General features: G+C 39.1%; 3 protein-coding genes across 3 annotated transcripts; 2 read left to right on the top strand and 1 right to left on the bottom strand.

The window, feature by feature from the left end:
• The first annotated feature begins 15,824 nt into the window (after positions 1–15,824).
• LOC109214422 (proteinase inhibitor PSI-1.2-like) lies at positions 15,825–16,940 on the top strand. The gene is made up of 2 exons (XM_019378338.1): positions 15,825–15,933; positions 16,541–16,940. Exons 1-2 carry the CDS (start codon positions 15,888–15,890, stop codon positions 16,756–16,758), a joined length of 264 nt encoding a protein of 87 aa, XP_019233883.1. The 5' UTR covers positions 15,825–15,887; the 3' UTR covers positions 16,759–16,940.
• Positions 16,941–17,331: 391 nt separating this feature from the next.
• On the bottom strand, positions 17,332–23,831 carry LOC109214421 (myb family transcription factor PHL7-like). The gene is made up of 7 exons (XM_019378337.1): positions 23,512–23,831; positions 21,640–21,865; positions 19,674–19,750; positions 19,527–19,569; positions 19,326–19,383; positions 19,082–19,151; positions 17,332–18,039 (listed from the first exon to the last, which is right to left on the bottom strand). Exons 2-7 carry the CDS (start codon positions 21,854–21,856, stop codon positions 17,503–17,505), a joined length of 1,002 nt encoding a protein of 333 aa, XP_019233882.1. The 5' UTR covers positions 21,857–21,865; positions 23,512–23,831; the 3' UTR covers positions 17,332–17,502.
• A 38,012-nt stretch (positions 23,832–61,843) lies between these two features.
• LOC109214424 (berberine bridge enzyme-like 28) lies at positions 61,844–63,706 on the top strand. The gene has a single exon (XM_019378340.1). It carries the CDS (start codon positions 61,863–61,865, stop codon positions 63,468–63,470), a length of 1,608 nt encoding a protein of 535 aa, XP_019233885.1. The 5' UTR covers positions 61,844–61,862; the 3' UTR covers positions 63,471–63,706.
• Positions 63,707–72,089: the final 8,383 nt, after the last annotated feature.

Genomic DNA, 72,089 nt, shown 5'->3' on the forward strand with positions numbered 1-72,089 from the left:
GAGATTTATGCTGCCTTATAGTTTCTGCAATCATTTCATAACCCAAAAAAATAATCCTAATAGTTTCAAGTGCAACGGTTATGGTGAGACAAAGAGAGAAGAAGTTGAAGCCGATGAGTTTTTGAGGTTCTCTGAAAATCGAGAGGGAAGGTGAAAAATGGCGTGAAGGAGAAAGAAAATCTGGTATTAGTAAAGAAGAAGATGCTGATGTGGATTATGTATCTGACATGGATCTGATGTGTTATCCTTGTCACGGCAAGTGAGATTCACGCATAATGGGAGGGGTTTATAATATTCATTTTGATCAAGCACAAGTGTTTGAATGAAACTTCATGGAGTACAGGGACCGGAATGACAAACTGGAACAAGTATAAGTGTCTACTAGGCTATTCTGCCTTTTTTTATTCAAGATAGTTCATCTTGATAAGTTGGTTTACATCCCAGTTGATTTAGCAAAATGATTTATTGAGTGCCACCACTTAATATCTAAACAATTGCTTATGGGAACAAAATTATCTATATCAGTTTGATATACGTTATATATGGAAGTATATTATATTCTCCCCTCACAAGTGGTTCAGGGTCAGGAACCAAATAATTTCATCTTATTATTATTGATGTGGGTTATATATTTTGATTAACACCATAACGCACAAAGGTGGATTTTCAAAGTTGAGTGCAAGTTAGTTTTTCTAACATGAGGGGGAGAAAGGATAAACAGTTGAGAAAAAGTTACGTGGAATGAATTATCATTTCTACATCTAGATCCTCGAATAAGATAATATGAACTTGAAGTTCAAAAAAAAGATAGTTCATGTGCAATATATTGCAAATCATGCCAGACGCATTTGCTGACCCAAAGAAAGTAACTATATTCTCAATGCAAATGCTCCTATTAGAATAAGTCTTAGAAGGACAAAGTCTATGGTACACTTAAAGCGTATAGACACAATCGGTTTAAAATAGAACTTCTTGATAAAGAAGATGAGCAAATGATCAAAATGATCATAATAAAGGAGACAAGTGATCTAGAAGATCACATGACATAACACTTCATAAAATTTAGGTACCTGAATATATGAATGGAGAGATCTCTATGTTATGTCTTTATGAAAAATAAGCAGGTTGGAACCGATATAAAATGTTTGTCGACGACATCTATAATAGCGCTATATATATATATATATATATGAGGATCTTAAGTCTGGAGAAACAATTCAAGTAGAATTTGGTTTCATATGAAAGACATATAGTTTTGGACCTGCAGTTCAAACACTTGAAAGTATAAAGTCAATCATATGTGCAATCAATTTTCGATATCTTATTTGTCTGGCATGACATGAAAACTTGATATGCATCTAATTAAAGTCTATTATATGACTTATATGACATTCCTTGAAGGATTTAAATCGATTAAACCATATACAATTCTTGGTGCTGAAGTACCATATCCTAAGTGACATTTGCGCACATTTGTATCTTGCTATAACTATAAGCATGGTAATGCGATAGCGAGAATTTTCAAGGTGCAACATATTCATTGGAGTTTATATGGGTGATTTATTCACCAAATCTCTGCCGACTAAACCTTCAAGAAGCTAGTGCACAAGATTGGGATGCGAAGGCTTAAAGATGTGAATTGATGTTCTCATGCATCAGGGGGAGTTAATACGCGTTGTACTCTTTTTCCCTTATAAGATTTTGTCCCACTGGGTTTTCCTTGCAAGGTTATTAACAAGGCAACCAAAAGGCATATTGTTAGATATGTGTACTCTTTTTCCTTCTCTAGAATTTTTTTCCCACTGGGTTTTATTTTAGATAAGGTTTTAACGAGGCACATTATCTGTTGAATAGACATTCAAGGGGGAGTGTTATAAATAGAATTGTATTTATGGTGAATGTCTATATTTAGAGAGATTCTATGGTTCATTGCTTGGTGGCTAAGTCACCCTCTCCCTATAAATAGAGGGTTCTATTCTATTGTAATTCATCTAATATCAATAAGAATTTTCTCTCTCTATTTTTCTCTGCAATACTCTTGTTCTTCATTTATTGTTTTATAACAGTATATTAATTATGGAGTCATTTGATATTGATTTTGGACCAATTTGAAGCAACACATGATAGTAAAATTTTTGCATACTAGTTATGGCAGCCGTTAGAAATTTATCCCTAATTATGAAGATCTGCCATGGTTTTTGCACAACAATTATGACGACCATTAGAATTTTATGGTCAATTGCATAAAAATCACGATAATCGTCGAATTTTGTGGCCAATTACACAAAAAGTATGGCAACTGTTAGAATTTGCGATGATCACCATAATTTGCAAAATTAAGGTAACCGTCAAAATTTTATGATTCATTACACAAAAAATAGTCATAGGTTTGTAGCGATCATCATAACTTGATGTAATGAAAAATCTTTTCCCAAATCAAATGTGTAATTCTGCCAATCGTCAGCAACTTGTCCAAGAAATTCTGAAGAGCGTGCTTCAAAATTCTGGCCGAATACTATTTTTTCAAGACTTTTCGTAATTAGATTAAGAGCTTGTTTGGATGGACTTGTTGTAAGTGACTTTTAAGCCAAAAGCCATAAGTTAGGAATTCTAGCTTTTGGCTTTTGGTTTATTTTTGTCATTTTAGCTTAAAAACAAGTGCTTAAAAATACTTTTTTACTTTATCCAAACACTACAAAATGGCTTAAAAACTATTTTGGCTTAAAAGAACTTAAAATAAGTCAATCCAAACGGGCTCTAAAATTTAAATGATCCTATTTGTGAAAATCACCCTTAAAATTAAGAAGAATTAAACTAAATAGCCGCCCACCAAACTGCTTAAACTAAAAATAGTCGGTGAAGATATATATATATATATATATATATATATATATATATATATATATGGATAATTTATGTATTATATGTGTATTATTATGTATAATCTATATATATGGCTAGAAAAAGTAAGCAATGAATATGACGGATTATTTGTATAAAATACCTTAAATTAATTGTTCTATAATATTTTGGAAATCTTACAGAAATGTCCCCAAAAGTTCCAACTTACTAACCTCTAGCCATAAATCATAGACTTATCAAAACTAGCCAAGTAGATATAAAATTTAAAAGCCCAATGAAATAAGGTTCTTTCTCTCCAAGAATCACACACAATCCTTCCATATTTTTAAGCGTGATTAGAAATATTAGATGTAAGACGGGAAAAAAATTTCATGGATAAGGTAGCAAATAAGATGATGAAATACAAAAAATATATATATACAATATTCCAAAAATCTAAGAAAAAAGAACTTTTTCAATGGGTATGGTTGAGATTCATTGAAAACATATAGATGAGTCAATATACAAAATTTGAGAAAGATTGGAGGTGATTTGAACTAATTTGGTATTAAAAGTCGTAGTTAAAATCGAACATGTATCAAACATGTATCACGCATGTATCTCTCACACAAGTATACATGGATATACATGTGATACACATTTGATACAAATATGATACATATGTGATACACAAGTGATACATAGTGTGATACACCTATTAATTTGTTCATGTTCATCTTTTATTTCGGATTTTCAATTCAAACCACCTCAAAACTATATCAAATCATCCCAAAATTGAGATTGAAGCTCCTTAAAGTGTACTCAATCTATTCCAATAAACCCACACAAAAGAAAGCAAAAATTTAAGCTTTTTTGGGTACAAAGAGCTAATTGACTAACATTAGTAATATTTTATAAATTGGCCAATTCTTATAATAAGCTACTTATAAATGGACATAATTGATATTTTTCCTAATATTTTATAGGTAGAAGTTAGCAGAAGGGCCTGGTTGGGCCGGAAAGGCATGGCCCTGACCAGGGCTGGTAGTAAGCCCAAATCCCTTGGGTACCTAACTGATATTTCAAAGTTAATTTGTGTAAAGATCCCAATACAACTACTACATTTTCATTCATATAAGTCCGATTAGGAATACATGGATCCATACAACTTGTGGAGAACAGCTATCTTATTATAGTTATATTGATGTTCATGATGTTTTCCTGAGCCGATCTATTTTAGCCGTAATTTTTTTATCTGAATGCCAATTCAGCCGTTTTTGATATATAAAGTTACTGAATGTTTCTGAGCCCAGCCGTGTGTTAGCTTGTACGGTCGCTCGTTCTTCATATTGGAGCGTATCCGTGATCGGCAGTATGAAGATCCTCATTTGTGTGTCCTCAGAGACATGGTGCAGCACGGAGGTGCCAAGCAGGTTACTATAGGTGATGATGGAGTTTTGAGATTGCAGGGTCGGGTTTGTGTGCCTAATGTGGATGGTCTTCGAGAGTTGATTTTAGAGGAGGCTCATAGCTCCCAGTACTCTATTCATCCGGGCGCCGCAAAGATGTATCAGGATTTGCGGCAGCATTATTGGTGGCGTAGGATGAAGAAGAATATTGTTGCACATGTAGCTCGGTGTTTGAATTGTCAGCAGGTTAAGTACTAGCATCAGAGGCCTGGTGGTTTATTTCAGAGGATTGAGCTTCCCGAGTGGAAGTGGGAGCGGATCACTATGGATTTTGTTGTTGGACTCCCGCAGACTCGGAAGAAGTTCGACGCAGTATGGGTCATTGTTGATAGGCTGACCAAGTCAACACATTTCATTCCTGTGGCAGTCTCCTATTCTTCTGAGAGGTTGGCTGAGATCTATATTCGGGAGATTGTTCGCCTTCATGGTGTGCCCGTATCTATCATTTCGGACCGGGGTACGCAGTTTACCTCGCGTTTCTGGAGAGCATTTCAGCGAGAGTTGGGCACACGGGTTGAGTTGAGCATAACATTTCATCCCCAGACGGACGGGCAGTCTGAGCGGACTATTAAGATTTTGGAGGATATGCTCCGAGCTTGTGTCATTGACTTTGGAGGCTCGTGGGATCAGTTTTTGCCTTTAGCGGAGTTTGCCTACAACAACAGCTACCAGTCGAGTATCCAGATGGCTCCTTATGAGGCCTTATATGGTAGGCGGTGTCGGTCTCCGATTGGATGGTTTGAGCTGGGGGAGGCTCGGTTGTTGGGTACAGATCTAGTTCAGGAGGCCTTGGACAAGGTCAGGATTATTCAGGATAGGCTTCGTATAGCTCAGTCCAGGCAAAAGAGTTATGCAGACCGCAAGGTTCGAGATGTGGCTTTTATGGTCGGTGAGCGGGTATTGCTCCGAGTGTCGCCTATGAAGGGTGTGATGAGATTTGGGAAGAAGGGCAAGCTTAGCCCTAGATTCATTGGTCCGTTTGAGATTCTTGATAGAGTGGGAGAGGTGGCTTATAGACTTGCATTGCCGCCGAGCTTATCAGCCGTGCATCCAGTGTTCCATGTGGCCATGCTTCGGAGGTATCACGGCGATCCAGCCCACGTGTTAGATTTCAGCACTATCCAGTTGGACAAGGACTTGTCTTATGAGGAGGAGCCGGTAGCTATTCTAGACCGGCAGATTCGTCAGTTAAGATCGAAGAGTTTTCCTTCTGTTCGTGTTCAGTGGAGAGGCCAGCCTCCTGAGGCATCGACCTGGGAGTCCGAGTCTGATATGCGGAGCCGTTATCCCCATCTTTTCCCCGACTCAGTACTTCCTTCTTCTGTCCGTTCGAGGACGAACGGTTATTTTAGAGGTGGAGAATGTGATGACCCAAAAGGTCATCACTTATTTTAAATTAAATTCTATGACTCCAAGGCCTTGAAAACCTCATTTAGAGTCACCTCGATTTGTGTGCAGTCTAGGCGCGTAGCCGGAAAGCTTAAATATGAACATTTGTGAAAAATGATAAGTTTTGATTATAATATGAGTTAATTTGACTTCGGTCAACATTTTAGGTAAACGGACCCAGACCCGTGATTTGACGGTCCCGGAGGGTCCGTAGAAAAATATGGGACTTGGGCATATGCCCGGAATCGAATTCCGAGGTCCCAAACCCGAGAAATAAATTTTTGAAAGAAATTGTTTAAGGAAACTTGAAATGAAATTTGATTAGAACATGTTAGTATCGGGCCCGTATTTTAGTTCCGGTGCCCGGTACAGGTCTTATATATGATTTAAGATGTTCCTGTGAAATTTGATGAAAAACGGATATCATTTGACGTGGGACCTAAATGGGAAAATTTGATGTTTTGAGAAGTTTGAAAGAATTCATGGATTTTGAGGTTTAATTCGATGTTTATGATGTTATTTTGGCGATTTGATTGCACGAATAAGTCCGTAGGATATTTTTGGAGGTTGTGTGTATATTTGATTTGGAGCCCCGAGGGCTCGGGTGAGTTTTGGATAGGCCACGAGTGCATTTTTGGACTTTGAAAAATTTCTGGTATTTCTGATCTGCAGGCTTCGCATTTGCGAAGCCAATCTCGCAAATGCGAGCCTTGCATCGCAAATGCGAGAAGGGGACTGTGCAGGCCTGATCACAAATGCGACCAAGTGGTCCGCAAATGCGAAGAAGGGCCAGTCGCAAATGCGACATTTTTGATCGCAAATGCGAAAGTCCAGGATTTTCAAAGTGTTCGCAAATGCGAACAATACTTCGCAATTCCCACATCAGCAGGTCGGGGTTCGCAATTGCGAACCCCTGTTCGCATTTTCCATAACTGAGACCTGCATTTTTTTTATACTTAGCCGATTTTGAACCATTTTTCACATCTTTTCAAAACACAAACTCCTTTGGGCGATTTTCCAAGTACAACTCTCCTTCCAAATCGATTGTAAGTCAGTTTTTACTCATTTCCTTCAATCATTAACATCATTTCAACTTAAAATTAAAGATTTTCATGGGGAAAATGGGTGTTTTGGGTAGAACCTAGGTTTTTCAAAAATTGGGAATTTGGACCTTGATTTGAGGTCCGATTTCAAAATAAATTATATATTTGAGTTCGTGGGGGAATGGGTAATCGGGTTTTGGTTCGAACCTCGGATTTTGACCATGTGGGCCCGGGGGCAATTTTTGACTTTTTGGGCAAAAATTTGGGAAATTCGTTTTTATGCATTCAAATTGATTCATTTAGCGTTTATTGATGTAATTAAGTAACTTGTGACTAGATTCGAGCGGATTGGTGGTGGAATCAAGGGGTAAAGCCATAATTGAGACTTGAGTTGTGTTCGAGGCATCGAGGTAAGTGTCCGGTCTAACCCTAGCTTGAGGGATTAGGAGTAGAGTCATATTAGCTATAAGCTTCTTGTTGAGTACGACGTATAGGCATGGTGACGAGTATCTATGCGTTGGTGTCGAGCATGACCGTGAGTCTTAAATTGATAGTTGTTGTGTTCTTAAATGACATTTCGGATGCTTTAATTGATGATTCTTGAAATTGAGTAAAGATTTAGTTTATTCTCGTGGGCTTTATTTATGCTTGAGTATTGATATTAATTGGACTGAGTAGGAGTTGAGCTAGGATTGGTTATAGCTGGTTCTCCCTTGCCGGGAAATTTCTATGTTGCTTTTGTTCCCTTGCCGGGATTTTATTGTGATATTGTGTTGGATTGAAATGGGAGCGGGTGGTACGCCTACCACAAGTTATTGATGAAATGGGAGCGGGTGGTACGCCTACCACAAGTTATAGTGAAATGGGAGCGGGTGGTACGCCTACCACGAGTTATGATGAAATGGGAGCGGGTGGTACGCCTACCACGAGATTTGATGAAATGGGAGCGGGTGGTACGCCTACCACGAGATATGAGAAATGGGATCGGGTTGCACGCCTGCAACGAGATGTGTACTGACAGTGAAATTTGCCTTTATTCTCCTTATCCGTGTTAGAGTTAAATTGTTGATTTTCCTTATTATTCTCTTGAAATTTTGCATTATCTGTTATCCACGAAGCATGATCCCCTCCCCAGTTTTATCTTGTTTATTTTCTGTCTATCTTCCGTTGTATATATATATATATGCAACTGCACAGGTTTATCTGGAGTCTGGTCCTAGCCTCGTCACTACCTCGCCGGGGTTAGGCCAGGCACTTACCAGCACATGGGATCGGTTGTGCTGATACTACACTTTGCACTGTGTGCAGATCCTGGAGCAGCATTTGGTCATCAGCAGTAGATCGGGAGCTATCCTTCAGTCCGAGACTCCGAGGTAGCCCTGCTGGCGTCCGCAGGCCCGGCGTCTCTTCTATCAATTTTTATGTTCTGTTGTCATTTGTACTCGAGACAGACTATGTTCCTTTCTTTCACACACTTATTTGTAGTAAATCCTAGATAGTCCGTGGATGTTGTGATACCAGGTTCTGGTTAGAGGCATGTGTTGGTCTTCGGGATGATTCGGTTTTATGTTTATTTAAGACTTCCGCTAGATTTCCTATTCCGCTGTTATTTAATTAGTTATTTATTGTTAATTTAATTGGTTAAAAAGGAATTAAAAACAAAAGCGTTTAAAGATTTTAGTTCGTGACTTGCCTAGCTTCCATGAGTAGGCGCCATCACGACTCCCGAGGGGGGGAAATCCGGGTCGTGACACTACTGGACTCCAAATATGGAGCCGGGAACCCATATGTGAATATTTATTTGTAAAAATTTATAATTTAATTTACAAACTAACATATAAAATTATAAAACTAACACATAGAAGAATTCAGGATAAATTGGTGCTACTGGTCTCCAAATATCGAGCCTGGAACCCATATGTGAATATTTAATTATAAAATTTTAATTATTTAATCCACAAACAAACATATAAAATTATAAAACTAACACATAGAAGAATTCAGGATAAATTGGTGCTACTGGGCTCCAAATATTGAGTCTAGAACCCATATGTGAATATTTAATTATAAAATTTTAATTATTTAATCCACAAACAGACATATAAAATTATAAAACTAACATGTAATTAATATTGTTTAATTTATAGTAGACGACATAGAGGCGCCGCCTATTCATCCCGGACCTTCTAGCGATGAGCTACTCTCGTTACAAGGCGACCATAGGTCCGCCCACATATGGGAGGGTGAGATACTGACCCAGACTCTCCACGCCAGGAGAGTGGACGACATGTGGGACTTTCTGCATGACAGAATTCTCCATGCCCGTGTAGTCGCGCGCCTGCGGGACACTGGTTTCTACAAGATGATTGAGATCGGGCTGCAGCTCGATTGGTCTTTGATCACGACCCTGATAGAGCGGTGTAGACCGGAGATGCACACATTCCACCTTCCCATTGGCGAGGCCACCGTCACACTGCAGGACGTGGAGGTTTTATATGGGCTGCCCGTTGATGGACTGGCCGTTTCACTTCCGCCTGGCATGAGAAAGATGACACGTGTGCAGTACCTGGACATGCTGCAGCGGCTCACTTAGGGGTGGGCATAAAATCCGAAAAACCGAATTCCGAACCGGACCGAATTATTTCGGTATTTTGGTTTCGGTTTTTTTCGGTATTTCGGTCTAATTCGGTACTAATTTTTCGGTATTTCGGTATTTCGGTTCGGTACTCGGTTTTAGAAATCTGAAATTTCGGTATTTCGGTTATACCGAAATACCGAATTTTAAACTTGAAAACTGCCCATCCCCAGCCCAACGCCCAAGCCCACCCACTCTTCTTTATTTTATTTCTAGCCCAGCCCAGCCCCGAAGCCCACCCATCATATTTAGGTTCTGGCTAATTAGACTTAGAGTTAGGACTTAGGGCATTTGTTTGTATAGTCATAGAAGACGTCGACGATATTTGAAGGTCAGAGAGAGAAAGTGGACGATATCGCCCAAGCTCAGCAGCGCCTCCGACTAGGATTTGGCGTCGGCGATTGGGATTTTGGGGGGATTTCCGACTTCGCACTTCGCAGCTCCGACTCCTCACTCCCCAGTCTTCAAATTTCAAAGGTATGTTTCTACTTTCTAGCGATTTCTACTTTCTAGCGATACCAAATTAGGACTGTGAAATCATTTGTGTTGAGAATGTTTGTAAATGAAGTGATCTTAATTCGTAATGAAGAATACATAATTACATATTTGAGGAACCACTCTCTTAGACATTTTGCTGTATATGTTTGTTCTTTTTGAGCCTGCAATGTTTGACAAAGTTTGCTGTGTTTTGCATTATTCTTGTGTTCCATTATCCCCCGTTGAGCAATAACAAAACATAGATGATTCCATGTTCTTTTCTAGTTAAGTTATTATGATGTTATCCATGATTTGATTTCTCTGTGATGCTATTAGTATTTGAAAAAAACCATAAATGAGAAGCAAAATAATTCAATATATAGTAGTTTCTGCCATTGGATCCATGTTTTTTTATTTCTCTTTGATTTCTCTGTGATGCTATTATTAATCCATGTTTTTTGCTTGTGATTATTAGATGTAAAGCCTTTCATTCATTGGCAAAAAGCCCTTAACTAATAGTATGTAACCATGAAAATGTGGCTTAACCCCAGTCGTTTACCAAGTTAACCCAATTATCTATACAACAGGGAGTTTCTCTTTATACTAAAAAGGATATATTAAATAAAGAGATGGTTTTATACTTCTTAGATCTATCTACTATCCCAGAACACTTGGTAAGCCATAAGGTTCAGGGGTTGGTTAATGCTCATTCTGTCCCTATGATTGTACCCCATGAATCATGATTGTTAATTTGTGTTTATATTTGTTTAATTTTGTATAGATGGCAGATACAAGTAGAGTAAGCGATGCTGGTTCAAGTGAAAGTTTACCTATTACGGTAGATAGTAACACCAACACCATTGATACCCAAGATTCCAGAAAAAGGAAAGCCATGCAACCTAGGTCTGACGTTTGGAACCATTTTGATAAATTTGAGGTTAATGGGGTTGGGAAAGCACGATGTCGATATTGTAAACAAGCCTATGCGGCTAATTCATCTAGGAATGGAACAACAGGATTGAAGAATCATTTGCTTAGATGCAAAGAATACCCACTTAACATTGATAAAGATAATAGTCAAACAAAGATAAATTTTCAAGGTTGCCAAAATGACGAAGGATCAATTTGGAAATTTGAACAAGAAGTTGTTAGGAGGGCCTTAATTGAGATGATAGTTATTGATGAACTACCATTTAGCTTTGTAGAAAATGAAGGCTTTATGAAGTTTATGAGAAAAACTCAACCATTATTTCGTCTTCCTTCTCGTAGACAATAACAGGATTGTTATGAAGTTTACAGTGAAATGAAGCAAAATCTAAGAAAGTCTTTTAGAGAAGCACAACCAAAAATTTGCCTCACAACAGACACATGGACTTCACTACAAAGAATAAATTATATGTGTTTGACAGCCCACTTCATTGATAGGGATTGGAAGTTGCATAAAAGAATAATAAATTTTTGCCCTATTACTAGTCATAAGGGTGAAGAGATGGCTAAAGTTATTAGGGATTGTTTGCTTGAATGGAAATTAGACAAGGTTTTCACTATTACCGTGGACAATGCTTCTTCAAATGATGTCACAGTTAAAGAATTGTCTAAACAGTTAGATATGTGAAAAACTAATATGATGAGTGGTAAGCATCTTCATGTGAGATGCATGGCTCATATACTAAATCTAATTGTGCAAGATGGTTTAAAAGAACTTGATGCTTCTGTGACACGTGTTAGAAATGTTGTGAGGTATGTGAGATCTTCGCCTGCAAGGACCTTAAAGTTTAAACAGTGTTGTGCACATGTAAAGGTAGAATGTACCAAAACATTGTGTTTGGATGTTCCTACTAGGTGGAATTCCACCTATTTGATGTTGGACACGGCACAAAAATTTGAAATGGCCTTTGACAAGTTTCATCTTTTTGATGATGGATTTTCTGCTTATCAATGTTCTCATGTTTGTGAAGATGGTAGTAGTGTAGGTCCTCTTGATTCTGATGATTGGGTGAATGTGAGGAATGTGATAGAGTTTCTTGCAAGATTTCACGAGCTAACTAAAAAAGTTTCAGGTTCACGTTATGTCACTTGTAATTCTCATTTTGAGGATGTATCTGAACTTTATTGTCATTTGAAAATGTGTTTAGCTAGTGAGGATGAGCATTTGAGAAAAATGGCTGAGCGAATGCAAGAAAAGTTCAAGAAGTATTGGGGTGAGCCTGAAAAGATGAATAAAATGATTTTTATTGCTTCTGTGTTGGATCCACGTAACAAATTTGAATATGTTGAGGGAGCACTTGAAGAACTTTTTGGGGAGGAAAAAGGAAAGAAAATAAATGCTGAGGTGTATGCTTATATGAATTCTTTGTTTGGAGAGTATCTAAAAAAATATTCAACTGGATCTTGTCCTCAATCTCCATCTAGATCTACTTTATCTAGCAACACATCTAATACATCTAGTGGGAGTGTTATAAGTGCATCAAAAATAAGGACTAAGCTTAGCTTGAAGAAACAAAAGGAAGACAATGGGGGTGGGGGTGCTAAATCGGAGTTGGATAAATACATTAGTGAAGAACAAGAACCTTTTAGTGAAGACTTTGATATCTTGAGTTGGTGGAAAACACATGCTCCTAGATTTCCTATTCTTTCGGAGTTGGCTCGTGATGTGTTGGCCATTCCAATTTCTAGTGTGGCGTCGGAATGCGCATTTAGCACCGGTGGCCGTATTCTTGATTCATTTAGGAGTTCATTGACTCCTAAATGTGTGGAAGCTCTTATTTGTGTTCAAGATTGGCTTAGAGAAGAGAACAATCCTATTAGTGTTGAAGAAGACTTGAAGTATCTTGAGGAACTCGAGCTCGGTAAGCTTTAATATTTTGCGTGTATTTTAGTTCAAAATAATATATCATGCTTTTTCATTTGTATGACATTTTTTGGTCGAATTATCTATAGATATGGAAAATAATGGAAGCACTACTAGCATTGTTTGATGTATAGTTGGAACTTGCATCTTGAGTGGTGAGTTTAATACTCATTTTGTTTGGTGATATACTTAATACTTTTGTAGTTTTGTTTTTTTATCATCAAAATATTATATTCTAACTTATGATTTATATATTTTTAGGTTCAAGCATTGTGGTCAAGTCTATAATGTGTAGTTGCGTACAGATGCAATTTGGAGTTGGGCAGAATTTGGCAAACTTTGGAGTTGTGTACAGTGCACTGGCTTTTTTTTTCACTGTAATTTGCACTGCACTGGTGTTTAGCAATGATTGTTGACTGTTCACTGTAATTTGCACTGCACTGGTGTTTAGCAATGACTGTTTTTGGAGTTGGGCAATGACTGTTCTGTTTTTGTTCACTGTAATTTGCAGTTTTGCACTGCACTGGTGTTGCTAAATGACTGTTTGCATCTGGTGTTTACTTTACCATGTATTGTTTCAACTTTCATTTCAACTTTAGTATGCAATGACTGTAATTTGCATGTGCTTTAAAGCTGACAATTTCAAACGTTGCTGCAACGTTAGGACTGTTAGGACTGTTAGGACTTAGACTGTTATCGAAGCCACATAGCACTGTGTAACTTACAATTGTTTGTGGTGTTTACAATTGTTTGTGGTGTTTACAATTGTTTCAACAATTGTGCATGTGCACTGTTAGGACTTAGGCGTTAGCTAGCATTGATTATTTAGCGATTATTAAACCGAAACCGTACCGAAACCGTACCGAACCAAAATAAGAAAAACCGAACCGTACCGAAATATTTTGGTATGGTATTTGGTATACATAATTGATAAACCGAATACCGAAATACCGAACCGAAATTATTAAATACCGAACCGAAATACCGAATGCCCACCCCTAGGCTCACTGACGTACATTATTGCGAACGTCTTCAGTCTTGACGTACATTTTCAACAATTTTATCACAATAAATTCCCTGTAATAATCCGGAGTCCCCAAAAAATCTCTAAGAGTTTCATCGTCTTCGATGTTAAACTCAGCATAACAAGCAACCCCTTGCGGAGTCACAAAATACGAATATCTTCCGGTTATTTTAAGATTCACCGAACGTTTGCTCAATCTCATTTTATTGCATAACAACGATACCAATCTATCGTACTCCATTGTAAGTGGCAACTTAACATGACTCTGTGGAGATAAACTATAGCTCACTGAGTTATTCGCCATCACAACCTCACCTCCCCCCCTCCCCCCTCCCCCCCTCCAATATAATGAAACCCTTACTTTTCGCTCTTCAGACATTATGAAAAAAGCTTGAGAATTTAACAACAAGAAAAATTTATCACGAAGTTGGAGTATTTCTGAATGATAATTCTCAAAACCCTTAACGCCTTTATATAAGGCAATGCCCAATCCGGTGGGTCAAATTTTTGGAAGTAAAACGCGGTTTAAAAGGGCGTTTTACATATTTGAATTATTGTTATGTCAGTTAAGCGCAGAAGAGTTATTGGTGGGCCCACTAAACATGTAAAACGCGGTTCATTACCGCGCTTTATATAAAATGCGGTAATGAACCGCGCTTTATATACTTGTCTTTTCAGCTACTATATAAAACGCGGTTTGCTAAAAATATAACTTTTTTTTACACTTAAAAAAGTGTTTTGAGTCCAAAAGAAACACATTTAGGTTCCGGACTCTATATACAACCACCTTCGCACCATCTCATGAGTCATGAACGTTTAATTGACGTGCACTAATCTACTGTTTTAGCTTCTACAACCACATTGTCTCCCACCATCTCATCCATCCTGAATTCCTGATAAATTTGACAAGTGAAAGTGGAAATGTACCTTTCTTATATTGGATTATTTCAATGAAAAGATATGAAAGTGCTGCGCATGCATGCCTAGTTAGGGAAATAAAAAGAAATGGATTTCAACCTAGCTTTGTCTTGTCGAGATAACTTTGTATACACTAAAAAGTGGGAAAAAGTTTTACCACTATATTAATTAAGTCGCCTAAAAATAATAGAAGTAACTGCTCACATTAATTAAGTGCTATTAGTATTTAGTAACATTGTAACATGCAGAATAAATCCGGTAATAGTTACAGCAAGTTAAATTACACTCGTTGTATAAACATTCTTATATTGTTTAGGAGCATGTGTGGATATTGTTAGGTCACTGTGCATTTCCAGATTGCTGTAATAATTTTGAGTGGAAACACCACTGTAAGAATCACAATCAATTAAGAGTACTGTTTCAGTCCTATGTTATACTGTGGAGGAATTATTACAGGCTTTCGATGTCTTTCAAACTTTTGCTCAGCAATCTCTCTAATTCCTTGAGTCAAAACACTTCTCATTACAAGGGAGACCCAATACATATGGAGGTCAGACATTCACATTATGCAACAACAACAACTAAATCCATTGAATTCCCACAAGTGGGGATCTAAGGATGGTGAAATGTACGCAGTCTTACCTTTATTCGGGAAGGCAGAGAGGCTTTTTCCGAAAGACAGACATTCACATTATGCGCTGCCAAATTTGGTGGTCTTTCACTTAAATCAGCAAGTTTCAAAATTTCAATTTTTAAAACCTCACAAAGAGTTCTTCCTCATAAGATTTACTAAACTAAATTTGACTTATCAAATTACAAATAGAGATTCCAATTGGACGATGAGTACTTCGTTAATTTATTAATGTAAAAGATCACAGACTGTTACAGTATATCACACACTGCTACAACATATAAAGCGTGTGGTCTATTAAGAGTTCAAGTCTTATTCAGTGATAGAATATTTACACAATCAGATCACTAAGGTAATTACTGATAAGCCTTAATCAGTAACGTGATAAAAATGATAATTGACCAGCTAAACTACACGAATAGCATCAAAATTTTATAATGTTGATGCATATAACTTAAATCCTTTTAGAAATACCTACATTTTTGGAATGAAACAAAGTCATAACATGTTCATGAGTTTCTATTTTTCCCTCTTTAGATCATTCATCTGCTATAAACAGGCTGATAGTGTAACATCCCCTATGCACTAAGTAATAACTCACGACAAGGCATGGCTATTCACAAAGTTGGTTTCCTTGCTGTCCTCCTTCTGTTTGGTGAGTGATTTCAATATTGAAAGACGTATTATACATTTCTTTCTGATTTTGTTCACCTAGCTTAAACTTTCTGGCAAAGTCACTGTATTCTAACTTCTAAGCTTTCCCTGCACATGTTAGTTATTTTGGATATTCAAAACAAAAGAGTGAGAAACATTTTGTAAGAAGAGAGTAATTTTTATAGCATGTAGAGAAAATATACTCTTTTCTTACAATAATATTGTGATGATGCCTCTTTCATCGCATGAGAAGAGAGTAATATTTAACTGGTTATAACATGTTATTTTCTAAGATATAATTTAGGTTTACTAGACGGGTTATCCGTCGTTACAAATTACTAATTTGAAAATTTTACATCGTCAATGTACCGAAGTTTAACTGTTAACATCAGTGGCGGATGAAATGTTAAAGTGACGGGTTCAATTGAACTCATAACTTTCGATCCGGAGTATAATTTATATATAATAATTCATTAAATTGGCAAAAAATAGTAAATATGAACCCATAATTAAAAAAATATAATAGGTTCAATGCTAAAAACCTTAAATATTGAACCCATAAAGTTTAAATCTTGGATCCGCCTCTAATTAATATGGGTGCAATGTAGGAACACATGTACTAGGAAGCAAAATGGCAACTGCAGCGGAGGAGGAGAAGTCTTGTCCTCGAGATTGCATTAGCGATGCAGCTTACATGGTTTGCCCAACTCGCCATGGACGACACAAATTAATTGAATCCTATTGCGACAACTGTTGCACTTTACCTGAAAATTGCAAACTTTTCAAAGAGAATGGTGATCTCATATGTACTGGAACTGATTATTAGCTGTTGATTCTCAGTTGGAAGGCGACTAGCTACTTAAATATTTACTATTTATGTAATAAGGCCTGAGGTTATGTCCTCAGGTGATCTCTCATGTGTCATGGAATTTGTGCCTTGACTAGTTAAGCTTTTACTAAGCTAAAAAAGTTTGATCATCTTATATTACTGAGTGAAGCTTCTCGTCATAGTTAGACTACTTCTGTCCTAGTTGTCACCTTCCGTAATCCTCCTCCATTATCTGCACTTGAGATCAAATATATTTGTGAAGATCAAATTGGCAGAGTTACAAAGAGATGACACAAACATTAAAATAAAAAAAAGGTACATGTGGAATTTACACCAAATATCAACACTACCCCATAATACTCGGCAGATTCAGTCACAAAGAGAGCAACATTGAGGTGTTGCATACAACTGGTAGTAGAAGGTAATGAGAAGTCCAGCACCAAGGAGCTAAGCTGTGAAGACCAACTTTTAATACGTAAGAGTTAACGCATACTAACTAGCCTCAAGCCCAAACTAGTCGGAGCGAAATGTTAGAACTCTCAATCTAGCAACAAATCAGAACAGCCCCTATATCACAAAGCAATAGTTGAACCCTTGAAGATAAAAGAGAGAATTTTAAACCAACTACATTAAAAAACCATGCGGTATCTGTGACCAAATGAGAACATATATCATCAGAGATTACACAAACTAGATGAAACGGAGTCATGTTGCACAAGCAGTCTGCTGGGCACCGAATAACTACATGTTACCAGAAACTTTCTGATCCTCGATGCCAAGAGATAATTCTGATGTACGATTAAATTGGTCCCTCGTCATAAAAACTGAAGGTGGTTGCTGGTATGGTGAGCTCAAGCTTGATTCCAATATCTGATGTGTAAGTGCCTCATTGTCTTTTGCAAAAGCTGCACTTATGCCCACTCTTTGTTTCTTCGATGACCTCTCGCCGTTAGGGCTCTCCATTGGCGACGACTCTGGGCAATCAGAATCTGGAGTGAGAGGCTCATGCTGCAAGGAGAATGATTCGTCCACAGAAAGGCTCTTGGTTGGGGCATGTGCTTTTACATGCTTCTCAACATTCGGGGACTCAGATGTTGGTGCAGGAGTCCCTGGATCACTCCTATTATCAGATTCTGGGCCATTGTCACCAGTTGGAGGAGCAACGACCCCAGAACCAGGAACTTCTGAAAGAACTCCACTGAGCCGCTGCTGCTCTTCGATTATCTTCTTCAAATACTTCCCTTGGGCTTCTATTCTAAGTTGTAGCTGTTTCTGGACCTGTTAAAAAGCAGGAAAAAGGGGGCTGTTACCACTTTCACAAGCCTGAAACTTTTGCAGGACTAGATAACAGTAGTCTGTCATGCAGGAAAGCATGCTTTCCAAACTCAGGGGAAGTAAAGTAGAAACGGAATTGATTATACCAAGTAAATTTCAATTGATTTCACAAAGGCAGAATTAAGTTAGCCTATATCGTATGGCCACTTTGTTTAGTAGCCGTAACTCGTGTCCATGAGCATGTCCTAACAATATGCTCAAAAATGGTCATAGATTATAGATATGGGAATTTTGATCTTCTAATATAGAATAATGTCAACCTATTGCCCCCCCAAAAAAAAACCTTTCTACACAATTTTTGTGTTATTCCTCGTTCTCACTGTTAGATAGTTATGTGTAAATAGTCTTAGTCCCATATGTAGTAGGAGTAGAATATGTCCTAGTCCCATATGTAGTAGGAGTAGAATATGTATTATATATAGAGGTCATTGTATCTTTATTAATAATATAATTTTCTCCCGTGCATTCTCACACTCATAATAGCTTTTAACCCTTGACATAACAGAAGGGTTAGAACCTCCACCACTAGAAAACAAAGGAAAGTGGGTATATTTTCGGTACATTATACCACTTCATATACAATGCAAAGATTAGGCATATCACCCTTGTACAGTTGCTCCCTCTCATGACTCGCACGGATATAAGCCCACATTTTTTTTTAATCGGTTGGATATAAACCCATATTTTAAGAGACTCAACACACTCAGATACATTTTAATTTTCTTGAGACAAGGTAAGCAAATGAGCAAAAGATATTCTTGCAGGTCTCTGTTGAAGCGGTATACTGAAAACAAAAGGTTACAGCAAAAATTATGAAGCCAATGGTTAGCATTTGCTTATTATTTTGCTAAGGAAAAGAGAAGGAACACTCCTGCTACAGAAGCAGCAAAAATAGGTTCTTCTCCACATTCCTTTACCTGTCAATTAAATGCTCCCTAAGGACTATATCCATACCAATTATACAAAAAGCATTAAAAGAGCATACCTCCAGTTGCTCGTGCAGTCGCTTTTGCACCTCCATCTGCAGCTTTAGAGCCGTAGTGATTTCCACTCCTCTGTTAACAAGCAATTCTCTCTCGGGTCAAATATTTAAGATCCTTAAATATACAAACCACTTAGTTTTTTGAGAAAAAACAAGGACATTTTAGAATACAAGACTAGTGTAGATACATTCCAAGTTCATGCATTCAGAAGAGATCTACACAAGCAACAAGGGAAAATCTACTCACGATGAACCATCCAAACTTGATAGCATATCCCTCGATTCTTTCTTATCAGGTTTTTTCCCTTGCAATCACAAGACAAAAGCACATTAGTTTGTTGGCATAACTGGAGTAGAACCAACTTCATCACATCCTCGATTAATCAAGTTAGGTTCAAAATATAAGGAGTACACAACCATGAAGATTTTGAATTCTATCACAGCGTACCATCAGATGAGGAATCTGGAAGATATTTAGCAAGTCGATATTTCTGAGCCAACAGAAAAATAAACGAAAGTCAGTTACCATAAAAGAATAATTCAAGCACACATCTCCGAAGGATAAGTTGTACAAATAAAACATGGTGAATGATACCTGTAAATGGCTTTTTACATGGTAAATGGTTAGGCCTTGTACACCCATGACTCTAAGAACGCCTTTCGGTGTAGCTCCTGAACCAGAGAAAAGAATCTCAGAAGAGTATAATAAATCAGTAAACACAAGGATACTGGATACTTCAGTTCACACCTCAAAGAATTATTACTCCTTCCGTCCTTTTATGTAACATCTTTTGACTGGCATGGAGGATAAGACAGGTGGACTTAGTAGTAGTTTACAATGAAATAAATGTTATGTAACAGTAGAAAAATTAGTTTGAAAGAGAAATAGTCGCATTAAAGCTTAATATTGATTTACTTAAGTAAATATGAATTTTAGAAGCTTGAAGTAGTTGTATAAAGTAGTAATATTTTTAGTTAAATTATCAGACATTTTGGGACATTCAAAATTGAAGAAGTGTAATATTAATTAGGAAGAAGGTGTATTAGTTGCCAAATCTAGATAATTTAATGATTAACTGATGGAATCAACGTTATCAAAGGCGCGCTTAAAGCGCCTTTAAGCCCTAAAACGAGGCTCAAATTATGTTGAGCGCTTCGCTTCACTTAACGGGCGCTTCAGTGTTGTCATCAAGGCTCTAAGGCATACTTTTCCTTGCCAAGAAGTGTAATCCTGAAGACGCGGAACTAAACAATTGATATTTCACTTTATCGTAAATTCTCTTCAATTTCTTTGTCAATATATTCGGTATTCATGCATATAGATATTAGTCTTGGACTACACATACATAGTTGTAGTTTTTCTCTATTTGCGTCTTTCTTCTTTAGAGCCCACGCTTTATTTGCACTTTGCGCTTAGAGTTCTTTTGTGCTTTTCGCCTTTGATAACATTGGATGGAATATCATAGATTATATAAATATACAAAATGAAACTTACGGCAGCTTGCAGACTTACCAAAGTTCAATTACATATCTCCAATTGCAAAGATTTTAATAAAACTGTCTTTCTTTTTTCCCTGATATGTCGCATAAAGCTAAGGTTTGAACAATTATATAGAAAAATAACCAGTACTAGGGTCAAGTGAAAGTTGGCCGCCCAATTTTGGGGGCATGATTGCATTTACGTGGTCATCTACACTCGGTTATTTATGATATTTGTGTGCTTGCATCAGAGGCGGATCCAGGATTTGATGGTTACGGGTGCCACTGTATTTAACGTAAACTTATCAGTAGTCGAAGAGGTTGAATTTGGGTATACATGCATTTGGCCGGTTCGTTATATTTTAAATTAATTCGGTTCGATTTGGTTCGATCCATTTTGAATTAATTTAGCTTGCTTTACAAGATTTTTTGGTGCATAAATAAACACATGATAATGAAACTGAATATATTTGATCCTTTCAAGGAAAAAAATAATATTAACTAGATAAAAAAGAAAAATGGTTAAAAACATATTCAAATAAAAAAATTTAAGATCTAGAACAAGAAAACATAGACAAATATGCTTTTATAATCTCAAGAACTAATAAAGATGAGATTGTATATTGAGAGAAAATATAAAAATGAAGATAAAAGAAGTTAAGAAAAAGAGAAGAAAAGAAAACAATCTGGAAAGAAGGAACATAAAAAGTAAAATTGGCTCAATATGAGGGGATGGAGGATCGATCTTGGGAAGGGCTACTTTGACCATGGCACCTACAGCCATTTAGTGACTAAGGGTGCCACTAATTATTTATATACCTTTTCTATGTCAAATACTAGTGAAACACCATCCCGTACAAGAAATTCTAACCGAGAGACCGGGTGGCGTACTACCCCTTCACCTCTACATAGATCCGTCCCTGGCTTGCAAGCACGTGTCTTCATGCACCTGAGTCCCGACTATAATGCTCCTAAAGGACTATTCAAAAGACAGGCATCCCAAGCCAGACCAACATAGCCGCCATGGTCCACAGGTGGGGGTGGGGGGGTGGGGGGGGGNNAGTGGAAGTCCAGAAACTTACTATCCGGGCCACCAAGTTGTGCGACAGCATCAACAAATCGTTCATGAAGCTCATTGGTCCAACGCAGACGTTGCTTTGAAGCAAGACTAGGATTGTTGATGTTATTGCCTCCACTGGTCGGATCCATTGAGCCGTCATCACAGTCTAATGACTGACTATGCACTGCTGCATTGTTGTGGGCTAAGCTTGAACCTGGAACGCCTTTGGGCTGATACATTTCATTTATCTACATAAAATAATGATGCAGTCATAAAACAAAGACTTAAAAAGTATTACAAGATCTTAAAAATCAGCAAAACAAAAATAGAGCATTACTTTCTGAAATATAATACACATAAAAGGAAAATGATTTGTCCTCTTTAATTGCTCCAGTTTTCCTTGATTCCATGTAATAAACATTGTCACCACATACCTTTTGTTACATTTATAGCAATTCCCAGACCAACTAATCCTCCTATACCGTAGTTAACTCGTCATTTATTAAAATTGTTTTAACCATCAAAGTATTCAACTTTACAGGGGTGGGCCCACATGGATCTATGCGGTTGCTCCAGCACCCATTGTTTTTGACTCAGGATCTATTAGTTGCTAGAGGAAAGGGAGCACCCAATTCAGTGCGTACATTGGTTAATAAGCCGGATGAAGCAGCTCTGTAATCCCCTGTGTGCAGGATTAAATCTCCTCTCAAGCAATTTGTCTTTTTCAACCGATGCGTTTTATTTCCCTTTCTTTTTACTTTATTACTTTCCTTTTTAATTCCTCATTTCCATTTTCACTTTCTTTCCCAATTTCTAGTCCCACTCTTCCCCCCCAAAAAATGTTTTTTTTTTTTCCTTTTGTCATTTCTCTTTCTTTATTTGCTTTCCTTTTCACTTTCTTTCCCACCCAAACCCCATCTTCCCGAAACCTATGAAACTCCCTCTTCGTCAACAGTAGAACGAAACTCCTACTCCCTCCTCTGTTACAGCTCCTTTTTCCCAGATGAAACTTCACCGATCTTCTTCTCTCTCACTGGTCACAGCACTTTGGCTTTTTTCTATTAGACTTTTGAGACTGAGAGACGAATCAAATATAGTTTAAAACCTTTTTCTTTCGTGTGTGTGTGTGTGTGTAAATATAGAAACTTTCAATGTATGTTTAATCTAAAACTAATACTTCAGCAGTGACTTCTGATTTCTCCGAACTAGTTGAGGTTGCCTATCTGAAGCCATATTCAATCTACTCTACATATCTATGTCATTCCAATACTGGATTTTCAATCTAAAGATTATCTAAACTCACACCCCCGCAGATTTCAAAATGAGCTAAATTTATATATTAGGACTAGTGATTTAACCAGCTGGTGAAGTCACCCCTGGTATTACATATTGCATTTCAGCTCAAGACCAATTTTAGCTGATCAGCCTTTGGCCTACTTCTTTGAAATTGAGTATTGGAAGAATTTTGAGGATTCATATATTGAACACCATCTTGTTTGAGATTGAGGCATAGTTGTTGTTGCAGTAGTATTGGAGTATACAATAACACATCCCCAAATTTCCATATGTTACAAATTCATAAATTACAACCCAACCTTGTAATTTGACCAGCTGTTTAACACTCCATTTCAGCTCATTACCCTCTCTAAAGCTTCGAAAAAAGTAGTCAACTCAAGCCATCTACCATAACCCTAAATTACATCTCTAAAACCCCACATAATTCATCAAAATAAAACATAAAAATTCACTCTTTAAACTTCTCCACCACACAACAGACCATAAAATCATGAAATTGACCCGACAAGAAGAAAAAAAACCAATTTTCAGAAAATTGAAAAACACTAACAACGATCTCACAGAAGAAGATCAAATTGTTAAGAGATAAGCATCTTACAGTGAATAGCACAACTCCTGTTCGCGATGCGAGCTTCGAAATCCTCACTCGAGCAGTACGAAGTGATTTTTTTGAATTTCTTAAACTTTATTGAGGAAAAAATATATCAGGGAAAAACTAAGAGGGGTTCTAAGTAAATAACTGAAAACTGACCGCGGGCAGGTTCAGCGGACCCCAGAGACTGCCCCAGCTGAGAAAGACATTGTTGTTTAATTAGCCTGGCCGGCCCGGAATCTACTTGGTAATATTCCGGCACATTGTAGTTATTAAGACATTTTAATATGTCCTTGTTTTACAATTTGGCTTTTTCTTATTTGATTGGTATTGGCTTTTTGGACCATCTCTTCTCTCCAATGCTTTCCTTTCGTTTTCAAACTTTTGGTTTTTGCTTATTTTTTAAAGATATTTTGATAATGAGTAGTACTACTCTCCCTTCTCATTGGCAGACTTTTATATATGGAAATACAAGCCACACTTTGGTGTAGCAGTGTTCTCGATAGAACCTTACTCCTATTATCAAGATCTCTTTAGTAGGATATGTAATACTCCATAATGGCATATTACACTTCCTTAGTTACAGTTAGGGGTGACAATTTGAGCCCGGGTCCATTTGAACCATTTAAGGTTGCGCTGGTCATTGACCCGTCAATCTATTGAACTTAACCCATCTTGATTCAACTCATTTCAGCTCTTCGAAGTTGGGCTGACTTTTAGTCCAAATTAATCCATGAATAACTTTGATAAAATATTTTTAAAAGGAATTTTTTCATTCCTATACACTATTTGAAACTTTATTACCCTTAATGTCCATGTTTAGTTAATTACCCGGCATAAATAAGTTTTGCTTACAAAATATATACAGTCCACCTTATAAGACTCCCATTCCATTATTTGTGCCTTCAATCAAGTGATGTAATTACACCCTTTTCCTTTTTTCTTTTCTCTCTCCCCTCTTCTCTCCAGATTCTCTCTTTCTCCCCTCGTCAGTCCAAATACTTACAAATTTATGTAAAGGGATCAGCTTTTCCTGACCAAAAATTGTTCGTGCATCATAAACTATTTCTAGTTTTGGAGTATCTATGCTATTCGAAATTGGTCCCTTCGATCATATCACATATACTTTTTCCTAATCTGGTAATAATAGTATCTTATAGAAGAAATTATCTACATACACAAAAACAAAAAGAAAACGAAAATCAAAACTCGTAAATATAGGTAGCCGCAGTTCTATAACTGGCAGATCATTGGAAGTAAGTAGAAACATAAAATTATACCGGTTGTGCCCCAGGGGGCTGGTTTTTAAACATTTTATTGTTGTGTCTGTGGGGATTTTGAGATCAGATTTAACTGAGAAGGCAAAAGTTTGCTCTTTGCCGGTAACGCCATGAATGGAACTTCCAAGAGAACCAATACTATTTTGATCAGCCATTGATTAGTTTAGTGAATTGTGAGATTGTTTTTTGTTGGGCATTCATATAGTGGCATGTAACTGCACATTATACCCAATTATATACAACTTATCAATATTATTTCTACCCAGTAATATACAACTAAAATGTCATACCACTTAAATACAAATTTTATACAATATGTCTTTTGTATATTTTGTATCTGATTTATACATATTAAAAACAAATTTCATACAATTAATTGTATATTATACGACGTATCTACAACTTATCTACAACTTTCATACATTATTTCTACCTAGTTAAATACAACTATAATATCATACCACTTAATACAAATTTTATACAATATGTCTTTTGTATTTTTTGTATCTGATTTATACATAGTAAAAACAAATTTCATACAACTAATTATATATTGTACAACTTATCTACAATTTTCATACATTATTTCTACTCAGTTATATACAACTACAATATCATACAACTTAAATATAATTTTTATACAATATTGTTCAACTTTCATACAATAATTTTAGTTATAAACAACATAATACAAATTTTCTGTAATTTTACCACAATTTCGTAAATATAATGTATATCATGTCTTCTTCTTCGAGTTTCAATCTGAAATTCAGGCAAAATCAAGTCTAATCTTCACCAAAACACCCTCAAAATTGAGATATAAACTCCAAACCATATTCCCAATTGTTTGCAACAACACCCAACCCAAACAAATAATGGTTTTTGAAAACCCAAATTCGAATTCAAAGCTTCAAAGCTTTTTAATGGCTGTCAATAGTGGAATTGCTGCTCTCTTTTCTTTTGTTTTACATTACTGAAATTAGGGATTGAGAGATAGAGAGAGACGTGGAGAGAATTCCCAATTCTTTGCAACAACACCCAATTCAAACAAATAATTTTTTTGAAAACCCAAATTTGAATTCAAAGGTTCAAAGCTTTTTAATGGCTGTCAATGGTAGAATTGATGCTCTCTTTTCCTTTGCTCTACATTACTGAAATTAGGGATTGAGAGATAGAGAGAGACGTAGAGAGAGAGAGAGAGCGCAGGAGACAGAGAGAGAGACGGAGAGAGAATAAGCATGAGGGAGAGAGAATAAGCATGGGAAATAATTGATTCCTAATATAAAGGGATACTCATTTAATTTCTAAAGTGCATATAATTGATAAATTTGCATATAGGAGGTAATTAAATTGAAATTTGAGTAGGGAGGGTAATAAAGTTTCCAATAGTGTATAGGTATGTAAAAATTCCTTTTAAAAATAACATTTTTTTCGCTTGATATGTATATATGATCGTAACAAAAGAAAAAAAATCTTATTTGATAATTAAATAGTTCATAAGAAAATAATACACATTAATTAAAGCTTAGTAAGAGCTGGGCTATAACCCAAATTTTAGCGTAACTTGACGAGTCCATCTCAGCCCAAGTTATTATTAGGAGAGTTATGGACCTGCTCATTTATTGACTCAACCTATTTTGACCTGCCCAAAATAAGCTCAACCTACCCATTTGACGCCGAGCACCTTCTCCCTCTTACTTAACTAATAGGGTTGCCGCTCATGCCCTTTTTGATTTGATTCAGTAGGGCTCTGGATAAGGTCCTTACTTAAAAAGGCTTCAACCCAACTGATCTACAATCTCCATGGATGCTATATTATCCAAACTCCACACGTGATGTTTACATTAGATCAAAAAATTAGTATTAGAAGGTACATACTAAATTAAGAATACATATCACTTAACAAAAAAATTAATGAAAAATAATTATCATACATTTATTAGTTTGCTGTAAACGCTTGATGGATAAATATTTTTCCTTTCATTTTTAGTCTTATGAGGTACAGACAAAGACATGCTGATACGATGCTATAAAAAGTGGTAAACTTTTTTTAATTCATTAAAGCTGGTATCTCGGTAATTCTACTCAACTTTATTTGATTGAGTGGGAGAACCAAATCGTTTTATTTGGAAGTTAATGAAACATCTGATTTAAAACTGATGATTCAATATCGATCTAACAATAGTGCTGTGTGGCGGATCCAGGATTTTAAAGTTATGGGTGCTCGCCGATTAAAATTTCAAAAGAAGAGGAAAAAAGAGTTTTGTTGTGGGTGCTCACTCAATATTTATCTAAATATTTGCATAACTACCTACGTAAATTACTAAATATGATCAAAAGTAATGGATGCTTAAGCACCCATAAATGTGTATGTAGATCCGCCAATGGCTGTGATATATAATCCCTTTTTCCAATAGTTTATTTTATGTACTTCAAATCCAATTCATTGCATCTCTTTTCCAGCTATAAATTATTGTCTTTCATATGCCTTGAGCTGCACTCTAAATCTTCAACTATTATTTAGATTCTCTCATCTTGAGCAGGTGTTTGGAGCTTCAAGTGACACAATTGGAGATAACTAGACCTTTTTGGAATTCTTTAATTAGAGAATCTTATTGAAGAACTAATTCAAATAGTTGCCCACTTAATTTATTAAATAAAAAATAGCCATGTATAATATGTAATTCATGTATAATTATGTATAATTAATGTATAATCTATGTATATCGGTTAGAAAAAGTAAATATTGAATCTAACCGGCTTTTGTGTAACAGTACCAATCTTATTCTTAGCTTAATGGGGTTGTCAAGAAGAATATGTTTTAATAAACTTTTTTAGTAAGTGCTTAAACAATTATATTCAAATATTCAAGAAAAGAAAAGATTATCCTTTTTGGAGTTCTCTGATCTGACACCAAATACAAAGTGGTGAATACCATTCTTTTGTATATTTGCCTTTTGCTCAACCTAGGAGCCACTGCCACTCGGATTTCACAAAGAGAAGCTGCCTTCTTGTCTTAGTAAGGAGTTTTTGATCAATATTGTCCTTTATTTTTGAGGGTAGGTTTATTTTGGTCCTTCAAATATAATCCTGAGCATATTTAGTTCGTTAAGTATGCTAAAGTGGAGCACCTTTAGTCTCACTGGCAGAATGTGTTAAAAAACTAACGGTGTTAACCAACTATGATTCATGAAGCAAATATTCTGCTCTGAAGCAAAACGTTTCCTCTCCTTTTATTGGATAACGTAAATTACTCCCTCTGTTCCAGTTTATGTGAATCTATTTCCTTTTTGGTCTGTTCCAAAAAGAATGAACCCTTTCTAAATTTGGTAACAATTTAGCTTAAACTTACAACTCTACCCTTAATGAGAAGCTTTTATAACCACATAAATATTCTGGGCCCCATTTGGGCTTGTTTAGGACCACAAATTCCAAAATTCTTTATTTTTTTCTTAAACTCCGTGCCCAGTCAAACAAGTTCACATAAATTGAAACGGAGGGAGTATCACTTTAATTCCTTATTTTTAGATAATGTCTTCTAAAATTTTGAACTTAAAAATATCCCCTTTTGTGCCAGTTTTCAATGAGAAAATGACACTGTATAGCCGCTGTAAAAATAAAAATGCGAGGGTCGCAAATGCAACAAAACACTCGCAAATTCGAAGCCTGACTTCAGCTGCTCAGGTCGCAAATGCGACGCAGGGGTCGCAAATGCGATCACTGCTGAGGTCGCAATTGCGGCTCAGGTGTCGCAAATGCGAACAATGCCCCAGTCGAGCTTTTTCGCAATTGCGAAGCTCTTCTCGCAAATGTGAACCTCGCATTTGCGAACTGTTTCTCGTATTTGCGAGACATGAAACTGATGCCAAGAAACACCAGAAATCTAGTGTGTTTTTATCCCTTTCGAACGTCCGAAACTCAGCCGAGCCCTCAGGGTACCATACCAATCACCCACACAAGTCTAGCAACACCATACAAACTTGCTCGCGCGATCATAACACTAAAATAACATCAAAGACTACAAATTGGACGCCAAAACGCATGAATTTACTCATGAACTCCAAAAACTTCTAAACCACTTCCGCACGTCCGATTCCTGTCAAATCAACCCGGAATGACGCCAAACTTTGCTTGCAAGTCTTAAATGACATTACGGACCTACTCCAACTTCTAGAACTAGAATCCAAACCCGATATCAAAAAGTCCACCCTCGGTCAAACTTTCCAAAAACTTCAAGTTTCTAACTTTCGCCAAGTGACTCCGAAACGACCTACGGACCTCCGAATCCACTTTCGGGCGCGCTCCTAAGCCTAGAATCACCATACGGAGCTATTCCCAGGATCGGAATCCCAAATAGACGTCTAGAATGTAAAAAATCCATTTCCACCCAAACTTGTGGAATTTGCTCAAAATGCCAACTTTCATTATTAGGCGCTGAAACGCTCCCGCGTCATCCAAAACCTGTTCCGAATATATGCCCAAGTCCGAAATCATCATACAAACCTATTGGAACCGTCAAATCCCGATTCCAAGGTCGTCGTCACGACCCAAAATCCACTAAGGGTCGTGATGGCGTCGGACACCGTTGTCAGGCAAGCCGACCATAAATACTTAATTAAATTCTCATTTGAATAATAGCGAAAACTCTGATTTTCCTTCAATTTTACTAGTAAAAGATACTCATTTCAAAATAAATATAAATGTAAAGAAGTCAATACAAAAATACCCCATAATCATCTCAGAACCCGGTGTCACAAGTGTATGAGCATTTACTAGGGAACAAAACAAAATACAGTAATTGTCCGGAATACAAAGTGGACAGAAATGAAAATACAGCACAATACTCTGAAGGAGACTCTGCTGGTTGCGGGTCGTCTCGATAAATGCATCTCACCTAAGTCTCTGTACCAACCATGTCGCTATGCCACTAAGGCGCTAGCCACGCGGGAACCTGTGCAATAGTATGAGTACGAAAACAACGTGTACTCAGTAAGTATCCCACCTAATCTCGAAGAAGTAGAGACGAGAGGTCGACTTCGACACTTACTAGTGGTCCAATGACGATACATCAATAATATAACAAGTCGAGGGTTTATATAAACACGAATGGAATTCAATAGAGTGAAGCAAGTAGACAATTCCTCCTTTTATATGAAAGTTTCCAGTTTCCTTGTTCATCATTTATACTCATATTCCCAAGACGGGGAGAAGCAATACAACTTCAGTAACTTACAAGGAAATCAATACAAGCATGCGCAAATCATGCCAAGGACGTACGGCCCGATCCAATAATATTTAAACTGTGCACTGCTAGAGGGTCGAATGGCGCGAACCATAGATGCATCTATTACCCCGCTCGTGAATCATACATGCGACGTGGTCAAACATAAATAAACAATCACCCTGCTCGCGAATCATACATGCGACGCAGGTACACATAGAAACACATACTTAAACAGTCATTCAAGACATTCGTCGAGGAGACAATTATTCAAGGAGGTGTAAATTTCCCTTTTTACAAGCCATGAAAATAAAGTTTTACTCTTTTATAAAATCATTTGCCACTTCGATATGATTTGAGCAATTTAAAGTTTTAAACTATCAATAAGGTTGCATTTATTACAAGTAAGCATGCTTTTGGGTCCTAGACTACCCGGACATAAGCATAATAGTAGCTACGCACGGACTCTCGTCACCTCGTGCGTACGTAGCCCCCACAAATAGGAGCACATAACCAATTAACTCACCTATGGGGACAATTCCCTCTTACAAGGTTAGAAAGGAGACTCACCTCGCTCCAAAGTTCCATAACCGGCCTTCCACGCCTTTCCGAAGACTCAAATTGATGCACAACGCTCCAAAACTAGCCAATAATTATGCAAAATCATTAATACATGTTCAATTACTCATAATAATCCGATTTATAACAATTCCTAACACCGATCGAAAAGTTGACAAAAATTCCCTCGGGCCCACGTGCCCGGATTCCGAAATTTTCCGTAGATAAACTTTACCCATAACCTCACGAACTCAAATATATAATTTACTCTCAATTTCATGTCTTAAATTGTGGTAAAAATCCAAGATATAAATTTCTAGGTCTTCCACCAAAAACCCACAATTTTCACTACTTTTCATGCTCTAATCCATACATAATCCAAGTATTTAACTCAAAACTAGCATAAATTACTTACCTCATGCTTGGTGGTGAAAATAGCACCTCAAAGTTGCTCCAAAATTCGGCTCCAATGGAGGAAATGGGGTTGAAATGAACCCAACCCCCGATTTAAAAGAACCTCTCTGCCTCCAGCATTTCCGCACCTGCGGTCACTTGACCGCTTCTGCGGTTCCGCAGGTGCAACTTACCATCCACTTTTGCGGTCCTCCTCCAAGCCCTCAACTTCCGCATCTGCGCCTCTCCTTCCGCAGGTGCGGTCCCGCATCTGCATGAAAATGACTGCATCTGTGGTCCCAGCCTAGCCACCCATTTTCGCTTCTGCGACATAAGGGCCGCTTCTGCGGCCCAAGTCTCGCAGCTGCGGTTACACTAGCAGGAAGCAGCTTCAGCTCTTCCTCCAAATTCCAATTAGATCCGTTAACTACTCGGAATCCACCCGAGGCCCCCGGGACCCCGACCAATAATGCCAACCAGTCCCAAAACACATTATGGACTTGCTCGAGGCCTCAAATCATATCAAACAACGCTAAAATCACGAATCACACCCCGAATCAAACTTGATGAACTTGAGAAATTCCAACTTCAACATTCGATGCCGAAATCTATCAAATCACGTCCGATTGACCTCAAGTTTTGCACAAAAGTCATATTTGACATTACGGACCTACTCCAACTTTCGGAATCGGATTCCGACCCCGATATCAAAAAGTCCACTTCCGGTCGAACTTCTCAAAAACCTTCAAATTTCTAACTTTAGCCGAATGACTCCAAAATGACCCACGGACCTCCGAATTCACTTCCGATCGCGCTCCCAACACTAGAATCATCGTACGGAGCTATTCCCAGACTCGGAATCCCAAACGGACATTGGTAACACTGAGATGCACTTCAACCCAAACTTATGAAATTCTTCCAAAAATGCTAACTTTCACAATAGGTGCCAAAACGTTCTCGGGTCTTCCAAAACCCGATCCGGACATATGCCCAAGTCCGAAATCATCATACGAACCTGCTGGAACCTTCGAATTCTGATTCCGAGGTCGTTTACTCAAAAATCCAATCTTAGTCAATTCTTTAAACTTAAAGCTTCCGAAATGAGAATTCTCTCTCCATATCAATTCCGAACTTCCCGGAATTCAATTTCGACCACGCGTACAAGTCATAATACCTGAAGTGAAGCTACTCAGGGCTTCAAACGACGTCAAACGCCACCAAAGCCAGATTGCTCCACGCCACCGCCAGCGCGCACAAAGCAAGCCACGCGACACAGATCCAACTCCCTCCGGAACTGAACGACCGCGCTAGAGCTCAAAACGACCGGTCGGGTCATTATAGTACTCAAAATATTGACCGAAGTCAAACTTGGCCTTTTAAACGAACCTTAAGGAACCAAGTGTTCCGATTTCAACCCGAACTCTTCCAAATCCCGTACTAACCATCCCCGCAAGTCATAAATCAGTAAAAGCAAGTACGGGAAGTCTTATTTAGGGGGAACGGGCTTCTAGAAAGCAAAATAACCAGTCGGGTCGTTACATCACCATACAGAGCTATTCCCTGACTCGAAATCCCAAACGGACATCGATAACATTGAAATACACTTCAACCCAAATTTATGAAATTCTTCAAAAATGCTAACTTCCACAATAGGCACCGAAACGCTCCCGGGTTATCCAAAATCCGATCCGGTCATACGCCCAAGTCCAAAATCATCATACGAACCTGTTGGAACCTTCAAATCCCAATTCCGAGGTCGTGTACTCAAAATCTTACCTTAGTTAATTTTTCCAACTTAAAGCTTCCGAAATGAGAATTTCCTTTCCAAATCAACTCCGAACTTCCCTAAATACAATTCCGACCACGCATACGAGTCATAATACCTGAAGTGAAGCTGCTCATGGCCTCAAACCGCCGAACGACGCGCTAGAGCTCAAGACGACTAGTCGGGTCATTACACATGCTTTGCAATATATTGAAGATGAATTATATTTTTTTGAGCTTCAAGTTCATATTATTTTATTCGAGAATCTAGATGTACAAATGATAATTCATTCCACGTGACCTTTTCTCAATTGTTTATTCTGTCTTCCCCTCATGTTAGAAAAACTAACTTGCTTCCTCGACTTTTGAAATGCATCTTTTTGCGTTGTGGTGTTAATCAAAATATACATCGCACATCAATAATAATAATAATAATGATAATAATAATAATAATAATAATAATAATAATAATAATAATAATAATAATAATAATAATAATAATAATAATAATAATAATAATAAGATGGAATTATTTGGTTCCTGACCATGAACCACTTGTGAGGGGAGAATGTAATATACTTTCGTATATAACATATATCAAACTGATATAGTTAACTTTGTTCTCATAAGCAATAATTTAGCTATTAAGTGGAGGCACTCAATAATTAATTTTTTATAGTAACTATAATGTAAATCGACTTATCAAGCTAAACTTTCTTGAGTAGAAAATCTGGAAATTATGCTCTAAATTAAATTATTGGGAAGTTACCTCGCAAACACCAGATTGCAGGTTAACAATAACCGCACATGTAATCATCTCATAGATGCATCTTATGTGGTATACATGGCAGGTGAATGGACCCATATTCACCTTTGATATTTTCAGCATTCACGGGATTCAATCGCAATTTAGTTGGTCTTTTAATTAATGAGAACAAACAACATAAGAGAATTCGTAAAGAACTTTCTAGTTCTTTAATATTTACCCATGTGAATTCTATTTTATTTTGCACATCATACTTAAATTAATGGCTAAACCAATTATGCCAATTGGAGAAATTATTTATATTGATAAACTTCAGGTTTACACCATGACGTGTGTTATTATGAATAAACTCCAAGTTCGTTATGATATGGATTTTTATATCAATAAACTTCTACTTTATTATGGCATTGTTTTGTTTGTGTAGTACAAACTGGAGAATAAAGCGGGTAGCTTTTCACATACATATCATCCCGTTACAAGTTGTAGTAATATAAGATATTAAATCTTTCCTTTATTTATAGTCTCAATATAACCAATCGCTTTCGCGAATACTTGAGAAACTCAATAAGTTTCTTTGAGACTTACTACGACAGCGTACCTTATTGATAATTAATTTTATTTTTTCAAAGTAGTATAATTGGCTCTTCTAGAGCTTTCAATTAATTTTGTACTACCACATATTCATCAGCATCCATATAGTGAATATCTCTTTCAAGGATACAATTATGGTCATGGTCAAAATCATTATAGGTAATATATGTTGCTTCTATTACTTTTGCCCTGATTGCCATAATATTTTGGCATAATCACAAAAGGTACGTGATGTGATGATCCGATAGGTCATCTTATGTTTTAGAACTTAATTCTGTGTTTCAAAGCCTCAAATACCTCATTTTAGCCTTTCTCAATTTGTGTGTGCAGTTCGGGTGTTTTTCCGAAAGGCTTATATGTTAAAAACTGATGACAATAAGAATTTTGCCTTACAAATTCATTGGAGTTGACTTCGGTCAACGTTTTGAGCAAACGGAACCGGATCCGTATTTTGACGGTCCCGGTGGGCCCGTATCATAATTTGGGACCTGGGCATATGCCTGAAATCGAATTCGGAGGCCCCTAGCTCGAGTTATTAATTTTTGTCAAAAATTGAAAGTTTGAAAGTTTAATGATTTTTAAGAATTGACTGATGTTTGGTCTTGTTGATACCGGGTCCGTATTTTGGTGAGCCCGGTACAGGTCCATTACTATATTTACGACTTATCTGTCAAATTTGGTGAGAAACGGAGTTGGTTTGACGTGATTCGGACATCCGGTTGATAAAATAGAAGTTCATGACTTTTTCTTGAAAATTTCATTTGGTTTGGTGTCCAATTCGTAGTTCTAGGTGTTATTTTGGCGATTTGATCACGCGAGCAAGTTTGTATGATATTTTTGGACATGTGTGTATGTTTGGTTTGGATCCTCGAGGGCTCCGATGAGTTTCGGATAGGCTACAGAGTGTTTTTGAACTTAAATGAACTGCTGGTGCATCAGGTCTGCAGACTTCGCATTTGTGAAGGAATCATCGCATTTGCGAGCAGTGGCTTGCGGGTGGACTTTCCAATTGCGAGATTTGGGGTCGCAATTGCGATCCCCCCAGGTCCGCATTTATGAACATTTTGTTCGCATTTGCAAAAGCGGTAGGAATGGTCACTCTTTGCATTTGCGAAGATTCGTTCGCATTTGCGAACCCCAGGTCGTTCGCAAATGCGACATCTGCGACTGATCAAATAGCTGGGAAATGAGATTTTTGTTCATTCTTCAAATTTTCAAAACTAGAAAACCCTAGAGGCAATTTTTCAAAGAACTCCTCTTCCCCAAATCATTGGTAAGTGATTCTAACCTATTTTCTTTCAATCTTTCATTTCATTTTACAAGTTTTCAACCAAAAATCTAGTGTTTTCACGGTAGAAATTGGGGGTTTGGGTAGAATTAGTGATTTTTATAAAATTGGTATTTAGAACTCAAATTGAAGTCGGATTCCTATATAAATTACATAACTGGGCTCGGGGTTGAATGGGTTATCGAGTTTTGGTCCGAATTTCGGGTTTGGACCAAGCGTGCCCCGAAGTTGACTTTTTCAATAATGACCTAAATTGAATTCTTTGCAACCGTGGGTGGTTCCTAAGGCTTAATTTGAATCGTTTGGTTGGTAATTTGCTATATTCTATTGGTTCGGAGGCTTATTTGAAAGGCAAAGTTGTGGTTGAGCTTTGAATTGATCCTTGGAGCGAGGTAAGTGTCGTGGTTAACCTTGACTTGAGGGATTAGGACTTGTTTGTCTATTTGCTACTTGTTTAGATGTTGGGTACAACATATATGTGAGGTGACGAGTGCCTATGCATTGTTGTCAGGTTAAAAATGCGGGTGGGACTTGTTCCTTGTAATTATTGATTACCTTGATCATGTTATCCATGCTTAGACTAGTTACTTGTTAAATTGATCATTCTTACAGTGTTTATGGGCTTTTGTGATAATTGAGTATTGTCTCTAAAGTTGAGATAGGTATTGTGGAACCATTGTTGAAGTAAGGCTTGTACTTGTTGATCCTATCTCCCTGTTATTACTTGTTCATTATCTTATGGTAAGGGAGAGTGTTAATGCACGAACGGTGATGCCGTGCCGTATGTGAGTGTTAATGCACGAAGGGTGATGTCGTGCCATATCTATTGATTTATACTGAGAGTGAGAGTAAAAACGCGAAGGGTGATGCCGTGCAATATCATTATTTCATTGTGAGGTTGAGAGTAAAAGCACGAAGGGTGATGCCGTGCAATTTTCTTCATTGTGCTTATTCGTTTTACAGGTTAAAGGCATATTGACTGTTCTGGTTATCATTTTCGCTGTATTTCTCGTATCTTGTACCCCCTTTAGTATGTCTCCCTCCCAATAGTACCTGTTTAACTTTTATTTGTTGTTATCTTTGCACGTATACTATTATCTGCACAGTTTTATTATGTGGGTGTCTTGTTATAGCCTCGTCGCTACTTCGTCGAGGTTAGGCTCGACACTTACGGAGTACATGGAGTCGGTTGTACTCATACTACACTCTGCACTTCTTGTGTAGACTTTGATACCGGCCCTAGCTGTCCGTGAGGCGTAGCAGCTTGGATTTGCTCATTGGAGACTCGAGGTAGATCTTCCGGCATCTGCAGACCTTGAAGTCCCCTTCTATTGTCCCTTTTTTACTGTTTCTTTTCGTTAAAAACAGTTGTATTTCTTTCAGACTCTGGTTGTAGTAAATTATAAAAGCTCGTGAGTTATGACTCCTAATCCGGATTGTAGTAGATATTATGGGCATTTATGTTATTCCGCACTCAGTTTTATTTCATTTTGGCTTAATTGACTTTATTTACTGAAATTGAATAAAAATCGACTTAACAGTTCTCTAACGTTGGCTTGCCTAGCAAGTGAAATATTAGACGCCATCACGGTCCTGAAGGTGGGAATTCTGGACCGTGACACACGATCAATGACCATTCATGCCATAATAATGAAATTATTTTCTTATTTAATCTCAATTCCCTTTAGAGGTGAGTGTGATATATTCAGTACCACTAGCACGTTCATATTCTTCCAAGAATGAATATGTATTCATAAATCAGATGTTGTCACATTCACATCATGAATGGACCATAATCATCTATATGTGATTTACAAAATCTCATGTCAAATCGATGTCAGACATTATTTTCACAGGTGAAGGATTATTTTGAGAATCCTTATTGTTCTCATTACTACAATGATGATGATTATATTTTCGTCTATTGCCATGTCTACATCTATTGATATTGTCACAGTAATAATTTTGTCTTCTTTCTAACTTATCACATATTGCTACCATATTCTCTTAAGCGAATGAGAATGAAACAAATTTAATGGGACGGATTTCCACTTCTTGTGATTAATGAGAACATGAAATATATTATCGCTTCCGATGATCGTACATTTTTTATGAACTTTGCTAAAGTTCAATAAGAGTTAGTATTAATTTATCCACTTCATAATCCATCACTGGAATAGTCATGATGAAAATAACATCAAAATAGCCACCGCATATATACTAATAACTTAGCAAGTCTTAGAGTAAAATATTAAATCTAGAGTAAGCAAAAGACTCAACTTACATTAGTTTGTATTTGGCTATATTTTGTCGCATATATAACATAACTTATTAAAAGCCACAAAACTCATGAGTGATTGAAAATATACCTAATCATAGACAACAAATCCTTGATTTCAATAAGCCACAGGTGGTACCATCAAGTTCTCAAAGACGAGTATTAATATAGGCTAAATTTCAATAGCAAATTGGAGACTCGTGTTGATAACGTGTCATAAAACAATAAAAGAAGAAGAGTATTGTAGAGAAAAGTGGAAGAGAGAATTTTTATTGGTTTGGAATCAATTACAACGAAATAAAACCCCTCTATTTATAGGGAAAAAATGACTTAGCCACCAAGTAACAAACTCTAATATCTCTCTAAAATATAGACATTCAACATAAATAAACTAATATTTATAACAAACTTAAAATAATAAGAATGAAATAATGGAAGACGAAATATATTCTAAATAAGTTGTCATGAATTATTATTATTATTATTATTATTATTATTATTTATTATTATTTGCATTTATTTCAAAAAAAAGAAGACAACTTCTACAGTTTTTACATATTAAGTTAATAGTTGTAAAATAGTAACTCAACCTCAGTTATTTTTAGACTTTACATTGTCACTTATGTCACGACCTAATTCTAGTTTATGCCGTGATTGTCACGATCCAAGTTCTCCCTCCGTGAACTGTCGTGACGGCACCTAGTCTTTACAACTAGGTAAGCCTAACATAGGCGGAATAATAAAATGATAACATAATTTTAACAACTAACTGTAACAGAACAACATAACTGAATACCATGCCGCTAAGCATGTACAATAACCAATTACTCAGAAATACACAATATGCCCAAAACCCGGAACATCATGAGTCACAAACTACAGAAAAAAATAGCATCTCTATACTCCAGAGTCTAACAAAAGGAAATACAGGAAGTGTTTGATATGGGGAAGAATAGAAAGGGACATCGAGGTTTGCGGACGCGGAAGATATACCTTGAAGTCTCTACAACTGGCTCTCCTCATTGATAATGCGGCTAATAAGCGGTATCTGGATCTGCACACAAAAAATATGTGCAGGGAAGGGCATGAGTAAACCACAACGGTACCTAGTAAATGCCAAGCCTAACCTCGGTCGATGAGTGACGAGATTAGGTTAGGGCCCTATTGGTATATATATAATAAAATAAGACAGAATGAAATATCGCAGTAAAGATAAAAACTAAAATTTAACAAGAATGAAATCACAGAAAAACAATAGCTCAGTACACAGAGATAACAACATGGGATCTCCCAGGATACCGTCCCGTAGTCCCAAACGTAAATGTACAGGTGGGGATCTACCGGAATACCGTTCCGTAGTCCCAAAGTAAAAGTAAATATGCAGAACATGGGGATCTACCGCAATACCGTTCCGTAGTCCCAAAGTAAACATGCAGAACATGGGGATCTACCGGAATACCGTTCCGTAGTCCCAAAATAATTATGCAGAACAGGGGGATCTACCGGAATACCGTTCCATAGTCCCAAAGTAAATATGCAGAACATGGGGATCTATCGGAATACCGTTCCGTAGTCCCAAAGTAAATATGCAGCTCAAACAGCGGAAATAACAGCTACGACAAGAAATCCTACAATTTCGACAAAGTACCAGTCAAGGAAAAACAGAAATTTCACTAAACATGCTGCACAGAGTTCAGATAAGCAATTAAGGCAAGTCAACAGGCTATTCTAAGCTAACATAATACTACACATGCTGATATAACTCAAATAAGAAGAAGAACAGGTTATTACTCAGTGAAAATCGGGTTTTTACAACAATTAGCCCGTGTACGTACTCGTCACCTCACGTACACGGCACTCACATATCAAAATAGTACCAAATACTAAGGGGAGTTCCCGCACACAAGCTTAGGCAAGCCACTTACCTCGAACCAAGCTCAATCAATCAGTCACAATGCCTTTCCCACTAATATCCGGCTCCGAGTGGCCCAAATCTAGCCAAATCAATTACATAACGTAAATATAGCTACAAGAAAATAATCTGGCTAATGAAATCAAAGCTAAAGCAAGAAATTAGAAAAACATCCAAAAAGCCTCCCCGAGCCCACGTCTTGAAATCGGGTAGAAGTCACAAAATATGAATACTCATTCACTCATGAGCCCAACCTACCAAATTAGCCAATTCCGATCACAATTCGACCTTCAAATCCTCAATTTATGGTTTATGAAGTTTCTACATTTCCCCCCAAATTTTCATCTCAAAGTATTAAGTAAATGATGAAATCAGTGATATATTCATGTATATTGACCAAATCCGAGTTAGAATCACTTACCCTAGTGAATTTCTTGAAAAACCCACAAAAAATCGTCTCAAACCGAGCTCCCAAAGTCGAAAAATGAAATAATAACCTAAGCCTCAGTTATATAGTACCTTTTCTGAACTCACCATGTGCGGTCCGCACAATTCCAAGTGCGGTCGCACAAAATTTGTGCGGCCGGACTCTCTTGGTGACTGTACTGCTAGGCTTTAATATTGTGGCCATAACTTTCTCTACAGATATCCAAATGATGACTTCTTTACCTTCCCAAAACTAGACATGAAGTGCTACAACTTTTATTTGTAAATCATCTTACAATTCCTTGTAGATAAAAAGATATAAGCTTCCGAAGTTGGACCAGCAAATCAGAGAATTCCTGAGTGCGGCCGCGTACAAAATTGTGCGGTCCACATATTCTTTTGTGGCCTGGAGTGCGGCCGCACACAAAATTGTGCGGTCTGCACAATTCCCCTAAGGTCCGCACTTCCCTTTTGCCTCAGCACTCCCAAAATGTGTGGTCCGCACTTCCAAAGACCCCCAGAACAACATTAGACTGCCGAAAAGCCCGTACTCGCTCAAAACTCACCTCGAAACTCACCCGAGGGCCCCGGGACCTCAACCAAATATACCAACCAATCCTAAAACACCATACGAACATAGTCGAGCCCTCAAATCACATCAAACAACGCTAAAATCACGAATCATCCTCCAATTCAAACTTAAAGAACTTGAAACTTCCAAATGCGACAACCGATGTCAAAACCAACCAAACCACATCCGATTGACCCCAAATTTTGCACACAAGTCAAAATTAACATTACGGACCTACTCCAACTTTTGGAATCGGATTCTGACCCCGATATCAAAAATTCTGACTACGGTCCAAATTCTAAGACTTAAGCCTCCGTTTTAGGGACTAACTGTCCCAAAACACTCCAAAAACCAAAACCTCCCGGCAAGTCACATAAGCAGAAATAGATATGGAAAAGTAGTTAATAGGGGATCGTGGCTATTACTCTCAAAACGACCGGCCGGGTCGTTACATCCTCCCCCTCTTAAAACAATCGTTCGTCCTCGAACGAGCATAGAGACACACCTGAAGTGGTGAAAAGATACGGATAACAGCTGCGCATATCCAGCTCGGTCTCCCAAGTCGCCTCCTCAACCGGCTGATCCTGCCACTGAACCTTTACTGATGCAATGTTCTTTGACCTTAGCTTTCGAACCTTCCTGTCCAAAATAGCCACTGGCTCCTCAACATAAGATTGATCCTTGTCCAACTGGACTGAGCTGAAATCCAACACATGAGACGGATCACCGTGATACTTCCGGAGCATAGAAACATGGAATACCGTATGAACTCCTGCTATACTGGGAGGCAAGGCAAGCTCATATGCAACCTCCCCAACTCACCGCAACACCTCAAATGGACCAATGAATCTTGGGCTTAACTTGGCCTTCTTTCCAAACCTCATAACGCCCTTTATAGGCGAAACCTGGAGCAAGATTCGCTCTCCAACCATGAATGCCACATCGCAAACCTTCCGATCCGCATAACTCTTCTATCTAGACTGGGCTGTGCGAAGTCTATCCTGAATCACCTTAACCTTCTCCAAGGCATCCTGAACCAACCCACTGGGGACTGACACCGCCTACCATATAGAGCATCATACAGTGCCATTTGAATATTGGACTGATAACTGTGTTTGTAGGCAAGCTCCGCAAGGTTCAAGAACTGATCCCAAGAACCTCCAAACTCCATCATACACGCACGGAGCATATCCTCAAGAATCTGAATAGTGCACTCAGACTGTCCGTCCATCTGAGAGTGAAATGTTGTGCTCAACTCCACTCGAGTACCCAACTCACACTGTACGGCCCTCCAGAACCGTGATGTGAACTGCGTACCCCGGTCAGAGATGATACATACCGGCACACCATGAAGCCCGACAATCTCGCAGATATAAACTCGAGCCAGCTGCTCGGAGGAATAAGTAGTCATCACAGGAATGAAATGAGCTGACTTGGTCAGTCTGTCCACAATCACCTAAACTGCATCAAACTTCCGCTGAGTACGTGGGAGTCCAAAAACGAAATCCATAGTGATCCGCTCCCATTTCCACTCTGGAATCTCCAACTTCTGAAGCAACCCACCCGGCCGCTGATGTTCATACTTCACTTGCTGACAATTTAGACACCGAGCCATAAATTCCACTATGTCTTTCTTCATCCTCCTCCACCAGTAATGCTGCCTCAAGTCCTGGTACATCTTTGTGGCGCCCGGATGAATAGAGTACCGCGAGCTGTGAGCCTCTTGAAGAATCAACTCCCGCAATCCGTCCACATTGGGCACGCATAACCAGCCTTGCATCCTCAATGCACCATCGTCACCAATAGTGACCTCCTTAGCATCACTGTGCTGAACCGTGTACTTAAGGACAAGCTGATGGGGGTCATCATACTGACGCGCTCTGATACGATCATAAAAAGAAGACTGGGAGACGACACAAGCCAAAACTCGACTCGGCTCAGAAATATCTAATCTAACAAACTGGTTGGCTAGGGCCTGAACATCCAGTGCCAATAGCCTCTCTGCTGTTGGTAAATATGCTAAGCTCCCCAAACTCTCCGCCCTGCAACTCAAGGCATCGTCTACCACATTGGTTTTCCCGGGATGGTACAGAATAGTGATATCATAATCCTTAAGCAGCTCTAACCACCTCCTCTCACGCAAATTAAGATCCTTCTGCTTGAACAGATACTGCAAACTCCGATGATCAGTGTAGATCTCACAATGGACACCGTACAGATAGTGCCTCCAAATCTTCAAGGCATGAACAATAGCAACTAACTCAAGGTCGTGGACATGATAGTTCTTCTCATGTACCTTTAGCTGTCTGGACGCGTAGGCAATCACCCTACTGTCCTGCATCAACAACACACCGACGCCAACTCGCGACCCATCACAATAAACTGTATAAGACCCCGAACCTGAAGGCAATACCAATACTGGGGCTGTAGTCAAAGTTGTCTTGAGCTTTTGGAAGCTCTCCTCACACTCCTCTGTCCATCTGAACGGAGCACCCTTCTAGGTTAGCCTGGTCATAAGCACTGCAATAGATGAAAATCCCTCAATAAATTGATGGTAATAACCCGCCAAACCAAGAAGGCTTCGGATCTCTGTAGCTGAGGACAGTCTGGGCCAACTCTGTACTGCTTCCACCTTCTTCGGATCCACCTTGATCCCCCCACTCGACACTACATGACCCAAGAATGCCACTGAATCTAATCAGAACTTGCACTTTGAAAATTTTGCATATAGCTTCTTCTCTCACAAGGTCTGAAGCACTGTCCTCAGGTGCTACTCATGATCCTCCCGACTTTGGGAGTACACCAGGATGTCGTCAATAAACACAATGACGAATGAATCACGATAGGGCCGAAATACACTGTGCATCAAATGCATAAATGCTGCTGGGGCGTTGGTCAGCCCAAATGATATCACAAGGAACTCGTAATGACCATACCGAGTCCTGAAAGCAGTCTTCGCGATATCTGGCTCCCGAATCTTCAACTGATGATAACCTGAATGTAAGTCAATCATAGATAACAGTCTAGCACCCTGTAACTGATCAAATAGGTCATTAATACGAGGTAAAGGATACCAGTTCTTCACTGTGACTTTGTTCAACTGGCGACAATCAATGCACATACGCATAGAACTATCTTTTTTCTTCACAAACAAGACAGGAGCACCCCAAGGTGACACATTGGGCCAAATGAAGCCCTTATCAAGTAATTCATGTAACTGTTCCTTCAACTCCTTCAATTTAGGAGGGGCCATACAATAAGGAGGGGTAGAGATGGGCTGAGTGCCCGGCAACAAATCAATGCCAAAATCAATGTCTCTGTCGGGCGGCATGCCCGAAAGATCAGCTGGAAACACAGCAATGAAATCCCTCACTACTGGGACTGACTCAACTGTAGGGGTATCAATGCTGACATCTCTCACATAAGCTAGATACGCGTCACACCCTGATAACTAGGGATTCTAGTCTATTTTACACTCCTTTTTATTTATGTTTTGGATTAAAAGTGTATACAAGTAATCCCGAAAGCTAACATGTTATTCTTGTTTGCAGTGTTTGGTCAAAAAGAGACAAGGAAGTCGAAAACCAGCTCAAAAACGAGTGAAACCTGCACAAGTGCAAAGCTGAGTCAACTGAGCGCTACAGCAGAAAATCAACTGCGGACGAGGAGGATCCACTGCTGAGGCAGTCTTGATCTCGCGGCCCGCGGTGGCAAAGTTCAGAGAGTATGTTTTTGAGTCCTGCAAGTCACCGCTGACCGCGATGCTTTTGTGTGGCAGCGGTGCCTGTACCGCGGCTGCGGTGCTTTTATCGTGTTCTGCAGTAACAAGATTCAGAGAGCAACAATTTGGGGCTTTACAAGTCACCGCTGATCGCGGTAATTTTCTGCGGCACCAGTGGATTTAGTGCGGCCGCGCTGCATTTACCGGCCTCAACGGTAGCCAGATTCAGAGGACAAATAATGAAGCTAAAAGTTGAAGACCGCGGTCTGCGCTTGATTTTATGCGGCCGCGGTTGTCTCAGCGCTGCAGCGGTCCATTTTTCGCTGTCAGCGGTACCTCCATAGGGGCATTTTTGTCCGAAAAATTTAGCTGTGTAGAAATACTTCTTTTTCAGATTTTTAGGTCATCTGTTGTTTAGCTGAGCACATGAACCGCCTACTTTTGCCTTTTTGAGTAATTTTATAGCTAGTTTAGCAATTAATCTTAGATCTTTNGACGTTAAATCAGGCGCTTCTTGGGAGGCAACCCATGTGTTTTTCTTCTTTTTGATTTTCTTTTTAGTTAGGATTTGATGGTGAACTAACTGGTTGTGAGATGTGTGTAGGGATGTTTGATGCAGTGCAGGTCAAGCTGGAAAAATTTCACTCTCTGAAGTGTGGACAGCAACCGCGCTCCATTTTTCGCGGTCAACGGTGGCCTTACCGCGGAGGCGGAATTTGATGGCGGACGCGGGAATGAAAAGTCCAAAAGTGAGACTTCTCTGAAGTTTCAACCGCGTACGCGGTGCTTTTATTACGGTCAGCGGTGCCTCATCGTGGCCGCAATCAACTTTTCACGGACCGCGGTCATTTCAATCAGGCAGCCCTTCTGTACTTCACAAGTACGGACCGCGGTGATTTACCGCGGCCGCGGTAGGTAAGATTGTGTGGGTCCCAGGGTATGGTCTATAAATAGAACTTCAGGGAATATTTTACACTTTTCACTCATTTCACTCTCAAACAAAAATCAGTGTTCATCCACGCCCTAGCTTGCACAAACACAAGAATTACACTCCATTTTTAGTCACACACTGCACATCTGGTAATTTCACTCCTTCATTGTTATTTAATTGTGTATTTATTTTTCTTTTAGTTGTTAGTTTTTACTTCTTCTTCCCATTTTCTTTTAATTTTGATAGGGTTGTTTAATGTTAATTAGGTTAGGTTTAAAATAGTTAGGAGTTGTTAATGAACTCCTAGTGGGGCTTAAAAATGTGTAAATGCATGAACAACTGAAACCCTAGGTTTGCTGGGCCCGATTTTGGCTTCCGTGACCGCGATGGATTTTCCGCGGTCCGCGATGCTCAAGTTCAGAGAGACATAAAAGAGGGTCTGCGGCCGCGGTTGATTTTCCGTGGACAGCGGTGCAACTACCGCGGCCGCGCTCCTTTTTTCGCGATCTGCAGTGCACTAGAATCAGAGGGTGGGTAGTCTGATCCCCATACCTCTGCGGCCGCGATGCATTTTCCGCGGTCCGCGGTGTAGCCTCCGTGGCCGCGCTCCTAATTTTTCGCGGTCCGCGATCTGTAGTTTTGTTCAAGCACTATCAACTATTCTACTGCTTTTCTGCACTGCTTCTTCTAGTCTTAGTCAGCTTTCCACTGATTATGTTTGCAGACAATGGCCAAATCTAGAGGAGGTGGTGACAAACAAAAAGGGAAAGCGGAGTCCTCCCAGGGTAGGGGATGAGGACAGATTAAACTGACCCCAGCAGTTCAAAAATTAATTGGGGAAATGAGGAAGAACATCAAAGCTGCATATAGAGCTGCTTCCCAATCTACAGGAAGTGAGTATATGCCCTCCCGGGAGGTCTCAGAGTCTGATTCAGTGCCTACACATGTTCCTGACTTCCAGAGAAGATCCCGTCTGACAGATGAGCCTACCCCCCATTCTCTCCTACCTCTCCTGCTGCCTCTACTGCTGAGTCGTCTGATGGCTTAGCAGAGGGTAGTGATTCTTCAGCTTCAACCTCACCTACAGCTTCGTCACCTGGACAGGATCCCGTAGATGATGAGGTGCCGAATGAGGAGGGAGGGGGTGAGACCCGAATAGGGGGTGTGGAAAGAACAAAAAACCCTAAAGTGTGGCGACAGAGGTTTGTCAGTGAGCTGGCATATCACAAGTTCAGGGAGTGGTGGCCTCAAAAGTCACTTATTCATGAGCGCCACTTCATAGATCGGGATCTTCTGCCTCACAACCCCAACGTGAAGCAACACTTCACTGAACGAGTGGGATGGGATTACTTCACTGGTAAGGTGTGGGATACTAATGAGCACCTGGCCAATGAATTCTACGCCAATGCCTCCCACATAAAAAAGTACACAAAAGGGACTAAAGTGCAGAACTTGAAGGTTATGTTTGATGGGAAGATAATCAATGACTACCTGGGCTTCAATGATGAAGATGAGGCATTGTACTTAGAGAAGGTGGAGATGGATGAGGCATCCCGCCCGTGGTTGGCATCACTTCTGGCTATCCCAGACACCACTCCAGCATGGTTGACAGTAGGGGTTCCTATATTGAGGTAACACCCTGAACTTTGAGGCAAAAGCCTGGGAGACCTTTGTATGCAGCAGACTAGACCCCACTACTCATGAAAACACCTTACCGGTTTCTCGGGCGATTATAGTGGCTGCTATTATGGTGGGGTTCCCGATCAATGTTGGGAATATCATTTCTAGGGTGATCACTAGACTGGTCAACGAGGGTGATAGATCGTACCCCTTCCCGAACTTCCTCACCATGTACTTGAAAGATCAGGAGGTGGAGAAAAGAAATTTTGATGTCAAGGTAAGACCCGAGATGCCCTTTTCATGGTACAACCTCAAGGGTCCAGATAATCCCAAAGCCAAGGGATCCAAGGGCAAAGCTACTACTTCTACTGGCCCGTCTGAAGAGCCAGTAGTGGTAGTCACTACTTCACAGCCTCCCACTGCCATACCAGATCCTGGCTCCGGACCATCTACTTCCATGCCTTCAGTAGTTCCATCCTCCTCAGCATATCCATTGACTGCCCATAGTTTGAGCCAAACACTCTCCAGTATAAACAACTGGATGCAGGCAGCGACTTCTAAGCTATCTTTGCTATCCAGTTCTGTGACAGCCCAGTCAGCCCCCGCACAACCCTAGGTGCCAGCTTCAGTGGAGGTGTCCCTTAAGGAGCTTCTGGACAACCAGAAGAAGCTCCTAGACAACTAAAAGCTGATTGTGGATGCTCTTGCAGTTCAAGGAAAATCACTTCAGAAGCTGAGCGAACAGACAAAGAAGCTGAGAAAGACTCGGGCCTCGAAAGAGTCGGTGAAGCAGTTGAGGGGAGAGGTAGAGAAGATGAAGTCAGCTGGAGACCTACCATTGGAGTTACTATTACAGGACCGGCCTCCAGCAGATCATACTGAGTAGGTTCAGGAGCAGGAGACTCAGGGAGAGCCCAAGAGGAGGAGATTGATGCCCCGGGTAGATGATGTAGAGATTCAGCTAGAGGAGCCGGAGGGAGGTGCCTCAGCCAGCCACAGACCCCTTGCCAGATGCTCCAGGCACCTAGCCACAGGACCCCATGTAGACGGAGGACCCATAGGGAGTTTTCTTTACTCTCTAACCCTCTCTTTTTGATCTTATTTTTGGTTAGTTAGCATTGAGGACAATGCTAGCTTTCATTTGAGGGGGTGGTCCTACTTTTTGATGATTTGGTAGTTGGTCTGTAATGATGATACTATTTTCTCCTTATGCTTATTTTGCACTTTTGGTATGTACATAACTTTACCATTTGTTTCACTTTTGGCTATTTTCCAGTTTTGGTATGTATATAAAGTTACTTTTTCATGTATATATTCATCTCTCTTATGTATATTCGGCTAAATCCCCTAATGTACATATTTAGTTTACTTTCCGCATTTTACTTCATAGCTTCTTTTGCAACTTTCTTTAATAGCATAGCTTTTTATTTTACAAGTTTTTGTTAGCAATAAGCTGTTGGTTTTCTTAATGCCACGGTTCTTTCCAAAGGTGGAGTTTGTGTGAACCGGGTGGCTCTTCCCGATGATGGATGGCATGACAACCTTCTTAAGGGTTTGAGTCTATTTTCTTTTCATTCTTGGTGCAAATAGTAGTTGGTGAGTAACAGTGCCTCAGGCAAAGCTTCACTTGGGCCTAACACATTTGCCTTTGACCTTATGGTCAAAAACAAATTGGTGCATATAGGATGGTGATAGTTGTGACTTTAAGACTCTTGTGTTGACTAAACAATCATCAAATGGTTTTTCGGAACCATTTGCGTTGCTTAAATCTTAGCTAAGGTTGTTGTAGGCCCCCAACTCTGTCTCTTTAGCAATCTTATAGCTTGTGTGGTGAGGTATTGATTTGCAAGTCCAAGTCCCGTTCCAATGAGTCTAGAACTTACCCCGAATGTTTGTTGAGGCAAAATCCTAAGTGTAGCTCAACTTGAGAAGTGAATATAGGCTCGCCTTGATCATAATTGAGACTTGAAAACATCCATAGCCCACTAATGATGATATCCCTAGTCAACCCCATTGAGCCATAGCCCTTATTCTTTCAAAAACCATGATACAAGCCTTTATCCGTTCTATAATGATCCTCTATTGGCACCCGCTCTTTCCTTAGCACAAGGCAAAAGCATAAGTTTGGGGGGAGAGACGAGGAATGCAAAAGTGATAAAAGGTACAAAATGAAGAAAAGGAAAGGCAAAAAGAAAAATAAAGAAAAGCCAAAAAGTCAAAAAGAAAGTGAACAATGAAGAAAAAAATGAAGGGAGTCAATAAAAGCAAAAATGAAAGGCTTGGAAAGACTAGAAAAGAGAAAAGGATTGAAATGAACAAAGAGTGACGGTGTGTCTCTCTAGCCCCTAAGGAAGTAGTAAATGACTCAAAGAGTCAAGAAAATGTGTGCCAAAATAAAGCAAATGAAGTGCTTAAGGGAAGATGAAACCTTCTTAGACTAATATATCCCACCCTGAACCAAAAGCTTTCATTACATCCCCACAAAAGTCCTACATGATCTAGAGTTGAGTGAGCTTACATTGGTGGTGACTCACATGAGGGGCAAGCTTATGGTACTTAGAGCCGGACTTGTGACCTTCCTTTGAGAGAGGTGAGTGTGTTTCCCAAAATCCTCGTTCTGAGTGCTACAATCTAAAAGTGAGGTTTGCTTATGGAGAATTGAGGAGTATGAGTTTGGGTTCCACAATAACCAAAGTAGTAGAAAGAGTTTTCTTGATGAGTTGAGTCAAGTCTTGATGCTTTTGTGTCACACTAAATCCATGGTGGTTAAAAAAGGTTGAGTGTTGTTAATGACGCATTTGAGTTGAGGGAAATTGTTAGTCCCAATTGATGCTAGATGAGGTCACTTTAGGACAGCTGAATTTTCTTTTCTTTTATCTTAAGGAGGTGGGAATTACTTTGTTTGCTTGAGGACAAGCAAAAGCTTAAATTTTGGGGGAGTTGATAACTAAGGATTCTAGTCTATTTTACACTCCTTTTTGCTTAAGTTTTGGATTAAAAGTGTATACAAGTAATTCCGAAAGCTAACATGTTATGCTTGTTTGCAGTGTTTGGTCAAAAAGAGACAAGGAAGTCAAAAACCAACTAAAAAAGGAGTGAAACCTGCACAAGTGCAAAGCTGAGTCAACTGAGTGCTACAGCGGAAAATCAACCGCGGATGCAGAAGATCCACCGCTGAGGCGGTCTTGATCTCGCGGCGCGGTGGCAAAGTTCAGAGAGTATGTTTTTGAGTCCTGCAAGTCACCGCTGACCGTGATGCTTTTATGCGGCAGCGGTGCCTGTACCGCGGCCGTGGTGCTTTTATCGCGGTCCGCAGTAACAAGATTCGGAGAGCTATAATTTGGGGCTTTACAAGTCACCGCTGACCGCGGTGATTTTTTGCGGCAGCGTTGGATTCAGTGCGGCCGCGGTGCATTTACTGCCCTCAGTGGTAGCCAGATTCAGAGGACAAAAAATGAAGCTAAAAGTTGAAGATCGCGGTCCGCGCTTGATTTTATGCGACCGCGGTTGTCTCAGCGTTGTAGCAATCCATTTTTCGCTGTCAGCAGTACCTCCGTAGGGGCATTTTTGTCCGGAAAATTTAGTTGTGTATAAATACTTCTTTTTCAGATTTTTAGGTCATCTGTTGTTTAGCTGAGCACGTGAACCGCCTACTTTTGCCTTTTTGAGTAATTTTATAGCTAATTTAGCAATTAATCTTAGATCTTTATCTTGTACTTTTTATGGGTTATTATTCATCTAAATCTTTGATTCAGTTATTATGAGTAGCTAGACCCATTAGCTAGGGTTGTGGCTCAACCCTAGTGTGGGTATTGAATGGGTCTTCTATTTTAGGGCCTTAATGTTTATGGGTGAATGATATTTGGTCTGATTTGTACTTTTAATGTTGAATTGGTGGTTGTAAACACTAATTTGTGCCTTTTTGACTTAGGCTCTTCTCGAGAAAGAGAGACAAAGTTTAGGAAATTCAGGCCAACAAGGAAATGGGGTACATTCTATCTCATTCAAGAGATTTATTGCCCCAATTAAAGGGTTAAACCTAGAGATAGTAATACCCGACTTGAGCCAACTTTGCTTGCACAATTGAACACCCAATTGGGCTTGAGAAAGCCAATTAGGGAAAAGTCACTCAAACTATCGAGAGGTATAAAGTGAGTAGTTTCGTGCATTGGCTATATCAATTTCCCAATTATAACAATTTTGCCTTAAGTTTTAGATCCAGTTAGATACTCACCTAGGAGTAAGTTACTTCCCTAGTGCCTTTCCATCAATTAAGAAAACCTTACAAAAATATCACACTTAGTCTAATTACTTGCATCATTAGTATAAAAATAGAATAGTGAACAAACAAGAATGATTGGAAGTGCAATTAAGAACATCGCACATTGCTAGATTAGATAGGAATCCAATTCCAAACCTTTCTTAGCTCTCTGTGGATTCGATCCCGACTTATCGGGTATAAGCTACATCGACCGCTCTTGCCACTCTATAGTGGTGTAGGGTTGGCTACGATCACACCCCTTCTCGACCATTCGTTGAGCTTTAAGAAAAGAAATAACTCTGTTGGGAGTGTGATCTAAGGTACCTCTCCACACTAATCGTGGAAAGCCTGGCATAGCCAGCGTCACGGTCTTGGCGTGACAATCAAGAATAGCATAATGGGGCGACAACCAGCCCATGCCCAAGATAACATTAAAATCTACCATGCTGAGCAATAATAAATCGGCTCTGGTCTCAAAACCACTAAGAGCAATCAAACACGACCAATATACGCAGTCCTCAACAATAGAATCTCCCACAAGTGTAGACACATAAACGGGAGGAATCAAAGAATCACAAGATACGCCTAAATATGAGGCAAAATAAGATGACACATAGGAATAAGTGGAGCCTAGATCAAGTAGAACCGATGCATCTCTATGACAGACCAAAACTATACCTGTAATGACAAAATCGGAAGCAACTACCTCTGTACGAGCAGGAAGGGCATAGTATCTGGCCTGGCCTCCCCCTCTAGGGCTCTACCTCCCTGACCTCCACCTCGAGCTGGCTGAGCAGGTGGGGTGGCAGCTGGCGCGGTAATCATAGCCTGAGAGACCTGTGGAGCACGCTGTGCTTGAGAAGTCTATGGAGGTGCACCCCTCCCAAGTCTGGGGCAAATCTTCACCACATGGCGAGTGTTGCTACACTCAAAACGATCTCGTTGCTGACATGGGAATTGTGCGGTACGGGAATTCTGAGACCTATAACACCCGAAACACTGTGCGAAGCCTGAAACGCAAACTGAACTAGCTCACCCACAAAACCTCTACCATGCCGTACCCTGCCTCCAAAATAAGGACCAGTGGATCTCTCCCATCTATGAGGTCTCCTCGCCTCCCTATACCCTCTCTCCTGACCTCGTTTGTCCTCTCTCTCCTGGACCCACCTGTCCTCTACTCGGCTAGCGATCCTTACCACCTGCTAAAATGGGACCACAGGCTGTGTCGCCATAACACCTGGAACCTGAGTAACGTGAACTTGTTGCTTTGGAGTGCGGGCAGCGGGAGTCTAGGTCCCTCCCCGATATGTGAAGTAGCTGGTACAACCGGAATCAACCCCGCCTGAACCAATGTACAAAACATGCTCAGGAACTGTGCTAAGGTCTCCTGAAGTCCGGAGGTAACAACAGGCGCCTCCGGTACCTACCCCTCAACTGGAGCTACTGGCGACTCCTCAATTGTTGCTCTGATAGGTGCTCTAGCTGCGGTGCGCACTACTCATCGGCCTCTGCCTCTGTATCTGCCTCTAGCGACAGCTGCTCCGGGCACAAATGTCATTGATAACTACAGTTCGTGTCCTCGCTATCTGTGAGAGAATGGAATATAAGAGTTCAAACTTCGAGATCAATAAGCTCTCACGATAGGAATGAAATGAAGTGGAATTTTCCAAACAATTCCATAGGCTCCCGAAGATTAGTACAGACGTCTCCGTACCAATCCGCGAGACTCTAATAAACCGGTTTGTAACTCACGACTCCTATGAACCTAGAGCTCTGATACCAACTTGTCACGACCCAAGTTCTCCCTTTGTGAACCGTCGTGACGACACCTAGTCTCTACACCTAGGTAAGTCTAACATTTGCGGAATAATATAATGATAACATAATTTTAACAACTAACTGTAATAGAACAACATAACTGAATACCATCCCCTAGGCATGTACAATAACCAATTACTCAGAAATACACAATACCCAAAACCCGGAACATCATGAGTCACAAACTACAGAAAAAAATAGTGTCTCTATACTCCAGAGTCTGACAAAAGGAAATACAAGAAGTGTTTGACATAGGAAGAGTAGAAAGGGACTCCGAGGTCTGCGGACGCGGCAAATATACCTTGAAGTCTCTACAACTGGCTCGCCTCACTGATAATGCAGCTGATAAGTGGTATCTGGATCTGCAAACGAAAAACATATGCAGGGAAGGGCATGAGTACACCACAATGGTACCCAGTAAGCGCCAAGCCTAACCTCGGTCGAGGAGCGACGAGATTAGGTTAGGGCCCTACTGGTATATATATATTAAAATAAGACAAAATGAAATATCGTAGTAAAGATAAATACTAAAATTTAACAAGAATGAAATCACAGAAAAACAACACTCAGTACACAGAGATAACAACAGGGGATCTCCCAGGATACTGTCAAGTATTCCTAAACGTAAATGTACAGGTGGGGATCTACCGGAATACCGTTCCGTAGTCCCAAACTAAATATGCAGAACAGAGGGATCTACCAGAATACCGTTCTGTAGTCCCAAAGTAAAAATGCAGAACAGGGGGATCTATCGGAATACCATTCCGTAGTCCGAAAGTAAATATGCAGCTCAACAATGGATATAACAACTACAGCAAGAAATCCTACAATTTCGACTAAGTACCAGTCAAGGAAAAACAGAAATTTCATTAAACATGCTGCACAGAGTTCAGATAAGAAATTAAGGCAAGTAAACAGGCTATTCTAAGCTAACAGGATACTACACATGCTGATATAACTCAAATAAGAAGAAGAACAGGTTATTACTCAGTGAAAATCATGTTTTTACAACAATTAGCCCATGCACGTACTCGTTACCTCACGTACACATCGCTCACATATCAAAATAGTACCAAATCCTAAGGGGAGTTCCCGCAAACAAGCTTAGGCAAGCCACTTACCTCAAACCAAGCTCAATCAATCAGTCACAATGCCTTCCCCACAAATATCCGGCTCCGAGTGGCCCAAATCTAGCCAAATCAATTACATAACGTAAATATAGCTACAAGAAATTAATCTAGCTAAAGAAATCAAAACTAAAGCAAGAAATTTGAAATGCCCGAAAAGCCTCCCCGGTCCCATGTCTCAAAATCGGATAAAAATCACCAAATATGAACGCACATTCACTCATGAGTCCAACCATACCGATCACAATTAGCTAATTCCGATCACAACTCGACTTTCAAATCCTCAATTTGTGATTTATGAAGTTTCTACAATTTTTCCAAAATTTTCATCTCAAAGTACTAATTAAATGATGAAATCAGTGACATATTCATGTATATTAACCAAATCCGAGTTAGAATCACTTACCTAAATGAATTTCTTGAAAAACCCACGAAAAATCGTCTCAAACCAAGCTCCCAAGGTCCAAAAATGAAATAATAACCTAAGCCTCGGTTATTTAGTACCTTCTTTGAACTCACCATGTGTGGTCCGCACAATTCCAAGTGCGGCCACATATCCCAGCTCCTGCGGTCACACAAAAATTGTGCAGCCGCACTCTCTTGATGACTGCATTGCCAGGCTTTAGTATTTTGGCCATTACTATCTCTATAGATGTCCAAATGATGATTTCTTTACCTTCCAGGAAACTAGACACGAAGGGATACAACTTTAGTTTCTGAATCATCTCAAAACTCCTTGTATATCAAAAGATATAAGCTTCCGAAGTCGGACTAGCGAATATGAGAATCCCTGAGTGCGGACGCGTACAAAATTGTGCGGTCCGCACATTCTTCTGCGGCCGCACACAAAATTGTGCGGTCTGCACAATTCCCCTGAAGTCCGCACTTCCATTTTGCCTTAGCACCCCCAAAATGTGTGGTCCGCACTTCCAAAGACCCCCAGAACAATATTAGAGTGCCGAAAAGCTCGTACTCGCTCAAAACTCACCCTGAAACTCACCCGAGGCCCCCGGGACCTCAACCAAACATACCAACCAATCCTAAAACACCATACCAACTTAGTCGAGCCCTCAAATCACATTAAACAATGTTAAATTCATGAATCATCTTGCGATTCAAACTTAAAGAACTTGAAACTTCCAAATTCGACAACCGATGCCGAAACCAACCAAACCACATCCGATTGACCCCAAATTTTGCACACAAGTCAAAATCAACATTACGGACCCACTACAACTTTTGGAACCGGATTCCGACCCGGATATCAAAAATTCCAACTTCGGTCCAAATTCTAAGACATAAGCCTCCGTTTTAGAGACTCAGTGTCCCAAAACACTCCAAAAACCAAAACGAAACCAACCGGCAAGTCACATAAGCAGAAATAGATATGGGGGAAGTAGTTAATAGGGGATCGGGGCTATTACTCTCAAAACGACCGGCTGGGTCGTTATAGTGATGGCGCCCGGCACCATTGCTAAGCAAGCCAACAGTGAACTATCTAGTGATTTCCATTTTTATTAAGTTATTCAAACAACTAACTTTCCTTAAATTTAAAGGATTTAATAAATAATGGATTTTTAAAGCAATCAAAAGCGAAAACAACTAAATGAAATCATAACCGTAGAAATACAACCCAAAATCATAAGTCTACTAGTGTGTGCCAAGACCCGATATCATAAGTGTATGAGTATTCTAGTAGAATATACAAAATAATACTAGTCTACTGTCTGAAATGTAATTGACAGAAAAATATAACAAAAGGAAGACTTCGGCTGCTGCAGTACGGCTCGGAAGGGTAGCACACCGTGTAGTTTCGAAGCGGGGTCAAATATGCGCACCGGACTGGTAACCAGATGTACCTGCCTCAGATCATGTATAATTAAGTACAGAAGTGTAGCATGAGTACATAAACAATATGTACTAGTAAGTATCCAGTCTAACCTCGAAGAAGTAGTGACGAGAGATCGACTTTGACACTTACTATGGGCTAACAATAATATATTAAAAATGTTATACTAAGCATGGATTTCATGAATAATACTGAAAGCTCAATAACAGGAAATAATAAATTCTTCTTTCACAAATATTAAATCCCAAGCTCAGTTTTATCATTAACAACTTGCATTTCAAGATATTTAAGCAATATCAATTATGAAGAATTCCAAAGAATTATCATGCGCAAATTATGCCGAGGTCGTACGACCCGATCCAATATAGTATTTTAAATTGTGCACTGCCGAGGGTCGAACGGCACGAACCATAGATGCATCTATCTGCTACCGAGGCGTTCGACCCGCTCCACAAATAGAAAATATTTCAAATAAAACATATATTCTCATATATAGTTAAGTGTCTCATTTGTAACTTCAAGTAAGTAAAATTTTCCTTTTACATTTCTTTTATCAACTTCCGATATGACTTAAGCAATTAAATCAACAAGTAGGGGTGCAAACGTTTCAAATAAAGCATGGTAAGGGTCCTAGACTACCCAGACAATAGCACAATAGTAGCTATGTACGGACTCTCGTCACCTCGTACGTACATAGCCCCCACAAATAGGTACACACATTTATTTAATTCACCTTTGGGGTTAATTCCCTTTTACAAGGTTAGAAAAGAGACTTACCTTGTCTCAAGCCTACTTTCCGGTCCAAGATCTATGCTCAAACCCTCAAATCGGTGCCGAAAAATCCAAAATTATTCAAATAGTGTAAAAACTAATCAATATATATTCAAAAGTTCATATTCTAACTATTTAGGTGATTGCCCAACCATAAATGTAAGGTTCTTAAAATTCAACCCCGGAACCACGTGCTCGATTTCCGCAAATTTTTGAAGAAACTTTTACCCATAACCTCATGAACTCAAATATATGATTTTTACCAAATTCCATAACAAAATTTCATAGTTAAATCTCATTTTTGTCAAAAACCTTGATTTTCCATCTAACCCATGAATTTCACAATTTTACACGTTAAAATCTACCCATAATCTATGTATTGAACTCACATTAGGTAGGAATTACTTACCCTCAATAGCTAGGTTGAAATTTCCCTTTTTGAAGCTCTAAAATCGCCCAAATGTGTGATGAATGGGAGAAAAATGCCTAAGTCCCGTATTTAAAACAAGCTCACTGCCTCCAGCGATTTTCGCACCTGCGGTGCCTTGGCCGCATCTGCGGTCTCGCACCTGCGGAAAAGCCATCGCAGGTGTGCATTTTCCCCTACTGACCAAGCTCCGCATCTGCAGGCTCAAGGGACCGCATCTGCGCACAAGCCTGCACCTGCGACCACTGATCTCGCACCTGCGGTCACGCAAGTGCGCCAAAACTTCCGCTCTTGCGGTACCTGGGTTGCCCTCACTCGTTCGCTTTTGTAGCTCATGGGTTGCACCTGCGGCTAGCCAAGCGCAGGTGCGATTATGACAGCAGCTGTAGCTTCAGCTCTTGCTCCGAATTTTCAACTTGGTCCGAGCTTCGTCCGATTGACACTTGGGGCCCCCGGGGCCCGCCCGAACATACCAACAAGTTTGGAATCATAAAACGGAGTTGCTCGAACTCTCGGAACGCCCGAAACAACATTTAAACTAAGAGTCACACCCCAAAACCAATTGAATCAAACTTATGAGCTTCAAGTTCTTCAATTTACTTCCAATGTGCCGAAACGTACTTAAACTACTCGAATGACACCAAATTTTGCGTGCAAGTCTTAAATGACATTACGGAACTATTTCCGGTCTCGAATTTCCATTTGGACCTCAATATCACCAAAACCCGTTCCAAACCAAATTTAAAGAACTTCTAAAATCTTCAAAGAACCAACTTTCACTATTAAGCGCCAAAACACTCCCGGGTCATCCAAAATCCGATCCGAACATACACCCAAGTCCAAAATTATCGTACGAACCTATTGAAACCATCAAATCCCGATTCCGAGGTCGTTTACTCAAAATATTGACCGAAGTCAAACTTAGCCTTTTAAGCCAACTTAAGAAAATAAGTGTTCCTATTTCAACTCGAACTCTTTCAAATCCCGAACTAACCATCCCCGCAAGTCATAACAAGTAAAAGCATGTACGGGAAGTCTTATTTAGAGAACGGGGTTCTAGAAAGCAAAACGATTGGTCGGATCGTTACAACTTATTAATTTTTTTCTATGAACTATAAAGCCACACTCATCAATTTTTAAAGACCAAAAGATTCAATTTTCAAATTATTTAATTTATCTTTGTTAATAAAAGTATTGTATGTTATTTGTTTGTTTTTAGTATTAGGCTATAGAAATAAAAATAATTTTCATAAGATACTCCTATAGAAATTCTCAGAAATCATAATAAGGTATATGAGGACTTCTATTGGCAAATTTCTTCCTTTATTGAGCTAATAAAATGAGATCATCAGTCCTCATTTTCAAGAACTTGCATTTTTCTTTAGTTTTGATTTTATCAGTCAAATATATTATTTAATAATATTTATATTAGTGTTTAATATTATGTATTCAATGATTTGGGTACACACACGCGCGTACTCTAAGGATTATATATATATATATATATATAAGTATATATATATATATATATATATATATATATATATATATATATATATATATATATATATATATATATATATATATATATATATATATATTCTAAAAGACGTATTGTATTCAACATATGAATACGATAATCAGCATTTTTCTAAAATTTGCGTTACATTTATTTCATCTAAAAATGGATCTTATGCCTACGTTAATAAATTGGTAAAAAGAGAAGGGACAATAAGGTCACTATATTAATGAAAATGAATTTACTTTACCGTCTTAGTTCATTCTCTTTTCTCTCTAATAATCGCCAAAATTTCACGGTATAGCCAGTTTTCGGACTGGTCAATCAAAAATAGCCAGCGTTTATCAAGTCAATGAAAAATAGCCACCGTTTTGCTGCAATAGAGATCGGTCCAGCATAATATACTGGAGTTCGGTGCACTTGTGTATGAACTCCAGCATATTATGCTGGACCGGTATACTTTGCTGGCTCCAATATAATATACTGGAGACTGGAGCACTGGTGCTCCAAACTCCAGTATATTATACTGGACCATTATACTTGCTGGAACTCCAGTATATTATGCTGGAGTTCTAGTGTATTTATGCTGGAACTCCATCATATTATGCTGGAGTTCCAGCATACTATCCTGGAACTCCAGTATAATATGCTGGAGTTCAAGTATACTTATGCTGGAACTCCAACATAATATACTGGAGTATTTTTCGGGTTTTGAACAGTGTTTTCGCTCAGATTTATCTTTACATAAAAAGTGGCTAAATTTCGATTACTTTTGAAATTGGGCTATTTTTGAACGACCAGTTGTAAATCTGGCTATTTTTAAAAATCACCCCTAATAATCTCATGATCTCATCCATATGATGTACGAATAATTCTTCTTTTTTCTTATAAGTAGGAAAAAACTTGTAAGTCTGAGCCCTTGTTGAAAAAAAAAACTATAAATTACCGTATAAGAATTATTTGATCATGAAAGTGAAGTCGGGAAAAAACTTTGAAACCATAAATTTTAGCTTGTTGGATAAACTTTCTAAAGTCAAAATATTGAAATTTTGAAGTAACTTGGGGCAAAAAAATAATCTAATTCTCAGAGAACTTATGCATATTTCATATAACGAAGCTTCATAAATTCCAAAGGGAAGGAAAAACGAATATCTTTCTTCTTACGCCATAGCCTATCTGAAACCAAAATCGTGAGAATTTTCAATTTTGTTAAATTTTAATTGTCAATTAATATGCAAAGACCATTGACCAATTGATACACCCAACTTGTCATCTTTGTAGGTGTCAAAGGATTTTGCATACGTAACTCTATACAATAATTTCAGTTCCTCTAGAAAAACAAAACAAAAAACCCGTCTGAATTTGATCTTAGCGAGTAATGATATTATACAACTAAGATTTTCTTTCCCTGAAGATTCTAATACAATTCTTCAAACCAAATAATTAAGTTAAATGGTCTCACAAAAATATCATTCAGTTGAAGTTATATATGAACCTTTTTATATGTAGAAACTCGCTAACCCTAAGAACGAGAGTGATTTAACATAATCTTTTATACTAAGTGTTACGCACGTCGTACGGTACTTCTTATGTCAGTTACGTTTTACCATTATTATTCTCCCTGCTCATGAGAAGAACTCAAGGGACAATATATCAAGCTTAGAAGCCTTAACACACCATTTATTTGCTTTTATTAGTTATTTGTTGTGGCCCTTTCCCGGACACTACGTGTGTAGGGTGCCTTATGCACTGGACTATTTTTTTTTTTTTTTTTTTTTACTTGGTCGACATATATAACTGTTATTCACCATTCTTGTACACAGCGGCGAAGCCAGGAAATTCAATAAGGGTGTTCAAATTTTGAACATCATTTGCCAGTGGGCCATGCAAGGGTGTTCAAAGTCTATTTTTAATCAATAACAAGTAATATTTTACCTTATATGTAGTATAACTTTTCAGCGAAGGGTGGTCAACTGGACCAATATAGCTTCGCCCGTCCTTGTACAAAATATGAGGAGCTAGAGCTTCGACACCGGGTTCGGCCTAACCCAATGGCTTTAATCCAAACCATATATTTGCCTTAAGAAATTCATTGAATATGTATAAATTTTTACTTTAGAACCCACTAACATAAAAAGGTTAAATCCCGAATCCAGTAACTTTAAATCCTGTCTCTGCCTCTGATCACTGTCTAGTTCGTTTGTTAGAATCATGAAGTTAAATCTGGTCCACACATATGAAAACTTTCATCAATTTAATGTTTTCCAATAGATTTGTTAATTTGAAAAAATGTGCTCGAAAATCTTTTCTCTAAACCAAAATATTATGAGTAAAAAAAAAAGAGGGGCAGCCCGGTGCACTAAGCTCCTGCTATGCGCAGGGTCCGGGGAAGGGCCGGACAACCAGGGTCTATCGTACGCAGCCTTACCCTGCATTTCTACAAGAGGCTGTTTCCACAGCTCGAACCCGTGACCTCCTGGTCACATGGCAGCAACTCTACCAGTTACGCCAAAGCTCCCCTTCCTATTATGAGTAAACAAATCCTATTTTCTCTATTGTCTCACTCGATAATGTACATATTCTTTAAACTATCCATATATATAACTTAAATGACCTGCGACCTTTTAAAACAAGATACACTCTACCCAATATACTAGGGTACATTTTACAGAAACTTTTCACAAAATCAAAACAGCAAACTTGTAATTTGGTTTAAAAAAACAGATTCTGATTTCCTCAATCAAGTCTTACGAAAAACACAAATGATCGAACAAAGCTAACAAAATTTGCCAAAAACCAAACACAACATTTTTCAAAAGAAATTTCTAAAATCTATACTTCCATCTAAAAGTCCCAGGCTTGGACCATTTCAAGCAGCCTCTTTATATTTTAGTATTTATTTTATTCTAGTACTTTCTTAATTAGCAAATAGCTGTGTGGTTGAACTTATGCACATTTGCGATAGTTATGAAGGTCAAAAAAATGTGAAAGGCTATTAGGACCAGATTTCTACATTTTCTTAATGTGAGAAAAATTCATTGCTGGTTCTAATTTTCTCATATCTCTATTGGTGGTCCTGATCTGGATGATTTGAATAATCTTCTTTTATGGTCTTATGTTTTTTTTCATTACAACCTAGTGCAAACCTTTCACAATCAGATCGATGATAGAAAGTTCAACCAAACATTTGCCTCCCCACACATTATAAATAGAAGGGTTTGCAATTCATTTCCATAACACAAACAAAACAACATCTCAAGCAATAATGAAGATTTCTTGGTTTTCCTTTCTTTTAGTACTACTACTTGTTTTTTCATCAACTTCATGGGCAGCTTCGGCTGATACTCATGAACAATTCCTACAATGCTTATCTCGCAGTAACCAAACCTCTATTTACACCCCAAATAACTCTTCCTACTCATCAATCCTTCAGTTTTCCATTCAAAACCTAAGGTTCAACACCACTGGAACTCCAAAACCTCTTGTGATTGTCACCCCTGTAAGTGAATCCGAGGTCCAACGAGTCACTCTTTGTGCTAAGAAAACTGGGATGCACGTTAGGGTTCGAGGTGCAGGACATGATTATGAGGGCCTTTCTTATGTATCTGAAGTTCCATTTGCCATAGTTGATCTAATCAACCTTAGAACAATCACTGTTAATGTTGAGGACAAGAGTGCATGGGTTGAAGCTGGATCCACTATTGGCGAACTCTATTATAAAATCGCGGAGAAAAGCAAAACCCTAGGGTTTCCAGCTGGTGTTTGTCCTACAGTTGGTGTTGGTGGACATTTTAGTGGAGGTGGTTATGGTGTTATGTTGAGAAAATATGGCTTAGCCGCAGATAACATTGTAGATGCACGGTTGATTGACGCGAACGGAAGAATTCTTGATAGGGATTCAATGGGGGAAGATCTTTTTTGGGCAATTAGAGGAGGTGGAGGTAATAGCTTTGGACTTGTTCTTGCATGGAAGATCAAATTAGTAGATGTTCCTGAAAAAGTAACTGTTTTTACCCTTGACAAGACCTTGGAACAAAATGCAACAAAGCTTGTTCATAAGTGGCAATATGTTGCTCCAAGATTCCATGAAGATTTGTTCATTAGGATCTTGATTAGTAGAGTGAACTCAAGTGAAGGAGGTAACAAACAAACAGTCGTAGCTTCATTCAACTCGATATTCCTAGGTGGAGTCGATCGATTACTTCCCATCATGCAAGAAATTAGCTTCCCTGAATTGGGGTTGAAAAGAGAAGATTGCATTGAAATGAGCTGGATAGAGTCTATATTGTACTTTGCAGGATTTCCAAGAGGTGAATCTCTTGATGTATTGCTAAGTAGGGTTCAACTCTCAACGCGATACTTCAAGGCAAAATCAGACTATGTTCAGAAGCCAATCCCTGAGGGAGGTCTCGAAGGATTATGGAGATTGTTCTTTGAAAACGGAGCTGAAGGAGCACAAGTGATCTTAAGTCCATATGGTGGGAAAATGGATGAGATTCCTGCATCTTCTATCCCATTCCCCCATAGAGCTGGGAATTTGTACAAAATCCAACATTTGGTGTTTTGGGATGAAGAAGGAGAAGAAGTAGCTGAAAGGCATATAAGTTGGATAAGAAGGCTTTATTCTTACATGGCTCCTTTTGTTTCTAAGTTTCCTAGAGCTGCTTATATCAACTATAGGGATCTTGATATTGGAGTGAACAACGTCAAGGGATATATAAGCTATGTGCAAGCTAAAGTTTGGGGGATTAAGTATTTCAGGAATAACTTTGATAAATTGGTTCATGTGAAGACTAAGGTGGATCCTTCAAACTTCTTTAGGAATGAACAAAGCATTCCTTCTCTTACTTGGTGGAAGAACAAAGGGGAATGAAAAACATGGTTAAAGATCATTATAAAGAATTCAATGCATGTTACTATTATTTAATAAGTACGTACATATTTTTCTTCTTTGATTGTGTAATAATGGGCCGTGCATGAGATCATGGCACTCTGCTAATTACTTAAATGACTTTGCGGTAAATTTTTTTTTATGTAATTTGCTTGTTGTTTAAGATTATTGTATTATTGATCGATAATAAAGGTTATTTTATTTATTTTATAGTTTTATTCCTTGCATCTTGATTTTATATTTTCGCATAGTTCCAATTTGTTGAAATTATGACTCAGAGTGTCTCTATTTTCTTACTGTAACATTGGCCTCCTTTAATTTAGTTTAACATTTGCCCTATTAGTTTTTTAACTTTGGCAAAAGTCTTTTAAAATGTCTAATCTGATCTTGATGAGGGTATAATAGGATGGCAAAAAAGAGAAATGTTAATTTACTGAAGGTGTAACAACTTACTAAACTTTAGAAATATCTCGTCATTGATATTACCAAGGATATAAACTGGATTCGTTACTGAAAATGGTCTAGCCTCTGTTTTCTTTCACGGTCTAGCCTTAATCAAGTATATAATACTTTTCTTTTGTTAGGTACGGTTAACAGCCATGGGAATGGTGATCAAAGCTAATGTGAAGAAAAATCTAGAAGGAGAAGATGAGAGACGAATGAGAGAATAAGAGAACTAGCTCACTTCATTTTTTGCAAAAAAATTAAATTCTGTACAACCTACAACAGTATTTAACAAAACTGACTAACCGACTTTCACTAATTCCTAACTAACTAACTCTAGTTAATATTACACTTAAGCTTAACTATGGTTAGCTATCAGCTTGACACTTAGCTGCTAGCCAACACTCTCTCTCAAGCTGATGATTCAAACAAGTTCTTCAACCCCATTTTGTTCAGCAAGTATTCATGTTGAGCTTTTCCCTGACCCTTTGTGAGTAAGTCTGCTAGTTGGTCTTCTATATTCACATACTCAGTTTTCAGCAGTCCTTGACTTAGTTTTTCTTTCACCAAATGGCATTCTATGTCAATATGTTTTGTTCTCTCATGAAATATTGGATTAGTAGCTATTTGGATTGCCGCTTTGCTATCATATATTAGAGTTATAGGCAACTTAATCTCGACACCTAGTTCACTGAACAGGCCTGTTAACCATGTAACTTCTGCTGCACACGAAGCCATACTTCTAAATTCTGCTTCTACTGAACTTCTAGAAACAGTACTTTGCTTCTTAGACTTCCAGGATATTAATGCATTGCCAAACTTAACTAAGTACCCTGTAACTGATCTCCTTGTTTGTATGAACGCCCCCCAGGCTGAGTCACAATAAGCAATCAGCTTACTAGATGATTCTGCAGGCATCAGCAGTCCCAAACCTGGCGCCTCCTTTATATACCTAACCACTCTCAGTGCTGCTTCCATGTGAGAATTCTTAGGACAATGCATGAACTGACTAAGGACCTTAACTACAAAAGCAATGTCTGGCCTGGTCATAGTAAGATATAGCAGTCTTCGTACCAGTCTTTGATAAACACCGGGATTCTTGAGAGCTTCATCCAAATGAGCACTATTGGTATTGAAGCAACTGTCATACTCTGTGGATGTTAACTTCTGATTCAGCTCTAATGGTGTTCCAGCTGGCTTTGCACCACTTAGACCTGACTCAGATATTAATTCTAGAGCATACTTCCTCTGACACATGAGAATCCCTTGTTTAGACCTTGCATACTCAATGCCTAGGAAAAATTTCAGCTCCCCTAAATCCTTCATCGTGAACCTTTTCTTGAGATCTGTCCTAGTGTCACACAATAACTGTTGGTTGTTTCCAGTGATTCAACAGATCATCTACATACACCAGTATGATTACTATGTCACTCCCAGCTTTCTTTATGAATAGGAAATAATCACAATGACTTTGCTGAAACCCTTTATGAAGTAAAGCTTCAGTCAACTTCATATTCTATTGTCTAAGAGCATGTTTAAGTCCATAAAGGGACTTATAGAGTTTGCAGACCTTCTCTTGAGTCTCCCCCTGTTTAGCAAACCCTCAGGTATATGCATATAAACCTCTTTAATGAGATCTCCATTAAGGAAAGCATTACGAACATCCATCTGGAATGTCAACCACTGATTAGAAGCAGCCAATGCAATAATAGACCTGACAGTAACTATCTTAGCAACAGATGAAAAGGTTTCACCATAGTCCAAACCTTCCTTTTGACTGTACCCCTTAGCAACCAATCGAGCTTTGAACATTTCTACCTCCCAAGATGCTTTATCCTTGATTTTGTAAACCCACCTAAAACCAATAGGTGTCTTTCCTGGTGAAAGATCTACAATGCTACAGGTATGATTGTCCTCCAGTGCACCAATCTCTAACTGCATAGCTTTCACCCATCTAGGATCTGTAGCACCCTCCTTGAAAGTAGTTTGTTCTGAGATAGCTGAGTAAGCTGTGAGAGCTTGTCTGAAAGTTGGAGATATGTGAGAGTAGTCTACATAGAAGGAGATAGGATAAGTACATTTTAAGCCTTTGGAGATGGTGACACAATCTTGCAGCCATACAGGTAGCTTGCTTGGTCTGGAGGATCTCCTGCATTCTTCAAGATGCTTAGCAGGACATGATTGAATTGCAGATGTTTCAGCACAGGCATCATCCTAATGATCTGTCACAGTGGGAATGATAAGTTCAGAGGCTGTTGTGTCTGTAGGGAAGGAAGGAATTTCTATAGAAGACTCTGATGACATCTGATCTGCAGTAGGCTCAGTTGAATCTTTTGCTATAAGTGCCGAAGATGAGATATGAGTTGTGGCATTCCACTTAGGAGATAACAGATCCAGGATAGGAAAAAATAGAGTTCCTGAATCTCTAACATGTTTGAAAGGAAACACAGTTTCATGGAACACAACATTCCTATTTACCATAAAATTTTTAGAATGCAAGTTATACAGTATGTACCCCTTTTGAGTAGAAGAGTAACCTAAGAGCACAACAGGCACCGCTCTAGGTGAAAACTTGTCCAAAACTTTAAGAGCTGTTGCGTAACAAACAACCAAATACCTTGAATGAGATAAAGAAGGTGGATGCAAATACAGCTTCTCAAAAGGTGATTTGTATCCAATTACCTTAGAAGGACACGTATTTGTAAATAACTCTGTTTTAACTAGTTTGCATCACCAAAGATCGAGTAAGGGCTCGAAATTAACTCGAAGAGAAGGTGTTAGTCACTCTTCGAGGTCCACAACTTTGGGTCTCGGCCGAACTTGGATTATATGAATTAGTCAGACAAACGGAGACAAATAAAGCGAGGAGTTCGGGAAGTTTTTTTTTTTTATTATCAACAAACTTTCAACACTTGACTTACAAATAAATAGGAATAAGATGGGGGGGGGGGGGGGGGCTAAGTTTTTTAGCCTAAAGGATCACCCCGTGCAACATAAATAATACTTCGTAACTCCTTCTGAATGGGGTGTTAGTCATATTATCCAGCGGGCACAGACTATTGTCGCGCCCCCTTTTTCCCTCCGCGGAGAGGAGTCCGAGTTTCGACATTCATGGAGGTGTAATGACTCATTTTCTTTAGGGAATTGGGTATTGCGTTTTTGAAGAGTCGCCACCTAATGATTTTTAAGGTGCGTTAGGGCACCTACAGGGTTTATCTACAACTACGTTTGATAACCAGAGATAGGGTAAGGGCTTGAAATTATCCTAAGGGGGAGGTGTTAGGCACCCCTCAGGATCCACTAGTGTGGTTCCCGGCCAGACAGTTTTTGTGAATTTGCGCAATTAGCAAATAGATAAGTAAGGCTCACGTAGTAGGGGATTTAGGTTAAAATACACGAGCGTTTGAAAAACGATTAATAAAAAAAACAAGGTTTTGAAAAGAGTTATAATCTAAGCATGCTTATGAATGTAAAAGGGGTCCTAGGTTTGTTTGTAATATGGATCACATCAGTACAATGCCCGGTAATCACTTCTTAGAAAGGGGCTACGCGTGGCATTAGCGCACGGTCATCATATCCATATCTACCCTTTCCCACCCCGTGAAGGTAATTAAAGCGAGGGTTGGTCTCGATTCTTATTGCATGCTGTTATTCGTCCCTTCCAATCAGTCCCGGAGGTTAGGACTCTTATCCTATAAGAAGGAGGTTCTAGGCAGACCCTCAGGTTTAAAGGCAAAATACTACGGCGACGTACAAAACAGGTAGGACTGCAGTTAAAGGGGGAAAACACAGAAAACGAATAGAAGGTTCAGATACACCTCCCCAGATAATGCACATAGACAGCATGACTTATACACAATTAAGGTCTGAATTTAAAATCCTAAAGTAGGGTGTTTGAGTGATAACATCAGAACCAGATTTATCACATTATTCAGAAAAGAAGTCCGAATCAGGTTTGCCTACTGATTTTAACAGTTGATAATTAAACAAAGGCAGTTCCAATTTTATTAAAGTTATTACCTAAGGCTTGCCTAGCGTAAAGCGATATACAGCAGTTATCCCAAGTTATTAAAAGCAGTTTGGAGATTATTTTACCCTAAGAGCATGCTGTTCTAGTTGCAGAGATGGTTACCAATTTTATTCAGAAGCATCACAATATGAAAATTATTACTTTACTACCTTCTCATGAATCAGTAATTAACTAGACGTTTTTAAGCAAAATGCAAACAGGATCCTAGAACATGGTATCTAATATGCAAATTGCAAGGTTGTGAAAAAACAGAATCCCTAAGGCATGATTTCTAAATGTACATAAGAGTTGCAGGATTTTGAAATAACAGCCTTTTAACTAATGTTGTTATTGCCCTAGGAGCAGGATTTCTAAGTGATAAAGCATGGACTAATGAATCAAGTGCTGAAGTGAGAAACAAAGGTCCTAAGAGCATGATTTCTAATGCATAATGAATCCTAAATATGGTTTCTATTGAACAATTAGGAATATAAACCTAATGACATGCTTTCTACCCTTTAACAACTATAACATGCATATTTCCCCATCCCTTTTCACTAGCGACCCAGTACTGTTTACAANCATATTGTTGGTGTAGGGAAATCTGAGTTTAGCAGATACCGGATAATGCTGACCCATTTCTGATACCAAATCTGCTCCTATGCCCACTCCTTTGAAATTTGTGGCTCCGCCAAAGAACATCCTCCAACCGCCATATGCTTCGGTGATGTCCTCTCCTACTAATGATACCTCTTCGTAAGGAAAATACATTTTCAAAGGTTCGTATTCTCCTTCCACCAGATTTTCAGCAAGGTGATCTGCCAATGCTTGTCCTTTGACCACCTTCTGAGTTACGTAGACGATATCGAACTCACTTAATAGTATCTGCCATTTGGCCAACTTTCCAGTCGGCATGGGTTTCTGGAATATGTACTTCCGAGGATCCATCCTGATATGAGGTATGTAGTGTAGGCACAGAAGTAATGCCTTAATTTCTGAGCTGTCCAGGTCAAAGCGCAGCAAGTGCGTTCAAGTAGAGAGTACCGTTCTTTGTAAGGTGTGAACTTCTTGCTCAAGTAGTATATGGCCTGCTCATTCCTTCTAGTCACGTCATGTTGTCCCAAAACACATCTAAAGGCTCCATCTAGTACGGATAGATAGAGTAGCAAAGGTCGTCCTGGTTCTGGCGGGACCAGAACTGGTGGTGTGGAGAGGTATTCCTTGATTCTGTCAAAGGCTTTCTGACAATCCTTTGTCCAGCTTGTTTTAGCATCTCTCCTCAGCATCATGAAGATGGGTTCACATATGACTGTGGATTGTGCTATGAAGTGGCTGATGTAGTTGAGACGCTGTAGGAAGCTCGTCACGTCCTATTTGCTCTTAGGTGGCGGTAACTCCTAAATCGCCTTGACTTTAGATGGATCCAGCTCAATCCCTCGACGACTGACAATGAATCCCAATAGTTTTCCTGCGGGAACCATCTATCATATCATGAAAGATGGTTGTCATGGCCCTCATGTAAGTGGCCCCAACGTTCTTCAAACCAAATGGCATCATCTTGTAGCAATATACACCCCATGATGTAATATAAGTTGTCTTCTCTGCATCTTCTTCATCCATCCAACTGTGGTGATAACCCGCGAAGCAATCTACAAAGTATTGGAGTTCATGCTTGGCGCAGTTATCGATCAGAATGTGTATATTTGGTAGTGGGAAGTGGTCTTTGGGACTTGCTCTGTTTAGATCCCGGTAGTCGACACATACTCGGACCTTCCCATCCTTCTTTGGAACTGGCACAATGTTAGATAACCAAGTTGGGTACTCAACCACTCTGAGAACTTTGGCTTTGATCTTCTTGGTAACTTCCTCCTTGATTTTCAGGCTCGCGTCTTGTTTGAATTTTTGGAGCATCTGTTTGACTGGCAGACACATGGGATTAGTGGGCAACATGTGAGCCACTATGGACGTGCTCAAACCGGTCATGTCATCATATGACCATGCAAAAATGTCCTCATACTCTCTTAGGAAACGGACGTACTCTTCTTTCTTTGCTGGTGACAAGTGAATGCTGATGCGAGTCTCCTTGACGGTCTCGGCGTCTCCCAAATTTACTGCTTCGGTCTCGTCCAGATTGGACTTAGGCTTATTCTCAAAATTGTCATCCTCCCTGACAATTTCCTCAGGTATCTCATCCTCTTCCTCTGAATCACTATTCTCATGTTGTGTTGCCTTATTACATGTCACAGTTACTGGTTCATCAGAAAAAGTAATAATAATGTTGTAGAAAAGAAAAATGTAAAGATAGTAGTGAATAATAAAGAGCAAATTCATTTGATTAAAACTTGAAGAAAATTGTCCAGACAAACCACGACTGGATGAATCGAGCATTCATTTTGAAACAAGTAAAACTTAAAACAAAATTACAAAATCCTAAATGCCTAGAATGGCTTATAAAAGTAAATTCTTCCAAGCTACCCAGGGGCTCGGTGGGCTCGGGATGGTGTGGCGGTCCAGTTCCTGAGAACGGCTCCCTTCTCTATTGTCTGAATAGTGAGGCCTTCTTCCTCCTCCTCCTCAATTATGGCACTGAAATCCATGTCCTCATCTTCCAAGAACAAATTCTTCAACCCTGCTAGCGCTTCTTCTTTCGCGGTCCACCATATTGTGTCAGCTTGGTAAAAAGCTTATTCCAGACGTGGCACTGGCTGCTCAAGTGGGTATTATGGTTCGAGCCACGGATGCGACCAATTATGGTATTCTTGCCATGTGTACTGTTATCCGAGCCCAAAGGTAGTACCATGATTTTTCAGCTGTATCAGTTTTGTGATACCTTGGAGGTTCTTGCCCAATCATTTGCCGGGTTCATATCCAAACCATGCTAATATACTTTCTATCTTGTTACTCCACCATTTGCCCTTCTCGACAGCATTGACCCGTTCAATCTAATGGTAGGTTTCCCCTCCTAGCCTTCTTTTATTTCCAATGGTCGGGATGGTCTGACTAGTGTAGATGGGGTTACTTCCATCTCCATGAATGATTACCTCTTGGTGGTTCCATTCAAACTTCACGGCTTGATGTAGCATGGAAGGCACGGCTCTAGCAGCATGGATCCATGACCGGCCCAACAGAAGGCTATATGAGGCTGGTATGTCAAGTACTTGAAATTCAACGTCGAAACAAGTTGGACCCATTTGCAAACAAAGGTTGACTTCCCCGATCGTAGCCCTCTGGGATCCATCAAAAGCCTTCACATTCATGCTTCCTACCCGTATCTCATGGAAACCTTTGTCCAACCTTTTCAGAGTGTCCAATGGACAAATGTTTAGGCTCGAACCTCCATCAACCAAGATCCTGGCAATGAACTTATCTTCAAATTGCATCATAATATGCAATGCTCGATTGTGATTCCGTCCCTCGGGTGGTAGCTCATCTTCGTGGAAGATAATCTTATCACTTTCTAATAGTTGCCCAACCATGTTGGCCATTTATCCGCCGGTGATGTTAGTGGGTACATAAGCCTCGCCCAACACTTTCATTAAGGCGTTCTTGTGCGCCTTTGAATTCTGCAAGAGTAATAGTATGGATATCTGAGCAGGGACTTTGTTCTGATGGTCAACAACAGAGTACTCCTTTGCCTGTACTTTCCTCCACAGCTCATCTAGCCCAGTCTCAATGATAGGCTATCTAGCAGTGGCCTCCCTACTTGAACCTCCCAAGTGTTCAGGTGTATAGACTCTCCCAGTTCTAGTCATTCCTTGCGCAGCGTCAGATTCCTCTACCTTGGCCTTCCCCTTCCGCCGAGCCTCGGCGACATAATCCCAGGGTATTGCTTTTGAGTTGAATGGGGCTGTGGTTGATACTGTCACAGTGAAGGGTGTGACCACCTCTACTTCAAATGGGGTGGGGGTGGTTGCGAGTGGAGCCACTTCTACCTCAGATGGCACTGGTGCAGTTATCTCAGCCTCGATCGGTGCCTGAGTCTGAACCATAATAGGAGTAAGTGTAACTGCAACCTTAGAGTCATCGCCTTCTCGAATAAGCCCGATCAACCCCTCAGGGTCCCATTCTTCATTTGTCTCTATCACATGTATACCATCACCTTTGTGATCAGGGAGGGGATTGTTGCGGACATTAGGTGCGGCTTCCTT

Source organism: Nicotiana attenuata, unplaced genomic scaffold (assembly GCF_001879085.1).
Source record: "Nicotiana attenuata strain UT unplaced genomic scaffold, NIATTr2, whole genome shotgun sequence".
Lineage (NCBI taxonomy): Eukaryota > Viridiplantae > Streptophyta > Magnoliopsida > Solanales > Solanaceae > Nicotiana > Nicotiana attenuata.

Bases quoted from the DNA above. Each gene is read 5' to 3' on its own strand.
- LOC109214421 (XM_019378337.1), bottom strand. From the start codon at position 21,856: ATGTATCAGCCCAAAGGCGTTCCAGGTTCAAGCTTAGCCCACAACAAT. The intron at 19,570-19,673 runs GTATCATTCACC...CTGTTGGCTCAG, and splicing joins ATGTAAAAAGCCATTTACAG to AAATATCGACTTGCTAAATA. The intron at 19,152-19,325 runs GTGAGTAGATTT...GCTTGTTAACAG, and splicing joins TCAAGTTTGGATGGTTCATC to AGGAGTGGAAATCACTACGG.
- LOC109214422 (XM_019378338.1), top strand. From the start codon at position 15,888: ATGGCTATTCACAAAGTTGGTTTCCTTGCTGTCCTCCTTCTGTTTG. The intron at 15,934-16,540 runs GTGAGTGATTTC...GGTGCAATGTAG, and splicing joins TGCTGTCCTCCTTCTGTTTG to GAACACATGTACTAGGAAGC.
- LOC109214424 (XM_019378340.1), top strand. From the start codon at position 61,863: ATGAAGATTTCTTGGTTTTCCTTTCTTTTAGTACTACTACTTGTTTTT.